The sequence below is a fragment of the Lithobates pipiens genome, unplaced genomic scaffold (assembly GCF_037356315.1).
Source record: "Lithobates pipiens isolate NorthernLeopardFrog02 unplaced genomic scaffold, aLitPip1_a1.2 Scaffold_18, whole genome shotgun sequence".
NCBI classification, from domain to species: domain Eukaryota; kingdom Metazoa; phylum Chordata; class Amphibia; order Anura; family Ranidae; genus Lithobates; species Lithobates pipiens.
In genome coordinates this window covers 248,511,226-248,583,314 of record NW_027507758.1, presented here as the reverse complement: position 1 = coordinate 248,583,314, position 72,089 = coordinate 248,511,226, and the positions used below count along the sequence as shown (strand labels likewise).

The window sequence follows — 72,089 nt, the reverse complement described above, 5'->3', positions numbered from 1 at the left end:
CACACATGTGGTATCCCCGTACTCAGGAGAAGCAGCAGAATTTATTTTGGGGTGTCATTTCACATATGCCCATAGCATGTGTGAGCAATATATCATTTAGTGACAACTTTGTGAAAAAAAAATAAAAAAAAATTAAAGTTTGTAATTTTTCCGCAACTTGTGGCAAAATATAAAATATTCCATGGACTCAACATGCCTCTCAGCAAATAGCTTGGGGTGTCTGCTTTCTAAAATGGGGTCATTTGTGGGGGTTTTGTGCCATCTTGGCATTTTATGGCCTTCAAAACTGTAATAGGTAGTGAGAAGTGAAATCAAAAATTTACGCCCTTAGAAAGCCTGAAGGCGGTTCTTGGGTTTCGGGGCCCCGTACGCGGCTAGGCTCCCAAAAAGTCCCACATATGTGGTATCCCCGTACTCAGGAGAAGCAGCAGAATTTATTTTGGGGTGTCATTTCACATATGCCCATGGCATACGTGAGCAATATATCATTTAGTGACAACTTTGTGTAAAAAAAAAAAATATATATTTTTTTGTCATTATTCAATCGCTTGAGGCAAAAAAATAAAATATTCAATGGGCTCAACATGCCACTTATCAATTTCCTTAGGGGGGTCTACTTTCCAAAATGGGGTCATTTGGGGGGGTTTTGTACTGCCCTGCCATTTTAGCACCTCAAGAAATGAGATAGGCAGTCGTAAACTAAAAGCTGCGTAAATTCCAGAAAACGTACCTTAGTTTGTAGATGTGACAACTTTTGCGCAAACCAATAAATATACAATTATTGACTTTTTTTTTACCAAAGACATGTGGCTGAATACATTTTGGCCTAAATGTATGACTAAAATTGAGTTTATTGGATTTTTCTAATAACAAAAAGTAGAAAATATCATTTTTTTTCAAAATTTGCGGTCTTTTTACGTTTATATCGCAAAAAAAAAAAATCGCAGAGGCAATCAAATACCATCAAAAGAAAGCTCTATTTGTGGGAAGAAAAGGACGCAAATTTTGTTTGGGTACAACATTGCATGACCGCGCAATTACCAGTTAAAGCAGCGCAGTGCCAAATTGTAAAAAGACCTCTGGTCATTTACCAGCAAAATGGTCCGGTCTGAAAGTGGTTAAAGTGGAAGTAAACTCCCCTATCGTTTTCAGCCAAAGGAAGCTGCCATCTTTGCCTCTGTTTAATCTTCAACTGCTATGGTGCTGCACATGTGATTCATTATGACACCAGCAATTGGATGGTTTGATAGTTTGGCTGAGAGCACAGCCAATGTGCAGTTAGCATTCCCGGCATGCCTTTTTTTTTTTTTTAACTGTTTAAATCGATGGGTTTACTTTCACTTTAACACTGTCGTGAGCTAGGCGAGTACGCTTATCGGTCACGATCCCCCCTGCTGCGCTGAACGTCCTTTCGGACAGGACACTGGACGAGGAGCAAGCCAACAGTTTGATTGCAAATTGGGCAAGCTCTGGCCAGAGGTCAAGCCTGCCCACCCAGTAGTCCAGGGGTTCATCACTCCTCAGAGCGTCCACATCGGCCGTTAACCCGATGTAGTCGGACACCTTACGGTCTAGGCGTTCCCTGATGCTGGATTCGGATGACACCTGTCGATGGGTCGGCTGAAAGAATGACCTCATATCCGAAGTCACCAACACATCTTCAAACCGGGCTCTTCTTGCAGGCGCTGTTGGATTGGTACCCGCAACTCCTTCTCTGGGAGTGGGAATTGCTCCTCTGCCAGTGCACGCAAAAGCAGAATGCAGCATTTCTCGAAGCAAGGCCTGGAAGTGCTCCATTCTGACAGCCCTCTGTGGCGGCGGTAACATTTCCACCATTTTGTGTTTGTACCGGGGGTCTAAGTACGTTGCCACCCAGTACTGGTCCTTGACCCTTATGCTTTTTATACGGGGGTCCCTATTAAAACACTGGAGCATGAAGGCCCCCATTTGCACTAAACTGGAAGCGGTGTGGTGGCCTGGCTCCTGCTCATCATTCAGGATAATGTCGTCCTCCTTATTCTCCTCTCCCCATCCACGCAAAACAACAGGGATCCCAGAAAGGTTTTAAGCATGCTCTTCTTGCTCCTCCTCATCCGCCCCGGCACCATCCTCCTCTGACTCCTCTTCAGACTCCTGTTGTTGACTTGTCTCAGATAGAGTAGCCCCCCCTGGGAATTCATCCAGCATTGCGACTTCCTCATCTTCCCGCTCCTGGTCCTCCACAGCTTGATCAATGACACGACGCAATGCACGCTCCATAAAGAAGGCATAAGGTACCATGTCACTGATGGCGCCACGGCTGCGACTGACCAGTTTGGTGATCTCCTCAAATGGCCGCAGAAGTCTGCATGCGTCGCGCATGAGCAGCCACTGGCGCGGTGAAAAAAAACCTGTTCTGCCGCAGAGTTCATACAGGTAGACATTAACTGCACGTTTCTGCTGGAGCAGCCTATCAAGCATATAGAAGGTTGAGTTCCATCGCGTCGGGCAATCGCAAATAAGACATCTGACCGGCAGATTGTGTCGCCGCTGAATGTCAGCAAGGCGAGCCATGGCCGTGTAAGATCTTCTGAAATGGGCCGATATTTTCCTTGCCTGCCGCAAGATGTCCTGGACCCCAGGTTATTTGACAACGAATCGCTGCACGACCAAGTTTAAGAGATGTGCCATGCATGGCACGTGCGTCATTTTGCCCTGTTTCAATGCGCTAAGCAGATTGGCACCGTTGTCACACACCACTTTACCAACTGTCAAATTGAGCGGGGTTAGCCACTGATCTGCCTGTGAACGCAAAGCTGAAAGGAGTGCCGGGCCAATGTGGCTCTTGGCTTCCAGGCACAACAGACGCAGCACGGCATGGCAACATCTCACCTGGCATGTCGAATAGGTTCTGGGAGCTTGGGCGGCGCAGCAGAAGAGACGCTAGCAGTGGAAAAGGAGGAGTCAGCCGAGGAGGAGAGGGAGGAGGATGGAGTAGGAGGAGGAGAAGGAGAAGAAGAGCCAGGCCTGCATGCAATCCGTGGCGGTAAAACCAAATCTACACGGGTGCCACGGCTTACATGCTTGACGGCCGTCAGAAGGTTCACCCAGTGGACAGTAAAAGTGATATACCTTCCCTGCCTGTGTTTGCTAGACCACGTGTCTGTGGTCAGATGTATCTTGGCACCGACACTGTGTGCCAGAGATACATTCACTTGCCGCTGAACATGGCAATATAGCTCTGGGATGCCCTTTTCTGAGAAATACTTCCTTCCTGGGACCTTACATTGTGGTGACAAAACTCTCAGTCCCTATACTGATAAAGGACTGCTGCAGAATAGGGCAGCAGTCAGCAGTAGTGCACCTCAACCCTATATATTGTGGACCTATACCAGTCCTTAAGTATTAGCAGACTGTACCTCACTCAACCCTATGTACTGTAGTACCCTATACCTTACCAGTCCTTATAAGGACCTTTGTGGAACTAGTAGGTTGTGAATGATTAGCAGACTGTACCTCATTCCCTATACTGATAAAGGACTACTGCAGCAGAAGGGCAGCAGTCAGCAGTAGTGCACCTCAACCCTATATATTGTGGACCTATACCAGTCCTTAAGGAATAGCAGACTGTACCTCACTCAACCCTATGTACTGTAGTACCCTATACCTTACCAGTCCTTATAAGGACCTTTGTGGAACTAGTAGGTTGTGAATGATTAGCAGACTGTACCTCAGTCCCTATACTGATAAAGGACTACTGCAGCAGAAGGGCAGTAGTGCACCTCAACCCTATATATTGTGGACCTATACCAGTCCTTAAGGAATAGCAGACTGTACCTCACTCCACCCTATGTACTGTAGTACCCTATACTTTACCAGTCCTTATAAGGACCTTTGTGGAACTAGTAGGTTGTGAATGATTACCTCAGTCCCTATACTCATAAAGGACTACTGCAGCAGAAGGGCAGCAGTCAAGTATAATATTCTTTTTATTACCATACCAGTCCTGAAAAGAACCTTTGTGGACCTAATAGTAACAGCTACTGATTAAACTGACTGTCCCTCACTGCCACACACAGCTTCCTGCCGGTCCCTATTTAAACTGACAAAACACAGGCTGCTGGAACAATAACTTAAATAGCACTCAAAACTATATCCTGTACTACTTTACCATACCAGTCCTGAAAAGGACTTTTGTGGACCTAATAGTAACAGCTAATGATTAAACTGACTGTCCCTGCTGCACACAGCGTCCTGTCCCTTTCTCTACACTGACAAAAGACAGGCTGCTGCAACAATCACTAGCACAGCAGTGCCTCAAACCTATATCCTGAACTACACCTAATACCTATACCATGATACCAGTCCTTAAAAGAACTTTTGTGGACCTAATAGCTAGAGATTTGGATCACTGAAGTCTCTCCCTGCTCCACACAGCAACCTCTCCCTATAGTGACAGTAGAAAGAATGTAAAATGGCCGCCGGATCGGGTCTATTTATAAGTTAGGGGGAATGTCCAAGTGTCCATGTGCTGTAATGTCTCAATTGGCTGTCCTGTACCCCATGATGGATGTGTCATCATAGGTCAAAGTGCTTTTACACAGTAAACACGGAAGTCCGCCCGGCGAACTGCGGCAATAGTCCGCCGATCAGGCGGACGCCTAACAGCCGAAATTTGCCACGAAACTACCGCCGGGCGAACCGTTCGGCCATCCCTAGTGGCAAACAGGAAGGGCCAGCCCAGGCGATCAAACGCCTTTTCCGCATTCCAAACTAAGTATCAGCGCCTGCTTGCCCTCCCTGTTTGCCACCTCAACTAAGTAAATTATCGGAATTTTTTTTTTAACTCACCTCTAAATGCCTGTTACTAGAGGGTCCTTGGTAGTCTGCCTCCTTCAGTGCCTGAGCCCTTCCTGTGCCCTCGGCACAGTCTCCTGGTGGGGACACTGACAGCAATAGCTATGTTTGGACCACAACAACAGCCAATCCCAAGGCTTCTTTGTGTCCACCCCTGGTCATGAACAAGATGGACATTGCTCCTTCTGCATCAAAGACACTTTCTAGTATCGATGGGGGGGTCAAAAAGTCCAAGGCAGCTGACCTGGCCTTGGCTACACATGCGTTTATTGCTGCCAGGGACATTTGCTGTCCGGGGACAGACCACTGAAAATGAGGCCCGTCACCAAGAAATAGGGACTAATGGTAACCTTATTACAAACCGGACAGATTTTACAACCTTCCCTGTAAAAAAAGCTAACATTTTAGGCTAAATTCTCATTTGTTTACCATTACATTTACATATTCCTATATAGAACACTTTCAAATGGACTGCATAATATGAACAGTTTTCAGATCATCTATAAATGTATTTGGATGAAAAGTACCATATGTACTGTATTCACGTTCATTCTAGAAGACAGCATTTATAGCCATACAAAGAAATATGAAAACTGTGAAATATGAGTACACAGAGGACAGTATAAAATGCTGGATTGATGAAAATATTGCAATATGTACAGTTTCTCTAAAGCAGAACTTAATTATTAAACATGTCTGTGGTCTCATATTACACTCTGGCTATGGAATCTGATTTCCACTGAGCTGTGTATACAAAGAATACACTGTGCTGCGGCCTAATACATTGCTGGCAGATTTACAATTTGCCCATCTAAGCACTGGAGCTGGTGAAGCAATGGGCCATAAAGGGAAACCTGAGAAATGTTAGTGAAAGCATAAAGACCTTGCTACAGCTGAGACAGCTCTTGTGTTGTAAGTGCTTCTTGATTATAATCTTGGCAAACAAGGATATTTTTTTAAGTTATATCCTACAGAAAACAATCAAAATGTACCAATGGTCTAATGTCATTTCATGTGATCTCCATATACTGTTTGTGGATGATGCACCCCCATTTGTTGAAGCCTTTGCATTGCTGTTTTCTACTTGTTTGATGGAAATGTTAGGGCCCTTCCACGCCCTTTCCGATCAGGTCAGTTTTCCAGGCAGACCTGATTGGAAGCTTCATGAAGTTCTGTGGACAGGCTGATGTAAAACGTACTTGTGACCATTTACACCCACCTGCCTCGAGCCAATCCAGGTCCAGGTGCTACCTTCTAGAGGTATCATGATATAAATGGACACTGGAGTCCATTTATAACCAGACAACCAAAGAACTAGCACAGGTCCATCAGACACAAGCTGAATGGACATGGATATAAAAAAACTGACATCTCCTCCCATTCATCTCTGATTCAGCAGAATGGAAAAGACCTCGCTCTGTGAGAAAGTGTCCTTATAGACAAGTCATGAGTGAATTACAGTGGCTGTAAACCCTCTCATATACCCATTGAAGTGATTGGCCTCAGATGATACATAGAGATGAAAAAAATCCTCCTACATACAGTGCCTTGCAAAAGTATTCACCCCCCTTTGGCTTTTTACCTATTTTGTTACATTACAGCCTTTAGTTCAATGTTTTTTTTAATATGAATTATATGTTATGGATCAGAACACAATAGTCTAAGTTGGTGAAGTAAAATTAGAAAAATATATACATAAAACTATTTTTCAGAAATAAAAAACGAATAATTGGCATGTGCGTATGTATTCACCCCCTTTGTTATGAAGACCATAAAAAGCTATGGAGCAACCAATTACCTTCAGAAGTCACATAATTAGTGAAATGATGTCCACCTATGTGCAATCTAAGTGTCACATGATCACATGATCTATCATTACATATACACACCTTTTTGAAAGGCCCCAGAGGCTGCAACACCTAAGCAAGAGGCACCACTAACCAAACATTGCCATGAAGACCAAGGAACTCTCCAAACAAATAAGAGACAATGTTGTTGAGAAGTATAAGTCAGGGTTAGGTTATTAAAAAATATTCAAATCTTTGATGATTCCTAGGAGCACCATCAAATCTATAATAATCAAATGGAAAAGGACATGGCACAACAGCAAATCTGCCAAGAGACGTACACCAAAACTCACGGACCTGGCAAGAGAGGCAGCACAGAGACCTAAGGTAACCCTAGAGGAGCTGCAGAGTTCCACAGCAGAGACTGGAGTATCTGTACATAGGACAACAATAAGCCGTACGCTCCATAGAGTTGGGCTTTATGGCAGAGTGGCCAGAAGAAAGCCATTACTTTCAGCAAAAAACAAAATGGCACGTTTGGAGTTTGCAAAAAGGCATGTGGGAGACTCCCAAAATGTATGGAGGAAGGTGCTCTTGTCTGATGAGACTAAAATTAAACTTTTTGGCCATAAAAGAAAACGCTATGTCTAGAGCAAACTCAACACATCACATCACCCAAAGAACACCATCCCCACAATTAAACATGGTGGTGGCAGCGTCATGCTGTAGGGATGTTTTTCAGCAGTCGGGACTGGGAAATCGGTCAGAGTTGAGGGAAAGATGGATGGTGCTAAATACAGGGATATTCTTGAGCAAAACCTGTACCACTGTGTGTGTGATTTGAGGCTAGGATGGAGGTTCACCATCCAGCAGGACAATGACCCCAAACACACTGCTAAAGCAACACTTGAGTGGTTTAAAGGGAAACGTGTAAATGTGTTGAATGGCCTAGTCAAAGCCCAGACCTCAATCCAATATAAAATCTGTGGTCAAACTTAAAGATTGCTGTTCACAAGCACAAACCATCCAAATTGAAGGTGCTGGAGCAGTTTTGCAAGGAGGAATGGCCACAAATCCCAGTGGTAAGATGTGGCAAGCTCATAGAGACTTATCCAAAGCGACTTGGAGCTGTGATAGCCGCAAAAAGTGGCTCTACAAGGTATTGACTTTAGGGGGTGAATAGTTATGCACATTTACTTTTTCTGTTATTTTTTCATATTTGTTGTTTGCTTCACAATAAAAAAAAAATCTTCAAAGTTGTGGGCATGTTCTGTAAATGAAATGATGCAAATCCTCAAACAATCCATGTTAATTCCAGGTTATGAGGCAACAAAACATGAAAAATGCAAAGGGGGGGAATAATTCAGCAAGGCACTGTAAGTTTTACTTGTTTCTCTACAGTCTTCTCTTTTGTATAGCCCTTCAAAAGGGCTGATTTCAGATTTAATCCTTTTGCATTTTTCAGTATCACAGATGAGGGAATGGAGAGCTGCAGTTAGAGACACTGTGTGAGAGCTAATTGGAGGAAAGGAACACACCCCTTCACACAAAACACAAACTGTGTTCTAAATAGACAAGTTCTGTGCTGAGCTCTCCTCCCTGACACAATTTTTACCTCATGAGGAATCTCCATTGCTGACTATTGTATTTAGCAGCCTTGGCACCTGCAACTTTTTGAAAACGGTGCCACTGCCTTACAGTGACTGATAAGATGTTTACACTGTTCGACCAATAATATCATATAAAAAAATGCCTCTTTCTAGGTTTAGATATTGTGGGAGAGGATAAGAACTCCTACTGGGATTTTTCTGCTATACGGGGCTCTGTTAGCCCCTGTACACACGGTCGGAGATTTCGACAACAAAATCCGTCTGATTTTTTCCGTCGGATCTTGTCCGAAACTGTTGCATACACACGGTCGGACTAAGTTGACGAAAAATCAGATCTTTCAGAAAGTGATGACGTAATTTTGTTACGATGGGACTACATTCAGGCTAGTAGCCAATAGCTTTGATGTAGGAATTTGATCTGAGCATGCGTGGCACTTGGTCCGATCAAAATTCACTACACATGATAGGAGTATGTCCGACCGGCCCAGTTGATCGGGAAATATTTCCAACATGTTGGAAAATTGGGTCCGACGGATATTCCGACGGAATCAGTCCGATGCATACCACACACAGTCGGATTATCCAACGACATGGTCCGATAGGACACATTCCGACGGATTCTCCGACCGCGTGTACAAGGGCTTAGAGAGAGTTAATCTCTCACTTCCCGTCCTGCTGACATTTTTGTCAGGTGGGAAGTGAGGAAAGTCTGCAACAGGGACACAGACCAGAGATAAAATATAACAGGGTGTGGGGCCTACTTGTCCTGCACTAACTACTGTAGTGTGGCTGCCCAGATAAACCTCCATAAGGTGAGAGTTCTGGTATTCTCCATGGCTTGCATGTCTTTGAAAGTCCCGGTGCCTTTAGCAGATTGCAAGGCAAAGCCATCTGAGTACCTTCAACAATGAGTGGGAAGAGAACAAACCTAATCACCTACCCAGGGCCCTCCGACCTCAGCCTCCCCTCTTTTTTTATAGCACAGGTGGGCTGGCTAGGACTCAAAAACCAGAGAACTGAGCTTACAACAGTTAACCCTTTCCCCCAGTCTGAGCAAGCTGCTAACTCACTGGAAGCAACATATTTCAACCTGCCTTCAAGGGTTTTCTAGTCTTCCCTTACACTTCTACGGGAAATAATTTTTATTCCTGTCTGTGTTGCTTTTAGAGAGTCATTCTAATTTCCAACAGCAAAGACCAAGGTTCTGACCCTTCACTACTAAATGGTTCCGTTTTTTTTTCATTCAGCCAGCGGGCTAAATTAAAAAACTGAATTCATTCCTCATCCACACATTAGAGGTGGGTGGGGTGTCCTCCCTGCTGTGCTATTGTATTCTGACAGTGAGCATATACTGTAACTTATGTGCTGTGGAACCTTACACACATAAATACAGGTTCCTAATGCCGTGTACACATGAGTGGAATGTCCGACAGAAAAAGTCAGACGGAAGCTTTTCATTGTATATTACGATAATGTGTATGCCTCATCTGACCTTTTTTTTTTTTGAAAATTCTGATGGACCTCGAAATAGAACATGTTCTAAATATTTCCGACTGAACCAATTCCTATCGGGAAAACCGCTCGTCTGTATGCTGTTCCGACGGACCAAAAACGATGCATGCTCTGAAGCAAGTATGAGACGGAGGCTATTGGCTACTTGCTATTGAACTTCCCTTTTCTAGTCCCATTGTATGTGCTGTACGTCACCACATTTTGACGATCGGACTTTGGTGTGATCATGTGTACGCAAGACAATTTCAGTGGAATTCCTTCAGAACTCGGTCGGAAAAACCTTCAGAGTTTATTCCGAAGGGAAAACCAGTCATGTGTACAGGGCATAATAATAGGAACATAAATGCCTTCATATTAAAACAATACCTTCCATACAGGAAATTGCAAGCAGTGCCTTATGTTTTTACAACCTTATCTTTTTTAAATTTTGTTGAAATTTCTCAAAATGACATTCCATTCATTATTATGCACCGCAACCATGTTTTCTTTGTTTCCTTGCAGAAACCTTTGTTTATCAGGATCAGAAAATCACTCTGCCCATAGTGTGAATATGCCCTAAAGTGTTTGGGTGAAATAAAATAAATAATCAGTACATCGCTGCAATACAAACACATTTCTCTAGGTTTTATTCGTTTAAAAATTATGAAAATACAGAAGAATACCTGATTTGCCAGAAAGAGTGCCCCTAACATCCCATTTGGTCTGACAACACCATCCAAATCCCATCCAGTCTCTGAAGTCAAAATCATAATCATTATATTATGATTATATGTCATGGCAAAATTAAAAACAATCCCGTCATTGGCTTTCAACCCTACCTGTTGACCTATAGAACTTCATGAGCCTACATCAATAGAATCTGACCTCCCAGTAGCTTCCCCTGCAAACATTTTATAAACCTGGTGATGACATCACAGGGAGTAATAAAAGCAAGAAAATGAATGATGGGACATAGTTTAGAGGGGAAGAGAAGTTTGGGGATAAATTTGGGTAATTCCTGGACATACATTGTAAGACCATCCATTGGTGAATTGTTAAAGCTGAACTCCAGCTATAAAAACCCACAATTAGTGGCTCTTAGATATCAAAATCATTACATTTATTTTTACATAGAACTTTAGTGCCTAAATCTGTCTTTATATCAGCCTTCTATAATACCCTGTACAACGTCACGCACGCTGAAAACAGCAGTGTTATCCCATCCTTGTACAGTGCTATTTCTCTGAAATTTGAGTTTATGTTTGTGCTTATGTTCATGTGTGTTTTGTGTGTTTGCTTTTTATTTACCAGTTGGAAGTACTGGTATTTCACCAACTCTCACTTTATTTGTATATACAATTTCCTAACCTCTTGCGAACTATGTAACACTTATGTGTGGTAGTAGGGAAGATGGGCCTTAACACCCGGATGGCCCACATATGTTTCCATGGTAGCTCAGGTTTCTGTGCTAAGAGCACACTCAATTGCACACTCTCAACACAGTGATTGAGCTTTCACAGACAGCTCTGTTTAAAGATCGTAAGCTGGTGGTCTCCTGATCATGTGAGCACTTTAACAGTGCCAGCTTCTCTTCCTCTCTCTCCTGCTAGCTATCAATGGCTGCAGGAGGAAAATGGGGGGGGGTCGGTTCTAGTAAATGCTGCCCCCGCCACCCCTCCTGTCCAAGTTCCCCTTCCTGCTGGAGCCCGGCTCCTCCTGTGTGCTCCCCTGGTCCCCCCAGTAGCGCTTCCAGCTTCCCTTCTCTCCTTTCCCACCAGCTGCATGAGGGGATGTTTCAGGATGGAGAGCGGGAAAAGGGACTGGTAAATATGCAATTTCCATTTCAGAACGAACACAGTGGGCGTTCAGTGCTGATCCCTCCCATGTCCATTCATAACTGAAGCATAGTAAACTGTGTTTAATATACTTCAGTTTATGAATGAACAGAAAGCCACTCAGCACGGAGCACTTCCCATTCATTCATTGTCAAATGCAGCTGAGTCTGCAAAGAAAGGGACTGGGTAATCTCTGTCCTCAGCCCCTTTCTCTGTCTCAAAAGTGCGATATCAGGGATCTGTTTAGACCCCTAAAATATATCACTAAATTCCCCCCAACAGGGTTTTTAAAAAAATTATGAAAAATAATAAAACTGTAAAACATAATAAAAAATAAAATACTAAAAAACTAGTGACACTATCCACTGCTCTACTGACTGACACCATTCACTATTCTAATGACCCCAACCTCTGCCCCACTGACACCGTCCACTGCCCTACTAACACCAACCTCTGGCCTACTGACACTATCCACTGCCCTACTGACATTGTCCACACACAGTTCACTGCCCTACTGACACCGCCCACTGTCCCAATGACACCAACCTCTGCCCTACTGACACCATCCATTGCCCTACTGACATTGTCCACATACCATTAACTGCCCTAATGACCTTTCACTGCTCTACTGGCTGACACTGTTAATATTTTGTTTTATTACTCTAAGCATATTTCATGGGTACAAGAATGCCTTTGTTTTATTCAACCATGCCCCTTTAAGCCCCTCCCACTGTTAACGCAATTTGGCCACACCTACCATTCGCCACAACGCACGCCATTACTACTCTCCTTGGGGCAGGTGCCCCGGTCTTTTACAATCCTATAGTATATACTGTACTACTGTACAAAAAATAAATTGCCATACGCGACGTGTTAAGGTTTGGCCTGAAGAAAAGTTGGCAACCCTACCATAGCACAGAGTGTTGCTATTACCAAAGGCATTGTTTTAGTCATGTCTGAAAACTGCAAACTATCCATGGATAGGCACCCATGTGAATGTAACCTTACTCTTTCAGCAAGACAGTCATTCTAAACACAAGGGTAAAATTCCTTTTAAATAGCTCATACACAAATGTAGTCAAATGTTGTCAAAGCCCTCATCCCAGTCCAATAGGAAATATGCAAATTGCAGGGCTTACCACCCAGTGTGTAAAGTTTATAGGCCGACATTACTAAACCCAATACTTTCAGAGTCAATGACCAAAGAGAAATTCTGAATTTGTCCTGAATTCACTAATTCTATGCCTGCTCCTGTGTCCTCAGAAGGTATGGAAGCCAGAGATAACCAGGCAACCAGCATTTATAGTAATGGCAGATTCCGTAAATTCTGTCAGTACAGATTTCCAATATTATTCATGCAAATAAATTTAATTTAAAAAATAACTTTTCATAAGGTAAAATGGTTAATTAATAATGAAAATTCAAAATTGACTTTCAATGTTCAAAAATAACAAATATACAGAGAACCAAATATTAGAGTAGGCTCTTTAGTACAATAGAGCATTGGTTGGTATGACACTACAGTACATTCCTTCAGTGAAGCAGATAGATTATTGTACAAAGAACAAACCAAATTAAGAAATAGCCTCTGTATCTTCCTATACTGACATATGTGCAGTATGCTCAGATCTTTATCTCAGCTACCACTTTTTAATGATTCCTTATTTAAGCAAGAGCAAACTGAACAAATGTTTGTGGAGGAGATGATCCGTCTTAAGGGAGAGATGAATCTGCAGGATAAAGAAGAAAGCGTACAATCCACATCTGCTTTCACTGAGAAGAGCAAAAATAGGCATACACTTTCAAAACCATATTACTGGTTATCGTGTAGTTATGGGTCTGGCAGCTTTGCAAAGGAACAAAACATTTTGAACAAGCATTAAGTAGGGATTGCACAAGCAAAATCTGAAAAAGGCTTTTAATGAACAGCAATACCACACCAAAAGGTAAAAGTTGCAGCCAGTATTGCATTTCAGATATTGCAATGGTTTTTAGTACAGTCTTTCTCAATCAAGGTTTCGTATGACCCTAGGGGCCCTCCAAAGGTTTCTAGGGGTTCTCTGAACTTTGAGCAATTTCTGCCTTACAGATAAGTTCCCACTAACAACAATTTTATCTTCCCGGGGTTTTTCCCAGTGACCATTACACTAATGTAATGTGAGCTGTTCCCTTCTTGGCCTTTTGAAAAAGAAAAAGTTTAGTACTGTATTTGTTTTTATCCAGGGGTCAAGTCCTCGGGTAAAAAGTGTGGGAACTCCCACCCAGAGATGGACTGACAACTCATGGGGCCCCCGGGCTCCTCCGCTAGCAAAAGAGCTAGCAGAAGATAGCGGAGGAGTCCAGCGAGAAGACCCCCGAAGACGGAAGACCCCCGGAGCTGTGCAATAAACTATTTTAACCCTTGTGTGTTGTTTTTTTTTTTTTTTTTTTACAGGTGAATGGGAAGGGGTACATTGTACCCCATACTTATTCACATAGGGTGGGGGGCTAGTATCCGGGAGCCCCCTTATTAAAGGGGGCTCCTGGATTCCGATAAGCCCCCCGCCCGCAGACCCCGACAACCAACGGCCAGGGTTGTCGGGAAGAGGCCCTTGTCCTCATCAACATGGGAACAAGGTGCTTTGGGGTGGTGGGGCCTTCCCTTCCCTAAGGCACCCCCCCATGTTGAGGGCACGCGGCCTGGTACGGCTCAGGAGGGGGGGGGGGGCGCTCGCTCGTCCCCCCTTTCCTGGCCGGACAAGGGTCTGATGTGGACCTGGGGGGGACCCCCACGCCGATTTTTTCGCCATTGGGGTTCCCCTTTAAGTCCATACCAGGTGACGGGGCCAGCGACGCCTCCTTCGCTGGCCCCATCTACCTGGAGACGCGCTCAAAATGAGCGGACTTTCCTCCGCGTGTGTGGGCGAGTCCGTTCATTTCAAAAGTACGGCGGATAGTCCGGCGGACTTAGTATGCCGTATTAGTCCGCTGAAAAAGTGGCGTGTGTGGGCAAGTAGCCCATTCAGAAAGTCCGGCGGACTAAGTCTGCCAGATAGTCGGCTACGTGTGTACGCGGCACAAAAGGATGTCAGTAAGGGATATTTCAGAGACAGACATAAAAAAAACACAGATTCTTACATACTGTCCATGGTTTTACTGAGGCTAGCAACCCTGATGGGGCCCCCTAGTAGCCTGGAGCCCTCGGGCAGTGCCCGTGTGGCCGAATGGTCAGTCTGCCCCTGCTCCCACCCAAGATCCACTCCCCCACCAAAAAAAAATGATACGATCATATGCATATATATTTCACAGAAAATGCAGTGCAATATTTATTGTAAAGTGCCAGTTTACAAAAACTAAATAAGTTAACGTGTCAAACTAATAGAATAATCACCACAAGAACGGAGGGGGACAGCAGAATGGAGGGGGACAGCAGCAGAACGGAGGGGGAGTGGGGGACACAGCAGCAGAACAGAGGGGGAGTGGGGGACACAGCAGCATAACAGATTGGGAGTGGGGGACACAGCAGCAGAACAGATTGGGAGTGGTGGACACAGCAGCAGAACAGAGGGGGAGTGGGGGACACAGCAGCAGAACAGAGGGGGAATTGGGGACACAGCAGCAGAACAGAGGGGGAGTGGGGGACACAGCAGCAGAACAGAGGGGGAGTTGGGGACAGCAGCAGAACGGAGGGGGAGTGGGGGACAGCAGCAGAACAGAGGGGGAGTGGGGGACAGCAGCAGAACGGAGGGGAGTGGGGGACAGCAGAAGAATGGAGGGGGAGTGGGGAACACATCAGCAGAACGGAGGGGGAGTGGTGGACAGCAGCAGAACGGAGAGGGAGTGGGGAACACAGCAGCAGAACGGAGGGGAAGTGGGGGACAGCAGCAGAACGGAGGGGGAGTGGGGGACAGCAGCAGAATGGAGGGGGAGTGGGGGACAGCAGCAGAATGGAGGGGGAGTGGGGGACGCCGTATTAGTCCGCTGAAAAAGTGGCGTGTGTGGGCAAGTAGCCCATTCGGAAAGTCCGGCGGACAGTCCAGCGAGAAGTCCGCCGGACTAAGTCTGCCGGATAGTCGGCTACGTGTGTACGCGGCACAAAAGGATGTCGGTAAGGGATATTTCAGAGACAGACATTAAAAAAAACACAGATTCTTACATACTGTCCATGGTTTTACTGAGGCTAGCAACCCTGATGGGGCCCCCTAGTAGCCTGGAGCCCTCGGGCAGTGCCCGTGTGGCCGAATGGTCAGTCTGCCCCTGCTCCCACCCAAGATCCACTCCCCCACCAAAAAAAAAATGATACGATCATATGCATATATATTTCACAGAAAATGCAGTGCAACATTTATTGTAAAGTGCCATTTTACAAAAACTAAATAAGTTAACGTGTCAAACTAATAGAATAATCACCACAAGAACGGAGGGGGACAGCAGAATGGAGGGGGACAGCAGCAGAACGGAGGGGGAGTGGGGGACACAGCAGCAGAACAGAGGGGGAGTGGGGGACACAGCAGCAGAACAGAGGGAGTGGGGGACACATCAGCAGAACAGAGGGGGAGTGGGGGACACAGCAGCAGAACAGATTGGGAGTGGGGGACACAGCAGCAGAACAGATTGGGAGTGGTGGCCACAGCAGCAGAACAGAGGGTGAGTGGGGGACACAGCAGCAGAACAGAGGGGGAGTGGGGGACACAGCAGCAGAACAGAGAGGGAGTTGGGGACAGCAGCAGCAGAACAGAGGGGGAGTTGGGGACAGCAGCAGAACGGAGGGGGAGTGGGGGACACAGCAGCAGAACAGAGGGGGAGTGGGGGACACAGCAGCAGAACACAGGGGGAGTTGGGGACAGCAGCAGAACGGAGGGGGAGTGGGGGACAGCAGCAGAACGGAGGGGGAGTGGGGGACAGCAGCAGAACGGAGGGGGAGTGGGGGACAGCAGCAGAATGGAGGGGGAGTGGGGGACAGCAGCAGAATGGAGGGGGAGTGGGGAACACAGCAGCAGAACGGAGGGGGAGTGGTGGACAGCAGCAGAACGGAGAGGGAGTGGGGAACACAGCAGCAGAACGGAGGGGAAGTGGGGGACAGCAGCAGAACGGAGGGGGAGTGGGGGTTAGCAGCAGAATGGAGGGGGAGTGGGGGACAGCAGCAGAACGGAGGGGGAGGGGGGGACAGCAGAAGAATGGAGGGGGGGCGGGGGACAGCAGCAGAATGGAGGGGGAGTGGTGGACAGCAGCAGAATGAAGAGGGAGTGGGGGACAGCAGCAGAACGGAGGGGGAGTGGGGAACAGCAGCAGAACGGAGGGGGAGTGGGGGACAACAGCAGAACGGAGGGGGAGTGGGGGACAGCAGCAGAACGGAGGGGGAGTGGGGGACAGCAGCAGAATGGAGGGGGAGTGGAGCACAGCAGCAGAACGGAGGGGGAGTGGGGGACAGCAGCAGAACAGAGGGGGAGTTGGGGACACAGTAGCAGAACAGAGGGGGAGTGGGGGACACAGCAGCAGAACGGAGGGGGGGCATGCTCACTGTAACTAACAAAGTGTGTGCAACACACAAACCTGGAAGTTTGTCAATGACTCTGGCAGGTGGCAAACTCGCGTCGGATCTCGTGTGCGGGAGGACTCGGGGGCTCAGCTCAGGAGAGGAGAAGTTGAACTGGAGAAGTCTGGCAGCTCAGAGTTGGGCTGCACTGCTGGCAATGTGCTACAGCGGCTACGGGAGTAGTCGGTGGCGGCCCCGGGACTGTCTGGCACTGACTGGGAAATGGGCACAGGCTGGATCCTTACCAGTAGTAAGTGTGACTCTGTCTGGTGTGGTGTCTGTGGCTGGCTGCTCTCTCTCGGAGGCGCTGCTCAGCCTAGCAACCAGTTACTCAGGCATATGTAGGACACTGCTGCTAAAGGGAACTGAGTTCCTGTTGTGGAAAAACTACAGGAACTCCGTTCCCATGCATTCCCTCAGAACTTGAGCCCTGGGTAAAAGTACAGAGTTTTGTAAAAACTGGAGCCTGGAGGGCTCTATTGACTAATGTGGTAGCTTCCTGCGTGAAACGGAGCAGAGGGTCCTGAGTTAACTTAGAGTAGGTGTTAGTATCTGATAACAGTCTCAGGCATTCCTTTATGTAATCTGTTATATTTTGAATTACAATGCCCCTTGTCTGCAGCTTTGATGATGATGTCCTTGCTCATGGAGAAACACTGTGATCCATTCCAGCCAGCTGCCTAATCCTTTCCAGCAATCCTGAACATTGGTGGGACCTGCAGAGCCATGTGGAATGTCAGGACTGTACTTTACTTTGACAAGCATGCATCTTCTATCATCTTGTAAGTGTTTTCAATCTTATCCAATTAAAGTCATCATTTTAATACTAGTCAGGTCGGCACCTCCCCCTCCCTGGTTAATTGCCAAAGACTCTTCATTCCACAGTGACTCACCCGGTCTTCATTTCCTGCTCGTCAGCTAGAGCTGCTGCTTATATGTACTCCCTGGATCAGAACGTCTGTGCCTTTGCCTTGGTCAACATATCCGGGCTGCTCTATTTCCTGTGAAAGACATTTTTTTGGCTGGCTTCCCTTCTAGTTCCTGATCCTGTTTGCTGCATCCGACTTCACTGATCTCTGGACTCCTGTTTCTCTGGCTTGCTCTGACTACCTGTCCTGGTTACCAAACTCTGGCTATGTTTTGACTAAGTTTTCTCTGTTTATAGCATTTTACCATTTTATTAAATAGTGTGATTTTTACTGCACTTCTGTCTCAGTCTGATTCGTGGTTCCTGACATGGAGGAAGTTGAGGCGTGTGTAAATAGACTGTACAGAGGAAATTTGTCCCTAAAGAGTTTGCTAAAGTCAAGTGGGCATCTTATAATATCCTTAACCCCATTCAAGTTGAATACCCCTAATTAAACAAAAACATACCATAATAAAAAAAACACCTCTACCCCAAAGAGATACCAGACTAACACATTGGACTGACTGCATATACTCCTATAGCAATAAGGTTGCAATCATGTGGAAGTTGATATATATGAATACATAGATAACTTAATATCATTGAGAATCTGCAGGTGATATGGGTGCAGAGACCAAAAAAAAGAGAGAGAACCTCACCCTTATATACACAGAACAATGCTGTCGGACAGTAGGTTTTTTGACCAGTAAGAAGTAGGGAAGGCAGGCAAGTCAATATACAAGTCCCTGTGAAATGGCAAATGAGTCCTTTGGATCAATGGTGGGACAGTGTCCAGGTCAAAGATGCCAAACTTCACCCCCCGCCCCCTCTCCTGCTTTGTTTTATTATAGGGATGCACCGATACTGTGTATTTCCACTAATACTCATACTCGTGAAAATGCTCCCGATACTGATACTTTGCGGTGTGGTTTGAATCAATAAAGAAAGGAATGGACGCAAATCACACTGTAAGAATTACACGCCATTTGAACACGAATGTGGTGTGATCCCTGTCCAAATCGCATGCAGTTTTCCGCACCACTCCCGTATGAACCCAGGCTTGTCGTAGTGAAGTTCAAACAGGAGTGGTGCAGGAAACCTCCCTGCATGACGGGTTCCATCAGCTCCAGCTCCCATCCAACTGTTGACATCTGCGGCTGTAGCTCCTCCTGCCTCTCCCATGGCTTTGCTCCCTCCAGCCTCCAGTGGTTCAAGCCATCCCCTCACTGAACTCTGCAGAATGTAACTTCAGCTCTCCAAACTCTCAGACCAGCTCATAAATTCTGGACCTTGAACGATTGTAGAGAAGACCTCAGGTAAAAAGGTACAACTTATGTAGGAGGATTTGTTTAATCTCTGTGTATCACCTGAGGATAGTCACTGGGTATATGTGAGGGCTTACAACCACTTAAAGTAAAGAAGGTTTTTTTGTTAAGAACTGGATTCCATGTGAATGTGTGAATATGTGAAGGGAAGTGTATCCACAGTGAAGGCTTGAGAATGTTATCTGTGCAGACCTGGCTGTAGAGTCCTGAAAGCAGATGCTGGACTCACATGTGATTACCCCTGGGAGTGAGGGGGTTAACCACTTCAGCCCCAGAAGGATTTGCCCCTTCATGACCAGGCCATTTTTTGCAATACGGCACTGCATCGATTTAACTGACAATTGCGCGGTCATGCGACGCTGTACCCAAACAAAATTGATGTCCTTTTTTTTCCCACAAATAAAGCTTTCTTTTGGTGGTATTTGATCACCTCTACAGTTTTTATTTTTTGCACTATAAACAAAGAGCGACAATTTTGAATATATGTATACTTTTTGCTATAATACATATACAAAAAAAATATAATAAAAACCGAATGTATTCATCATTTTAGGCCGATATATATTCTTCTACATATTTTTGGTAAAAAAAATTGCAATAGGCAAATATTTCATGGTTTACACAAAAGTTATCGCATCGACAACTATGGGATAGCGACTTTTTTTTTTTAATTGTTTTTACTAGCAATGACAGCGATTTGAGATTTTTAGCGGGACTACGACAATACGGCGGACAAATCTGACCCCAAATTACACTTTTTGGGTCCAGTGACATTATTACATTGATCAGTGCTATAATGTGCACTGATCAATGTAAAAATGACACTGGCAGGGAAGGGGTTAACAATAGAGCGCGATCAAGGGGTTAAGTGTGTTCCCTGGGTATGTTCTAACTGTAGAGGGGATGGGCTTACTGGAACATGAAGAGATCACTGTTCACGATCACTGGGAACAGAAGATCTCTGACATGTCCCCTGTCAGAACGGGGATCCGCCTTGTTTAAATTGGCAGATCCCCGTTCTGCCTCTGTACTAGACAATCAGCGGAAGCGAGAGCACGCTGCCGGCAGCGCACGCCCGTCCGCAACACAAGTACGGTGATTCGCGCTGCAAATCTGCCGCAGTATGCCTGTGAGAGCTGATCGGCAAGTGGTTAAAGGACCCCTGCTAAAAAGTATTATAACCACAGTGTATGCTACATTTTTGTGATCAGCAGTGGTGGCCCATCCATTAGGGGTGCAGGGGCACTGCCCCCCTAATTCAATGCGCCTTGCCCCTAATCTACATGTAATCAGCAGGTGCTGTACATGGTGAACCAAGTTTGTGAAGGAGGAAGGAAGAAGGGGATTCCTTTGTAAATTGGGAGGAAGCCCCCATTCTGTGTTCTGGACAATTTTAAAGTTGGGCATCCCAGAATTCCCTACCCCATCCAAGTTATCATCCCCTAATAAGAACAACAAAAAACAAGCCAGGGACTTATTTTCTGCATTTGAGTGAATGAAGGAAATGCTGTGTGGCTGGCTGTGCAGCAGTGGTGACCCCAGACATCAGCAACTCCTGCGGGGGTAGTGCTACACAAAATATTTATTTGTATTTTTGTACAGAATTGTTTGTATTTTGTTAAAGTAATTATAGAGGCAGCCCCCCCAAACACATACCTGAGCTTAATCTCGATACAGCACTGTGACCAATCTTGATACATCACTGTGCCCATCTGCAGCAGTTCTCCTCCCCTCTCTCTCTCTTCTCACAGCAGAATATTCTTTGAGGAGGGAGTGGGGGGGCTTAGCCATGGCTCAGGATCAATCCCGCTTGAGTGCCCCCATAGCTAGCGACTTGCGATGGGGGCACTTGTAGATGAGGAGGAGCCAAGGTCCCCAGCAGGGGACCACAGAAGAGGAGGTTTGAGGCCACTCTGTGCAAAACCATTACACAGAGCAGGTAAGTATAAAATGTTTATCATATTCAGAAAATAATAAACTTTACAACCACTTTAATGTTTTAAGAATCCTTAGGAGCACGGACAATTTGAATTATAGGTAAATTAACAGCAAAAATACTGCACTTCTATGTAAAGTGCAAACAAATAAGCAGCAACAAAAAATGTGAGAGATATACCATGAACAAATATGAAATACAAAATAAGATGCGCTAAATGAACATAATATAAATGTGAATAAATAATGAAAAACTTGCAGTGGCTAGGTGGCGTCTCCTCGCCCGACCGGTTTCGTCACTAAAGGACTTCTTCCGGGGCATAGAGACTGCTACCTGTCACCGCTATAAGTACAAATGCGCCACCAATCAAGCCTTGCTTTCATCTCTTGTTAATAAAACGTGTCTTGTTGAATACTGTCCCCCATTGGATAGTGTCCGCCCTATACTGCACTTGAGCAGTATGGAGGACAAAGACGATGCCGAAAGTCTCCGAAGGTGAACAGCTGATCATCAGCTCTACACGGCACCTGCGCACTGAGTCCAGGTTCCAACTAGGATGATATTATAATGTATATAGGGAGACATGAACCTGACCTCAGATCACTGAAACATGATGTGAGGATAACAGGTGATGAATTAAGTGCACAATCTGGGAAGCACCACAAGAGGGCAGTGCTATCATAGAGCACAGTGCAGTATATAACTTTCTCCTGCTTTTACTTTCAATTACTTGGTATATTTATTTGCTGTAATAAAATTCAGTGACCAGAATAGCGTTGAGTATCTTAAAGTATAAAAATTGCCTTAAACTTACACAACAGTCATACCTAGAAAAAAATGCACATTTATAATACACAGCAGTGTGCTTTCCAGATGCGCTTAAAGTGGTTGTAAACCCTTACAACCAACTTTCACCTACAGGTAAGCCTAGATTAAGGCTTACCTGTAGGTCCAAGAAATATCTCCTAAACCTACAGGGTTTAGGAGATATTTTCTGAAAGACAGGCATCGCTGCCTATGGAACCGGCCCCCCACCCTATGTGAATGAGTATGGGGTACAATGTACCCCTACCCATTCACCTGTGAAAAAAATGTACAAAAAAACACAACACACAAGGGTTAAAATAGTTTATTGCACAGCTCCGGGGGTCTTCCATCTTTGGGGGTCTTCTCGCCGGACTCCTCCACTATCTTCTGCTAGCTCTTTTGCTAGCGGAGGAGCCCGGCTTTCTTCTTCGTCGCCGCCCTCTTCTTCCGACTTCGGGGTCTTGTCCCCCTCTTCGGTTCTGCTTGGCGGGCCACCGCTTCTTCTTCCAGCTCTTTTACTAGCAATGGCCCGGTCTTCTGTCGCTGCCGCCGCCTTACGTTCTTCTTCTTCTGGAGATGTTGACTCGACGCTCTCTCCGGCCACAATGCCAGAGACGCGGTGCATGGCGACTTATATAGGGACAAGGTGTGGGGTCACCGGTTTATGTCACATGGTGACCCCGCCCCCTTACAATGTCACATCCCCAGCATTTTCCGGGACTGTGACATGTATTGGCGGGAATCCAATTCGGATCCCCACACCAGTGTCAAGCCGGCCAGCGATGCTTGTCGCTTATCGGGAAAGGAAAATAAACATTTTTCCTTTCCCGATGCGAGCCAGCCGGAGCTCGTAGGGTGTCAATCTCGCCGCTAGAAGCGGAGAGATTGACACAATATCGCGGTCACCTACTGTAGAGCACAGGAGGATACATAGTACAATAATGATCATCAGATTGCCAGTGTAACAAACATCGCAGCCAAGGGTAAGGCTTATTGCCGGTTCATGAAGTTTGCGACCCCTGACATCAGACTTAGCTACAATATAATAGAAGGGCCGCAATAGCAAACCTTCTGTACTAGGTCTCTTCAACAAATAGAAATAGGAGCATTAGAGATGGGAAAAGCTAAGTCAAGAAAAGGAAAGAAAGATAAGAAATAAAGTGGTAAAGGGTTAAGACAGCTGCCTGCCCCAGGGGTTCAGTATCATCCCAAGGACAGCCACCTCAGGCAGCATTAGGCTCCGTGAGGAGAGAGTCGCAGATCATAAGGCTGGGGGAGTCTCCAATAGGACCCAAGATTCCCATATTCTATTGTGCTTATCAAGGGTGTCATCCAGGGAGGCTGTCAGGTATTCCATTCTATTAACATCTCTGATCCTGGTGTGCAGTTCGAACAGGGAGGGGGGGGGTCCGTCTGTTTCCACTTTGGGCCACCAGACAGCGTGCTGCAGTTAACACATGCGACAGTAGTTTCTGTGATATTTTAGAGAAAGAGGTGGGTGGTAGGCCTAACAGATACATTTTGGGATCTAAGGGCACCTCAGCGCCGAAGATGGATCGGAGCAAGGATTGCACCATCAGCCAGTATGGGAGAAGTAGGGGGCAAGTCCAATAGATATGGAATAGCGTTCCCCTATCTTTATGGCAACGCCAGCAGCGAGAGTCAGTCAAGGGGTATATGGAGTGGAGCAGGTCCGGGGTCTGATACCAATAGAATAAAATCTTGTATTGGTTCTCCTTGTAGAGCGTGCAGATGGAGCTTCTGGAAGCCTGCGACCAGATACGCTGCCACGTGCTTAAGGGTATAGTTTCACCCAGGGCCTGCTCCCACTTGCCCATATATTCATATCGTGGCCTGTCTGGTGACGTGGACATGATCAGAAGCTGATAGGTGCGTGAGATCATACCCTTCGGGGAAGAGCCCTCCAAACATAATTTTTCGAATTCAGTTAAAGGGGAAAAGCGGAGGTTGGCCACAAAAGATTGCGCATAGTGCCTTAGTTGCAGATAACTAAAGAAGGCCTGTCTGGGTAAATTAAAGGTGTTTTGCAGGTCCTGGAAATATTTTAAAAATCTAGTTCTGGGGTCTATTAGGTGGCCATAGTAGAATAGGTCTTTTTCCATCCAGAAGTGGGACATCTGTGAGGTCAGGCTATCCGGGATATTAGGCGTGAACAGAAATGAGGTCACCGGGGAGGAGGTAGTAGTAAGCGGATACGACAGTTTCGTAACGTCGCCAAAGCGTGCGCAATAACGCCATGGGGCCCAGGAGGTGCGTTCCCCCAGCTGTTATATCGGAGCTCCAAAGCATGGAGTTCGGATGGACGAGGCTAACTACAATTTCTCGATTTGCATCCAGCGATTAAAGGTGTGGAGAGTACACCAGGAGGCCACAGGGTGCAACTGGGCAGCCAAGTAATACTTGGCTAAGTTGGGAAACGCATGGCCGCCCTGGGTGCGTGGGGCGTACAGAACCAATTTGCTGATCCGGTGTCTCTTATAGTTCCAGAAAAAATTTAGAAGATCACCCTGGAGTTTTTTTTAAAATACGAGGTAGGGACAGGGATGGGCAATGTCTCAAAAAGGTACAGAAGTTTGGGTAGAATGGTCATTTTTAGTGTTGCGAGACGACCAAGCAGCGGCAACCTCAGAGATTTCCACTTGGCCAGGGAGGCCTTGATAGATGCATGCAGTTGGGGAAAGTTGGCTGCATAGAGAGAGTCGTAGGAAGGTGGACCCCCAGGTATGTTAGAGAGGACGTCTTCCACGCATAATTAAATGATTGTGATAAGACCGATAAAGTTTGGGGGGGGGGGTATATTAAGGGGGAGGGCTTCCGTTTTAGAGCTTTTGATTTTGTAACCCGAAAGAGCGCTATATCTATCCAGTTCGAGGTGCAGGTTCGAGAGAGAGATATGGGGCTGCGTAAGAGTAAGGAGAACGTCATCAGCGAATAGAGAGATCTTGAAATATCAAATATGGACCGGAATCCCATAAATGTTCGGGTTTTGTCTTATATGGGCCGCTAGGGGTTCGACACACAGGGCATAGAGGATATATGGTTATTTTAAGTGGGAGTCATACATGAGGGGGGATGTAAACCTTTTATAATAAAATAGTAGTACTAAAGGCTGAGACTTTTCCCATGGATTTAATCATTTTAAATATAATGCACAATACTGGTAAACGTTTACTTTAAATATAATTGTAATGCCTCATATTAGCTCCAGTCTATCAGCCTCCAACTTCTCTGGGTTCAGATGCTGATCTTCCCTGCACAGAGCCCTTAAAGTGATTGTAAACATAGATTTATTTTCAAACAAAAAACGTATTTAGATCATCCTCTTCTGGGGTCCCCCACTGAGGCTTCTGGCTCCTCCTGCCCTTAGAGCGCCGCTATAGCAAGCCACAACGTATAGAATAGAGTGCCCCTATAGCAAGGTAAAAAAAATGTTGTCTTTAGAATCACTCACTTCCGTCTCCTTCCCAAGACTACATGTCCCATGAGGCATTGCTCCTCGCACATTCACATTTACAAGCTCTCAGGCACTTACTGGCATAAATGGATGGTGTACTGAGCTGTATGTGTGCTGCACTGTATTTTCTGATACGTAAACTAGCAACCAACTAATCAGCTGACCAACTAATCGATTATGGAAATAGTTAACTATTTTCATAATCGATTATAATCGATTATGTCGATTAGTTGTTTCAGCCCTACTGCCGAATGCAACATGAAGTATAATTTTTGTTGTGGCATGTGTACAATCTCGTTCGGTCGATATTTTCATTTAAGGGGGAGAGAAAATCGCAGTTCAACCACTTGTTTTCACTATCATCCCGGGGCCGCAAGTGTAACCTAAGCTTAAAGAGGAAGTAAACCCATCAGGGTTTACTTCCTCTTTGATTCCCTGCAAAGGTAAAGCATAATGGACTACTATGCATCGCATAGTAGCCCATTATGTGTCACTTACCTGACACAGGAGCAAGCGAAGTCACCGCTGTCCGGAGCCTCCATCTTCTTGGTGGGTCTCGCTGCTCCGGCGCTGTCATTCGTCGGCGCCGTGATGGCGTCACTACCGCACATGCGCACGGGAGCCGCCACTTGCGGCATATCGCCGTTAACTACGGCGCGCTCAGTGCGCCTGCACGCCGCTGTCTACGGCGCATGCGCATGCACCATAGGCAGCGATGCCTGTCTTTCGGAAAATATCTCCTAAACCCTGTAGGTTTAGGAGATATTTCTTGGACCTACAGGTAAGCCTTAATCTAGGCTTACCTGTAGGTGAAAGTTGGTTGTAAGGGTTTACAACCACTTTAAGCACATCTGGAAAGCACACTGCTGTGTATTATAAATGTGCATTTTTTGCTAGGTATTGTGTAAGTTTAAGGCAATTTTTATACTTTAAGATACTCAACGCTATTCTGGTCACTGAATTTTATTACAGCAAATAAATATACCAAGTAATTGAATGTAAAAGCAGGAGAAAGTTAGATACTGCACTGTGCTCTGTGATAGCACTGCCCTCTTGTGGTGCTTCCCAGATTGTGCACTTAATTCATCACCTGTTATCCTCACATCATGTTTCAGTGATGCGAGGTCAGGTTCATGTCTCTCTATATACATTATAAAATCATCCTAGTTGGACAGTTTAACTGTCTACATAGAAATGTCCCTTAACAAATTTTCAAAATGAAGCAAAAGATTTATATAAGCGACTTGTGGTGAAGGGTTATGACCTGTGGTCTCTGCACAGATCTAATATAATTTTTAATAGACAGACTTCATCTTTTTTATTTTATTTTTATTTTATTTTTTTATGTAGCGACCTCCCGGACCTCTAGGGGCCTGATGGTGACTTCAAGAGTTAGGGAGAGCTGACATGCTTCCTTGTAGAGTGGGTTAACAGGCATTGCTGGGTGTAATATAAAACAAGATAGAATTAGGGGTCAGTGGTGCTACTTATAATGTGAGCATATAGGTTGGTTATCAGCCCACATACCATATAAGTATGCCCAGGAGTCTGAATGTAAGAGACACCTAGATGCTTGGGGAAAAACCTCTCTCAATTGGGAGTGGCAAAAGTGTAAAGTGATCCCACTAAACAACCCAGTGCCACCCAACTGCATCGTATTAGATATGTGAAAGTAACAATAATAATAAATACATATCATATGATATAAATCAACCTTCGTAATAATGGAACCCAAAGGTCTGTGTGAACCTTTAAGACGGGGATATGCAATTAGCCGACCTCCAGCTGTTGCAGAACTACAAGTCCCATGAGGCATAGCAAGACTCTGACAGCCACAAGCATGACATCCAGAGACAGAGGCATGATGGGACTTGTAGTTTTCAACAGCTGGATGTCCGCTAATTGCATATCCCTGCTTTAAGAGATTCCTATCAACACAGAAATACAGGTAACCAGTGTCCAGTGTCCATAAAGTCTCCCAGACCAAAAAAACAAGAGAATAATATAATGTTGTATGTGTCAATTCAAAAAAGTGAAAAACCAAAAATTAAAAAAACAAAAACACCCAAAAAGCAGGACCAGTAAAAGGACTAGCCAGTAAAAGAGTCAGCAGCACCTGATGGGTGTTACTTCCTCTTTCATTCCCTGCAAAGGTAAAGCATAATGGACTACTATGCATCGCATAGTAGCCCATTATGTGTCACTTACCTGACACAGGAGCCAGCGAAGTCACCGTTGTCCCCTGTAGTCCGAAGCCTCCATCTTCTCAGTGGGTCTTGCTGCTCCGCCGCTGTCATTCGGCATGCGCACGGGAGCTGCCACGCGCGGCATATTCGCCGTTGACGGTGCCGCGCTCAGTGGGCCTGCGTGCCACTGTCTACGGGGCATGCACCGTAGACAGCGGTGCCTGTCTTTCGGCAAATATCTCCTACACCGTGTAGGTTTAGGAGATATTTCTTGGACCTACATACAGGTAAGCCTTAATCTAGGCTTACCTGTAGGTCAAAGTGTGTTGTAAGGGTTTACAACCACTTTAATATTAATATTATTAATATTAACCACTTCAATACAGGGCACTTATACACCTTCCTGCCCAGACCAATTTTGAGCTTTCAGCGCTGTCGCACTTTGAATGACAATTGCGCAGTCATGCTACATTGTACCCTAACTAAAATGTTATCATTTTGTTCCCACAAATAGAGCTTTCTTTTGGTGGTATTTGATCGTCTCTGGGATTTTTATTTTCTGCTAAACAAATAAAAAAAAGACCGAAAATCTTGAAAAAAAAACATGTTTTTTTTGTTTCAGTTACAAAACTTTGTAAATAAGTACGTTTTCTCCTTCACTGATGGGCACTGATGGGGCTGCAGTGACGGTCACTGATAAGGCGGCTCTGATGGGCACCGATGAGGTGGCACCAATGAAGTGGCACTGATAGGTGGCACAAATAGGCACTGATAGGTGGCACGGATTGTCATGGATAGGTGGCACGGATTGTTATGGATGGGCGGCATTGGATAGGTGGCACAAATGGGCATTGATAGGCGGCACGGATGGGCATGGATAGGCGGCACGGATGGGCATGGATAGGCGGCACGGATGGGCACGGATGGGCATGGATAGGCGGCACGGATGGGCGGCACGGATGTGCATGGATAGGCGGCACAGATGGGCATGGATGGGCACTGATAGGCGGCTAGGATGGGCACTGATAGGCAGCATGGATGGGCACTGATAGGCAGCATTGTAATTTAAAGTATTGTAGGGATGGATGCCAATCAGTGCCAAACAATAATGCATGCCAATCAGTGATGCCCATTGTGGGCACTGATTGGCATCCATTATGGGCACTGATTGGCATTTATTATGGGCACTGGCTGGCATCCCTGGTGGTGTAGGGGGGCATACCTGGTGCTGGGTATCCCCTGGTGGTCTGGTGGCGTCCTTGGTGGTCCAGTGTGGGCATCCTTGGGGGGGGGCTGTGCTGATAATCGATCAGCACAGACCCCCCCTGTCAGAGGAGCAGCCGATCGGCTCTCCTCTACTCGCGTCTGACAGACGCGAGTGAGGAAAAGCCAATCACCGGCTCTTCCTATTTACACTGTGATCAGCCGTGATTGGACACAGCTGATCACGTGGTAAAGAGTCTCAGTCAGAGACTCTTTACCGAGATCGTAGTTGCAGGGTGTCAGAATGACACCCCGCAACAACGATCACTGCGATGCGTGCCCCCGGGGGCGTGCAGTGGCTTAATATCCTGATCACGTCATATGACGTCCGGTCATGATATTAAAACCACTTTGCCACCGTCATTTGGCTATATGGCGGATGGCAAGTGGTTAAGAGAACCCGAGCTGTGAACGAGCGGCATGTGTTCCAGCTGCGTTCCACTTACTCGAGTTCCCGGAAGTGACATAGTGTGCGTGGCTCCTTTCCTTTGAACATTATTTTAAATTCTTGTTAAGTGCCTTGCATATGTGTACCTTATGCAGGTCATTGTTCATTACTTGATATACCACATATAGCTTTATGCCACATACATGTGGCATAAACATGGGTGTTTTTGTTTTTTGAATTTTTGGTTTTTCACTTTTTTGGATTGACACATACACCATTATATTATTCTCTTGGTTTTTTGGTCTGGGAGACTTTATGGACACTGGACACTGGTTACCTGTATTTCTGTGTTGATAGAAATTTCTTAAATGTTCACACAGACCTTTGGGTTCCATTATTATTACGAAGGTTGATTTATATTATATAAAATCATATGATATATATTTATTATTATTGTTACTTTCACATATCTAATACGAGGTAGTTGGGTGGCACTGGGTAGTTTAGTGGGATCACTTTACACTTTTGACACTCCCAATTGAGAGAGGTTTTTCCCCAAGCATCTAAGTGTCTTACATTCAGACTCCTGGGCATACTTATATGGTTTGTGGGCTGATAACCAACCTATATGCTCACATTATAGGTAGCGCCACTGACCCCTAATTCTATCTTGTTTTATTTTACACCTGGAGCTCCTCTAGGTGAGCTTCATTTGGGGAGGCAGCCACCGATACCACCAACCTAAGTGCTGCTTTGTGTATTGGTATTTTTATGGTGGGTGTAATGCAAGATGAAATGATGGGTGGCAGTCACTTTTTCAATGGGAACAAGAGATTTATTGTCTCTTAACAAGAACTGTGGAAGAGCGGGTTAGGGCCAGGACACTCTTAGCCCCTGTACACATGGTCGGAGATTTCCACAACCAAATCCGTCGGATTTTGTCCGTCAGATTTAGTCTGACGGATTGTGTCCGAAACTGTTGCATACACACGGTCGGACTAAGTTGTCGAAAAATCCGATCTTTCAGAACGTGATGACGTAATTTAGTTACGATGGGACTAGATTCAGGCTAGTAGCCAATAGCTTTGATGTAGGAATTTGATCTGAGCATGCGTGGCACTTGGTCCGATCAAAATTCTCTACACATGATCGGATTACGTCCGACCGGCCCAGTTGGTCGGGAAATATTTCCAACATGTTGGAAAATTGGGTCCGACGGAGATTCGGACAGAATCAGTCCGATGCATACCACACACAGTCGGATTATCTGATGACACGGTCCGATAAGACGCATTCCGACTGATTCTCCGACCGCGTGTACGCGGCATTAGGTAGATGCAATAGTAATTGGCAGACTCCGAGACACTATAGGTAGACAGGGAAAGGCCTCCAGCCAGATGTCAAATCTGTATAAGTAGGACTGCTATCTCCTATGGCAACTGAACTTGTAACAGTCACTATAGGTAGTGGTACATACAGTAACTCTTGGTAACACTGAATAGTTCTTCTCTTATCTCACAGTATCTCACTGTAGATCTTCACTCACTGAGCTCCCAGTCTCTCACCAGACTTCCAGATCCCAGTCATCACTGGATCTCCTGAGCCCTTCCACAGCTATCCCACTGTATACTCCTCAGGCGTCAACCCTGCTAACCTGCTGGGTCCCTGGCTTGGCACTCGCTGAAGCTTCTTCACTGTCCCCGGCTGGTGAGAAGACTGCTCTGGTGTTTGCTCAAGCTTATTTACAGTGGTCTCCAGTAATAAGTCGGATGGTCCCTTAGTGGCTACTGCTTCCCCTTTACCTCTGACCACAACTGGTTCCTCATCCGGCTGAACCTTTGCAACTTGGTTGGACTCCAATCCTGTAGTCCCAACCCTACACTGCTTCTCTTGATCCTGGATAGGCCTCAGCCCGGGGCGACATAACACACCTCCACCTAGACAGCCGTCCAGGTGGCACAGAACGCCGATCATCTGACTCCACCCAAATAAATAGGCTCTGCCAGGAGGCCAAGGGACTACAGATGTGGACTGATTTTATTAACAAAGCATTGTCAATGTATAAACTCACATATATATTGCCTGGGGCTGCCCAAAAAATTTGCAAAAATTATGGACAGGATGGCTGAACACAATGTCAGGTGATATTGAAGTATAACTGTACTGGTTTATTCGGGAATGCTGATTGTATTTATGGCTCCTTATATGGTTTCATATTCCAGTGGGCTTGATTTATTTTCTATGTGGATAAATTACTGATCTACCAATGGAAAAAAAAAAAGCTGCTAACACAACAATAAGGCCTCATACACACAGATGTTTTAAAAAAGATGCTGTAAAGCTAGTACCATAGTCTGGAAAAAAACAGCATTAAAAACACGATTTTTATCCACATTTTGCATTGGGCATCAATGCACGTTTAGCTGCTCTAGCTTTCAGCCGCATTTCTCTGCCTCTATTCAAAATCAGTGGTTTCCTATGGGAGCCCATTGATTTGAATAGAAATCACGCCAGAAATCCGATCAAGATGATCCGACTTGCAGGGTGATTTGTGTGCTGAGAATCTTGAAGGGGAACCCCGCCAAAATGTAAAAAAAAAATAGTGTGAGGTTCCTCCCAAGACGATACCAGACCCTTCGGTCTGGTATGGATCTTAAGGGGAAACCCTACGCCCAAAAGTCAGCGTGGGGGTTACCCCAAGATCCATACCAGACCCTTACCGGAGCATACAGCCCATCATAACGGGAAAGGGGAGGACAAACGTGCATCCCCCCCCTCCTGGACCATACCGGGCCACATGTCCTCAACATGGGGGGGTGTGGTTTGGGGAAGGGGGGCTCACGTCACCAATTCACGTGGCAAACATCGTTGTCATCGACAGGTGACCAGGCCTCAATATGGTTGCGGTCACATGATCTGTGGCAGGCTTGGCCGGATGTAGTATGAGAAAGCTCATCTCTACGTGATGACTCAATCAACAAAGCTACGCCCATCCACGTCCGGATCACCAGACTAGACGGTGTAAGGGGAGGCTAATGTTGATATGTAATCACCATGTTTTATATGATCATTATTTTATTGTACGCATCTGAAACGGTGGTTGTACTTTTTTACATTAAATCCCTACGTTTTTGATCTATGCTATGTGTCTTCTTTCTTTTTCCTTTTTATGATTACTATTTCCATTATTGATGGGTGAGAGATTTGTGGATATTGCACATTAGGAAATCTCGGTTGAGTTCCTGTTTCCTGCACCTCTTGCCTGCTGCATAGTTGCAGTTGTGTGTCTCCATCTTGTCTACTCCAGGAGATCGTAACCTGCAATCCAAGTTTCCATCCATGCCTGTATGACTCACCACCAATGGCGTGTGGGTCCACAACTCATGGTAAGTGTACCTACCCCTCCCCTGGGTGGCGGAAGCACAGCCTTCTTGATTTATTTTATGACTGTAACAATGAGTTATAAAAACTCTCATCTTGTCTTTTATTCCCTTTGGCCTGTAAACTTTATACAGTATCTTCTTTAGTACATTTCACCAGCAGGTTGTTGTTGACCTTACTTTTTGTTTTGTTCCCTACCACACATACATGTAGGTTCCTATGTAATTCTGCGTTTGTTTCTGAACTCCATTGTATTGCGTAACTGAAACGTTTCTGTTTTTTTAGCTACATCTGTGTGGTACATTGTACCTTTTCTCTGTAAACATTAAAAAGATTACCTTAAAAAAGGTATATTTTTTTAGTTTTTTGGCATATTCATCACAATATATATGTATTCTTTAAATATAAATTATTTTTTGGCCATTCTTTGAGTCAATTGTTCACAGAATTTATCCGACACTGAAGGACTTATATACGTCACAGGATTTCTTGTTTTTGGGTCTTATCATTAAATTTTTCTTATTTCATTCATTTATATTTGCTTGTTATAATTTTGGATTAACACGTCATTTGAGAGCGCAGCTCCTTTTTCTGTTTATCTTTACTTGTGTATATTTCACTTTGAGTTGCAGCTAGGGTTATTGGGTTTGTACACAGCGCAGTTTTCTTTTTATATTTAATTCTAAAATATCCCTCAGATGAGACAGTTGTGATCATTACTGAACTGATGTGGAATTCACACTCTATATGCCCTGTGTACTGTTATCACCGAGAGTGAAAGAAAATCCCAAATTTCAGGTGGTCACAGCACAAGAATAGAAGGAAAATCTTCCAAAGTGGACCCTAATTCTGGTGACCAGGCATTTTAGAGGGATTTTTTCTTCTGGCTATGGGACAGGAAGTGAAGAGAAATGCTACCAAGAGGACACAGATGGCAAAAAGTGACAGGGGTTATATCCTTCCTTACTCCATACCAAATGGAAAAAAAGTGTGTGTTACCCCAACATTTCATATTCCTGATATGTACCTGCTGTACCATGTACTTGTATGGAAAAAGTATCATGTTCTTTTTTTTATTGCTTCCTTTGTGTGTAATTTCTGGTGTTTCTGCCAGTCCCTCTGCCTTCCCAATAAAAACTGACCACACTAAACATGAGAGCACAGCGTAGTCAGTCTCTAGCTATGCTGGAAAATCAGCCTACTCTCCTTCAATGATCAGTCTCGTCCTGACAGTCCCCCCTGCACAAGCTCAGTGTATTGCTGTTTCTCCTCTCCTACCCGTTATGCTGCTGAGAACAGAGGGAACAGAAGGAATGTGGTCACCTAAAGAAAAAGGGAAAAAAAGGTTATATATATATATATATATATATATATATATATATATATATATATATATATTATGTATCTATAAACGTATGTTTTGGCTTTCATTTCAATTTAAACGGGATGGGTGGTTTTACAGGGTGATTGTTTACAATCACTTTATTTCTATTTTAATTCCTGTTTGGGTAACAGGTATCATACTGAAAAGGAAAATCTCCTCTACAGGAACGCATATATCTTACAGTAAATTCTCAATTAACCTCTGAGATCCAGACAGCATTTTCAACACCAAAACAAATGTTTGGCTGCACTTGGACTGTAAGACCAATTTATACCTATTCATTCCAGCATGGAATAGTGGCAACACACTATGGGGGTTATTTACTAAAGGAAAATCCACTTTGCACTACAAGTGCACTTGAAAGTGTACTAAAAGTGCAACTGGAAGTGCAGTTGCTGTAGATCTGAGGGGGACATGCAAGGAAACTAAAAAACAGCATTTTAGCTTGCACATGATTGGATGATAAAATCAGCAGAGCTTCCACTCATTTCAGATCTACCCCTTAGATTTAGAGCGACTGCACTTCCAAGTGCACTTTCAGTGCAAAGTGGATTTGCCTTTCGTAAATAACCCCCTATGCACCTGTTAGGAAATGAGCCTCCAAAACGTACATGCAGTGCACCACAACACATGATAAGGCACTACCACATATTGTGGTGTGCTGCAGTGGACAAAATTCTGCATGTTCTTTATAATAGAGTGCTTTAATGTAACACACCTTTATGCGGGACATAGTGGTTGATTTACTAAAAATGAAGAGTGCATAATCTGGTGCAGCTCTGCATAGAAACCAGTAAGCTTCCAGGATTTTTTTTGTCAAAACTTAATTAAACTAGCTAAATTTAGAAGCTGATTGGCTACCATGCAGAGCTGCACCAGATTTTGCACTCTCCAGTTTTAGTAAATCAACCCCATAGTGTACAGTAACACAACGCATTAGAATGGCAAAGTATGAATAGGCCCTTAATATTTGTAGGGAGCATATTGCAATAGTTTTTTTATCTTTTGCTGTATTTCTGAAGAGTTTGATTTTGCCACAGTCAGCTTTGAACAGTTTATTAACACAGTGGACTAGTTTGATCTGTGTCTTTTTTCAACCTAGCTATGAAACAATGAAAAGCAGCAGCCGCAAGCTATTGGAAGAAAGTCAAAAAGTGGTGGAATGAAACACAGTGAAAAATATTACAACTCAGGCCACATTTTCTACGTGAGACAGAGGTGAATACGCCAATAATCATCTAAAAGGTTTGAGATGGAGTACTAGGCCTCGTTCACACGTGGTGTAGCAATGCATACGCTATGTGAAGACCATGTTTTACCTGCATGGGGGATGTACAGGTGTTTTATGCATCCCCACGCTGGCAGTCCTATTGATGTCTATTGGGACGCAGCAGCTGCACAGACACAGTCGCTGCTCCCAGTTTACCATCTGAGCACATGCCCTGGCCTGGATGCAGACAATGTATGAATTCAGGGACATGCACACACGCACAGATTTCAGATTGGTTGCATTGGCTGTGTCCATGGCAGCTGCTGCATCCCAACAGGCATCAGCGGAGTTCCACCCATTTGAAAGTCAGCAGCTACAAAAAGTGTAGCTGCTGACTTTTTTAGAACAATATAGTTTATTGAACAATTGACAGCTTGATACATTGCAGGAAAAGAACAAGTATATCCATCAACATTCAGCCCACATGGCATTGAAAAAAGAAAAAACATGTTGTTCTATTACATAAGTTCGCTATAGAGCACCGCACAATCCAGTGTTATAAGTTGGTACATAAGAAAAACAAACCATAGGAAGGTCTCCATAGAAACGTGAATCTTAACATAAAACATCAGTGTCAAAGTCAAAAACCCCCTGAAACTCGTGCAGAATAATATTTTCATTTGTGGGGGTAGGAATTTTTGAAGTGTCTGAAAAAGGGTTAGAAGAGGGAAGTAAAGGATCAAGACAGGAGGATAGGTGATAGAGGGGAGGGGGGGTAGTTTGAGGGGTACCAATTCCATTGGCCCCGAACCCGAGGTGTGGACAGAGATACCATTTTGCATATTCGAACATCATAATAACCAGCTTCGGTAAAATCACATTTACAATTAGTCAGAGAGATAGTTAGACGAGCTGATTGTCACAAATCAACCAGTACAGAGTTTTGCATAACCATCTGTAAGTTTAAAAATAAACCAGGGTCTCCATAGTGTGTGAAATTTATCGGTTTTTTCCGAGGCCATCGCCACGGTTTCTTCTAGCTTATATAGGAAGTCTACTTCTAAGAGCCATTCCCGCAGTGAAGGGGGGTGAGGCGATTTCCAGTGCCGAGGAATGATTGTCTTAGCCGCATTCAGCATATGGCGTACCACTGATCTTTTGTACCTGCCCAAAGAGTAGTTGGAGATGTGGAGCAAGCAGCACTCAGGTGTGAGAGTAATTTTGGTTTCGGTGATGGCCCTGATCTGTGCACAGATCTCAATCCAGAAATTCCGCAACTGTGGACAATCCCACCAAATATGTATCATATCACCCCCTGCCCCTCCACATCTCCAGCAGAGTTCTGACGTGCCTGGATACCATTTGCTAAGTCTGACTGGTGTAAAATACCAGTTTGACAAGACCTTGTATGCTGTTTCTTGGGAACTAGTGCTTATGGAGCACTTATGCGCCAATATGCAGGCATGTTTCCACTGCTCATCAGTAAAGGTTGTGGAGAGGAACCTCTCCCAGTCTCGTTTATGTTTGGTCGAGTGGTCTGTCCTGGTCGCCTGTAACCAACTGTAAATCAGAGAGGTCGCCTTCCGAACCGGTTCTCCCGTGATGCACAGCTGCTCAAACCATGTCTGTTCCCTCAAAACATGCGGTCTGTTAGTCGGGCAGTGTACAAAGTCGTGCAGTTGTCGGTATTGCCAGTGTGTAAAATGTTTTGCTCTTAAGTCTCTAGAGAGGTCCTGAAAAGACTTAAGCTTGCCTGCCTCTACGCAGTGTGCTATTGTCACAGGCGTCCCATCATTTCTGTGCGGGAACGAAACTGTAGTGTGTCCTGATGCAAAGCTAGGGTTGTGGGCTAAGGGTGTCAAAGGGCCCGGATCGGAGGCCAGTCCACATTGGCGTGAAGCCTCTCCAAAGACCTCCAGGGTGGGCCCTATCAGGGGGTGTGAGGACAGTGAGGCCGAACGGGCCTCCCTGGTGACCCAAGGCAGAAACCGCAAGGGAGTCTCTGTCAGTCGTCCCTCCAGTCCCACCCAGTCTTTGGATGCTGCATGGCAATTCCAGTCTAGAATACGAACCAGGTGTGCCGCATAGTAGTAATATTTGAAGTTCGGTAGATTAATCCCCCCCTTAACTTTTGGCAAAGTCAAGGTCGATAAGCTAATTCGGGGTTTCTTCCCGGCCCAAATGAAGTCCCTTATTAACGCTGTCAGATGTGCGAAAAACCGCCTAGGTAGTTTGATGGGCAGAGTGTGGAAAAGGTACAGTACCCGTGGCAAAACCGTCATCTTGACCGCCGCCGCCCTTCCGAACCATGACAGTGGGTGACGGTGCCAGTCCTGAAGATCTGTGCGGAGTTCATTTAGGAGGGGTTGGAAATTTTGTACATAAAGGTTGTCCAGGTCGGGTGTTAGCCAGATCCCCAGGTATTTAAGTCTGTGGTCCACCCACTTGAAGGGGCAGTTAGATTTGGCAGACAGCAGGCGGGTAGGGTTAAGGGAGATATTCAGAGCCTCAGATTTTTCGTAATTAATTTTAAAGTTGGAGATGTATCCAAATAGCTCAAATTCCTTCAAGAGGTTAGGGATTGAAGTGTGGGGTTGGGTTATGACAAATAGGAGATCATCCGCGTAAGCGGCTATTTTAAATTGCGTTTGTCCCAACGTAAGGCCCTTGATCGACAGATTGGCATTGATTGTGCGGATGTAGGGTTCCAATGCTAGGATAAATAATATAGGGGATAGAGGGCACCCTTGACGCGTGCCGTTTCGTATAAGTACTGGTTCCGAAAGGGTTCCATTGATTTTGAGCCGGGCCATCGGGCTTCGATAGAGTGCGGAGATCCAGGCCATCAATTTTGGTTGGAAACCCACCCACCTGCATACTGCAAACATGAAGTCCCATGCCACTCTGTCGAAGGCCTTCTCCGCGTCCGTAGACAGGAGAAGGCCCTCGACAGCATCCCCCTTCATACAATGGAGAAGGTTTATCGCCTTAACCACATTATCCCGCGCCTCCCTTCCTGGCATAAAACCCGCCTGTGTCGGCCCGATTAGATCGGGTAGCAGAGTGTTCAACCTGGTAGCAATAATTTTCGATAAGAGCTTTATGTCTAAATTGAGCAACGAAATCGGTCGGTAACTGGAGCAGGAGTTGGGGTCTTTCCCAGGTTTAGGGAGCACTGTGATGTGCGCTAAATTAAAGGAAGGTGAGGGTTCCTGGTGTGCTGAGAGGGAATTTAAAGCGCGGAGCAATGGTTTCGTCAATAAGGGTATAAAGGTCTTATAGTAAATAGCGGAAAAGCCATCTGGGCCCGGACTCTTGCCCGTTTTCAAAGATTTAATAGCCCGGATTAGTTCCGATTCCTCAATGGGTTTATCTAGTTCTGTAGCGTCGTCCACTGATAGGCCTGGCATGCCGCTGTTACGTAGATATTGGTCTATGATCGCACATCTCGGCCCATCCACCGTCGCCGGTTTGTGTGAGGGTGGAATGTTGTAAAGCTTAGAGTAAAACCTATGGAATTCCGCCGCAATGCCTTCCGTATCGTGTATTAGCCTGTTTTCCTTGTTTCTAATCTGGATAATGGTGTTAGAAGACCGTACGCCCCTCAAAGCTCGTGCCAAAAACTTGCCATTTTTGTTCCCGTGTTCATAAAAGAATCCTCGCCGAAAAAATAATATCCGTTTAGCCTGTAAGTCCAGTTTATCCTGGAGCGCCTTGCGCGCAAGAAGCAGGTCATCAGCCCGAGCAACCGCCATCGATCGTTTGTGTTGAGCTTCTAAATCCCTCACTTTTATAAAAGCCTCTTTCAAGTCCTGTTCCGTCGCTCTTTTCTTTTGTGCCGCCAAGCCTATCAGCCTGCCCCTGAGCACGCACTTGTGTGCCTCCCATATAGTTAAATGGGAAACATCCTCGGTGGTGTTCTCACTAAAGTAGTGTTGTATAGTTTCTCTAATCTGGTCTAGGATTGTAGGATCCGTCAGTAATGTTGGGTTAAGTCTCCAGCCGCTGGACTGTGGGCGTGAAGGTTGTAATGCGAGGTTCAAAGATATCGGTGCGTGATCCGAGATCGATCTCGTCCCGATATGCGCCTCTTTAAGGTTGTTCAAGTCCCTTTGTGTCACAAATAGAAAGTCGATACGGGTATACTTGTCGTGTACAGTGGAAAAGTAGGTGTAATCTCTGTCCAGTGGGTGCAAAACTCGCCATGAGTCCGCCAATGTTAGAGAGTTCAAGATAGTTCTAATCTTTTTGAGCTTACGATAAGTGATAGCGGACTTGCCGTCCGAGGTATCCTGGAGGGGATCCAACGGAACATTGAAATCCCCACCCAGGATTATGCACCCGGCGGCAAACCCAGCAAGTTCATCAATCATGGTTTGGCAAAAACTCACATGTGCTGTATTTGGAAAATAAACGCATGCTAACGTAACAGGGAGCTTCCCGACTGTGCCCTTGAGGAATAGGTACCGTCCCCCCGGATCCGCCAGCTGCTGTGTGAGCTCGAATCCAGAGTCTCTCCCTAACAATATCGAGACCCCTTTAGTCTTCGAGTCAGGGTTGTAGCTGCTGACTTTTAATAATCAGACACTCACGTGTCCAACAATGTCCATGAAGCCCTGCTCCTCACCCCCTCCACTTCACCCCCCTCCTCTCTGCGGCGCCGACATTCTAACTGTGATACTTCATATTCCAATCGCACACATTCCTGGATGGTGTGCTGGCAAATAGCTTCACACTACCATTCTAACTGTGGGTGCCCGGCTGTGGCTTCACAGGCGCACACTGTGCATGTGTGAGCTGTGCTGTGCGATGTGAATGGTTGGGAAATCTTCTGGGACCTGTGACATGTCCCAGAAGATTGCAGGGAGGTGAAATTTCTTCCGGCACCGCGGAGCCTAGGGAGGAAGTGGGAGCTGAGTGCCCATAAAAACTGGGTATCTGCTCCCCCCTCCCCCCCAAAAAAATGACATGCCAAATGTGGCATGTCAGGGGGAGTCACCATCACTTAAAGAGGAAGTTCAATTTTTGGGTGGAACGCCACTTAAATCTCTTCCTGACTGTGTAACACATATAAGCAGCAGCAGGAAATGTTGGCTTTAATGCCCATCTGCCACACACATGCGTACATGGTGGTCTGAGGTTGTGTGCTGAGAGCACGCTCCAAGCACACTGGCTGAGCCCAACTGCAGCGGTTGCATGATCAGGAATCTATTTCACCTTCCAAAATCAAAGCCCACTTAAAGGGCTTTACCTTCATTATTTGTTTATTCATATGATTATTAGCATTGTATACTAGTTATGTTTGTATTCTTCAAAATAGTAAAGTCTAGAGTGGCCAATCAGGTTTTCTGTTTTTCCTGGGAAAAAGAAACAAAAGATCTGGTTGGTCTGATCCTCTAGGTTTTCCCCCTTTTTTTTAATTAATAAGCCCCTATGAGATTATGGTTGTAAACTAGTAAATAGAATGCAGTTTACAGTGTGAATCTATAAACACAACAAAGGACAGGTATAGCAATGCTGTCTACACACATACACTTAAAGACTTTTCAGAACAGCAATATATACTAAAAAAGACCACTTTAGTAATTTCTGCTATTGCTTTTTATTAGAATGAAGAGTTACAATTGTTGAGGCATATTGGAGGAAACTCTGAATTACCTTATTAAAAATAAAATAAATATGTAACCTAGTAGCAATTTCAGTAACAGTGTTATATAGTTCATTAGAAACATTACAGGATAAATACAAAATTGTAAACATTTTATCAAAATAAAAATGTAACAAAATATTTAGCTACATAAAAGCTCTGACCGCAGAGAACAGGTTAAAGTAGTAGGAAATATTGCAGCAAATTCTTAAGGCTTCACTCCACTTGTGCGACTTGTCGTGTTATTTGGACATCAAAGTTGCATGACAAGTCGCAGCCCATTCTTTTCAATGACACTCGTTCAAAATGGGTGCAACTTAAAGTCCCAGTGACTTTGAAAAGGTGCCTGCACTACTTTGATGCAACTTTTGATGTGAATGATCCAGAGAGTGTAAGGCCCCTTTCACACTGGTGCGCTTTGCAGGCGCTACAGCGCTAAAAATAGTGCCCGCAAAGCGCCCTGAAACAGCCGCTGCTGTCTCCCCTGTGTGAAAGCACTCACACTGGAGTGGTGCGCTTGCAGGACGGTCAAAAAAGTCCTGCAAGCTACATCTTTTGGAGCGCTGTAGAAGCGGTGTATTTACCGCTCCTAAAGTGCCCCTTCCCATAGAAAACAATAGGGCAGCGCTGCAAACCCGCCTGCAAAGCGCCACAGCAGAGGCGCTTTGCAGGTGGTTGTAACCCTTTTTCGGCCGCTAGCGGGGGTTAAAACTGCCCCGCTAGCAGCTGAATAGCACCGCTAAAAAAATGACGGTAAAAAGTAAAAAAATTAAAATTACAGCCAGCGCCCGCAACACCCCAATTTGAAAGTAGCCTAACAGATCAAAGTCACACTCAAAGTCCCATAAAAGTCGCACTTGGAAATTATGCAATTTGGAGTTGCGCTAGGTTGAATGGTGCCTAAATGTTGTGGCTCCATTCATTATCTTTTTTAGTCTTTTTTTCCCCTTTATTTTCATATTTTCTCCTGGTGACCCAGTGAGTAACACACTGAGGGTGTCTCCACTCTGGATAGAGGGGGAATGGAGACACCCTTGGACAGCAGCATTGTTACTCTGGGGAGAGGCCAACTGTTAGACGCACTAGCTGATTTCGATGGACTTGATTAATAAATTAAAGTAAAAAAAACAGCTAATACTTTTTAAGCAGTTACAGCTACAGTGTTCTTCCTTTTGGGATAAAGGTTTTATATAAATTAATATAAGCTGATCATTGTAACTACGTCAGTGTTAAAAGATCTCAAAACTCTAATGCCGCGTACACACGATCGGAAAAAGCTCTGATGGTTTTCCCGACGGAATTCTGACGGGATTTCGCTCAAGTTGTCTTGCCTACACACGGTCGCACCAAATTCTGACTGTCAAGAATGCGGTGACGTACAACACGTATGACGGGACTAGAAAAAAGAAGGTTAATAACTAGTAACCAATAGCTTCCATCTCATAGTTGAATCTGAGCATGCGCAAGTTTTTGCGCGTCAAAATTGCATACACACGATCGGAATTTCCGATAGAAAGTTTTTCCGTCGGAAAAATTGGGAACGTGCTCTCAAATTTTTGCTGGTGGGAATACGGCCAGCTAAATTCCGCATACATACGGTCGCATTTTCCGATGAAAATCTCTCATCGGTCCTTTTGCCGGCTGAAATTACGATTGTGTGTGTGCGGCATAACTGTTACTTTTTCAGGGCAGCCTGTTTTGTTAACGGACATTGTAAAATAACAGACTTACTAGTCAGATCATCAGGTAAAAATATATGGAAAAAGCCCAAAAAAAGAAAATGAATGCAGCCACTACGAACTGGTAATCTGTAACGTAATACAATCTTGTTTTTTGCTTCACTACTTTAACTTCAATGAGGTCTTCTACAGACAGACTTACAAACATTGCAGTATCATTCATTTATTAGGACCTTGTAATGTTAAGGTTACAAATGGCGAAAGATTGGTCCCCATTATTTTTTTCCACCCATGTTGCTATTAAGAAGAGTCCTCTTAGCCTCCTGTTTTAGTGATAACTAGGCATTTTCTGTTTCTTTCCTCCATAATGCATTCTCTACATACTGCTTTTGGGACTAACACAGCTAAATTTACTGCAGAGACAGAGAAATTTGCATTATTTCAAGTACTGAATATCAAGGGGAAACATTTCCAGGCACAATTCTTTAGAACTTAAGAATGTTTCTGGAAATCCTGGACGGGTAGCAACAATGGGTAATATTGTATGCACGGTGTGGTTAAATAAGGCATAGGTAATTAACTTTATTTAAAGTACATTTTACTATAAGGGAGTAAAGTGATCATCTATGGCAGAAATAAGGCACCTGGTAGATTGGTATACTTCTTGTACATGCTTCCAATTTGCTCTCGATCCATCCAGCATCTATGCAACCCCCATTCTACACTGAATGCGCCCACAATGTGTAACAATATCCCTTTTCAGCTCCAACGAGAGCATTCTCCTTTAGCAGGAACTGCAGAGGATTTATGCAAATGCACGGCTCGTATACTCTAACCAGAAAACTGAAAACAATGTTGGCAGCTCGTGATTGAGCTCAGAGTCACTTGGTTTCTTGCCATACAGTGCTGCAAACCCTCATGGTTCATATTCATTGCATAACAACCTCTCCTGTCACCTACTAAATGATATACTCAACAACAAAGCTAAACGCCATGAGGTGTATTTATCAAAAATTTGCAGAGGTATTCATCCTGTGAAACTGTATGTACATACTTTCTGTGTGAATAGGGGAAAATTCAAACAAGCTATTTTCTCTCCAGGTTGAAAGTTAGTCTTTCATAAAAACAAAACAAAAAAAGTTGGCCATAAAAATACCACATTATGGCCACTAGATGAAGCTGACAATTGCAGAAAATGTGTATTTATTTCCTATAAGCGCAAACTTCATCTGCTGGCCTTAACCTTCAGTCCTCGACACTGCGTCGCTTTAACTGACAATTGCGCGGTCATGCGACGTTACACCCAAACAAAATTGACTTCCTTTTTTCCCACAAATAGAGCTTTCTTTGGTGGTATTTGATCACCTCTGCGGTTTTTATTTTTTGCGCTATAAACAAAAAAAAGCGACAATTTTGAAAAAAAATCATTATTTTTTTACTTTTTACTATAATAAATATCCCCTAAAAATATATATAAAAAACTATTTTTTTTCCTCAGTTTAGGCCAATATGTAGACAAAGAGAAAGGAAAGTGGTCAGCGGGACTTTAAATGAGGTGTTGTTCCAATATGCCAATATGTATTCTTCTACAGGCATACCCCACTTTTAAGTACACAATGGGGTTTATTTACTAAAGCTGGAAAGGGCAAAAGCATAGAATCCAATGAGCTTCTAACCTCGGCTTGTTCAATTAAGCTTTGGTAATAAAACCTGGAAGCTCATTGGTTTCTATGCAGAAGTGAGCCTAATTTGGCACTTTCCAGCTTTAGTAAATAAATCCCATTGTGTACATAAAAGTGGGGTATGCCTGTACATATTTTTGGTAAAAAAAAAAAATCGCAATAAGCGTATATCGTTTGGTTTGCGCAAAAGTTATAGCGTCTACAAAACAGGGGATATTTTTATGGCATTTTTATTATTAATTTTTTTTTTACTAGTAATGGCGATTTTTATTGGAACTGCGACATAATAGTGGACACATTGGACAATTTTTGGGACCATTGGCATTTATACAGCTATCAGTGCTATAAAAATGCATTGATTACTGTAAAAATGTCACTGGCAGGCAAGGGGTTAACACTAGGGGCGATCAAGGGGTTAATTGTGTTCCCTATGTGTGTGTTCTAACTGAAGGGGGGAGTGGACTATGTAGGGGAGATGTCAGATCGCCGTTCATTCTCTGTATGAACAGACGATCTGTCTCTTCTCCCTTAAGAGAACCGAGATATCTCTGTTTACACACACAGATAGCAGTTCTTGGTGTGCCCTGAGAGATTGCGGGAGCCCGACAGTGAACGCGACTGCCTGACACTCGCACTGGCTCCATGGGCGAGTGCCCCTAGTGGCCAAAAAAGGAAGTGACGTAACATGACGACGATTTGTGCACTAAAGCCATGTTGCCACAGTAAGACTGCGGTGGCTAGTTGGCAAGCGGTTAATGCTGTATGTTTGTTCCTGCTTCACCTGGAAAGAAAATAGCACAATAACATTTACATTTGTCCTGATTCACACAGAATGGATGTACATGCACTTTCACATCACGTATAGCTATTTCTTTATATTTATATCCCAAAATGTTATAATCAGAGGCAACCAATGAGAGTTCAATTTACTGAAGCATGACCAGTATAAAAGGTATTCTTACCGGTACACTGTTTTATTAAACAACCTAATAATGATTTATTTGAGCAGTTTAGACTTGCAGTAAAGAGACTAAGGCCTGATTCACATCTATGCAGGTTGCAGATTGCATATTCAAGGTGCATTTTGCATTTTTTAAATACAAGTTTTTGATCCATTGAAGTCTATGGAACCAAAAACCATAAAAAAAAAAAAAAAGTCCCTGGCCCTTTCCATAAAATGAACAGAGGTGAAGGTGACCCATAGGAAACCATGTTAAATGGACTGTAGTGTGTTTCTGCAAAACTGAAAACGCACGAAAAAATGCATAGGTGTGAACCAGGCCTGAAGGAGGTAGGTGGTGCATAGTAACATAAAGGGGATTCTTTCTGGCTCTGAGGTCAAGTCACAAATTTCTGTTAACGGCATTCAAGATTCAAGGCACCTTACAAAAAAAAAAAAAAACACTGTATGGTATCAACACAGCAAAGTGTACAAAACCCTTATAGTAAAAAAGTAAGAAAGGCAAGTAAGAAAAATGACTAAAACTAAAGAACCTGTACTGAGACAAAAACAGGGTTCGACATTGTTGGCCTACTTCTAAGTTAGTCGCCTAGCCATTGCTGACTTTTCTGAGTAGTACATGCAGGCAGATATAGGCTGGATTTACACCTAGGCAGTTTTAGTGCTTTTTGCATTTTGCAGATTTTCACTACAGTCCATTTAACATGGTTTCCTATGGAACACGTTCTGTAGAGCAAATCTGCAAAATGCAAAAAGCACTAAAAATGCATAGGTGTGAATCCAGCCTAAAAAGATGGAGTAAAACCAGCGCTCTTTATCTGCAAATTTAATTCAGGTCAGTGTGAGAAAATATTGAAGCCTTTGGATCAGCATGACCACCAGGAAATGAGCATGTTCAGGAGGTCAGCAATAGCAGCCCTGTCTTCTCTCTGTACAGGCTTTGGGAAATTTAATATGATGCCGGTACAATTTGAATACATGCCCTGGAAAATTGATATTTCATGCTTTTTTCAGACCAGTCTATGGGATCACTTCAGATGTATATTATTAATGTATGGAGATCTTTTGTATAGGCTTTTACTGTTTTGCCAGCAACCAAATCTCATTGTGTCTATTTAACAGTTTAAATGGGCTGTCATAGCCAGCAGTGTAGTAGACATTCTCGTCAAAAGCTTTTCCATCCCGTTTCAAGCATTCGGAGAGCTGTAGGATCTGCTCCTGGTTTTTTGCTGCATTAGTGAACCCTCCAAAGGACCTTTAAAGAAATATAGTGATGGGTTAATATCATTTGCTTTAAACATCCAACTATCCCACTCTTTATAAATCACTCCCAAGGCTGAAAGGCAAACTACAATAGTTTAGGCTCTTTTTTTTCCAAGTGATGTGTCATCTCAGTCTCTTTACATACAGTATAAGACTGCAGTCCACAAACATTCACTATCAAATTTAACTGAACTTGAGCAGTTGGGCAAATATCGCAAAGTCTAGATGTGCAAAGTAGAGACATATCCCAACAGACTAAAGGCTGTAATTGAAGCCAAAGTTAGTTTCAAGAAAATACTCACATAATGGGGGTAATCCTTTTTCCAACTCAGTAATTCTGTTTTTGAATTTTTTATTAATTTTTTCTGACATGTTGGTGTTATATCTTTCACTTGGATGTTAGAAGTTGGCACTAATAAATACATGTGGATTTAACAAAAAATGTGTGTCTTAATTTCAGGCTGCAAAGCCACAAAATGTGATTATTTTAAAAGGTGGTGATTCTTTTCTATACCCACTGTGTGTGTGTGCGCGCGCGCGTGTGTATATATATTATATATATATATATATATATATATATATATATATATATATATATATATATATATATATTTATATTAGTTGTCTAGCTTTTGATGAGAAAGCAGGGTACATTTTATACAGGCATACCCCACTTTTAAAGTGGGAGTCCGCCGGGAGTTCCGCCGTTTTTGGTTTTTTTTAAGCCAGCAGCTACAAATACTGCAGCTGCTGACTTTTAAAATAAGGACACTTACCCGCCCAGCGCGCCCGCGATGTCGGCACCTGAAGCCGATCTCTCGATCGTCTCTCGGGTGCTGCCGCCGCCATCTTGGGTATGGGAATCAGGAAGTGGAGCCTTTCGGCTTCATTTGGGTTCCCTACTGCGCATTTGCGCGAGTCGCGCTGCGCAATAAGGATGGCCCCGCTGTCTCTGGGATCCGTGTGTTTCCCTGTAGGCAGCGGGGGACTTTCCGCAGATAGCTATGCCGGAAGTGGGTGCAGATACCTGTACTGTACAGGTTCCTGCACCCCCTCCCCCCTGAAAGGTGCCAATTGTGGTGTCGGAGGGGGGGGAGGATTCCAATGAGCAGAAGGTCCACTTTAGGGTGGACCTCCGCTTTAAGTACACAATGGGGTTTATTTACTAAAGCTGGAGAGTGCAAAATCAGGCTCACTTCTGCATAGAAACCAATGAGCTTCCAGGTTTTATTATCAAAGCTAAACTGAAAAATCTGGGGTTAGAAGCTCATTGGTTTCTATGTAGAAGTGAGCCTGATTTTGCACTTTCCAGCTTTAGTAAATAAACCCCATTGTGTTCTTACAAGTAGGGTATGCCTGTATAGCTGCCATAACCCCAGTATCCTCTTCTTTAGTGGGCGGTCCTCCTTCAGATAAAAGTTGCCTCTGCGGCGGATTTTCTACGAGATCACTTTTATCGGGGTCGGGAATGGGGCCCCCACCCACCGCGCTCCGGTGGTCACCGCCGCTTATCGGAGCCACCGGTAGTAGCAGAGGCAATCGCGTTCTCTCCTCTGTTTGGATGGCTGCCGAGTGAGGGGAAGATGACCCTATGGGCGTCCGCACCAGGGGGCAAGGGGGGTCAAGTGCCCCCCCTGGAATCCCCAAGGTGAGTCCGCCGGTGGCTGCATCCTCCGCTCTCTCCTCTGGATCACAGAGCGGGCTGCCTGTGTGTTCGGCGGCCGCTCTGTAACATGGCCCCGCCCACCCCCCCAGACCTGCTTGTGTGATAGTAGAGAGAATCAACATTCCGCCTATCACACGAGCCAGTCTGGGGGGGTGGGGCCATGTTACAGAGCGACCGCCGCCGTACACAGCCAGCCAGCACTTTTATCCATAGGAGGAGATGCTGCAGGTACAGCCCGCCCTGTGTGCCACAGTGCCTGGATAGGAGGATGGGGGGGGCTGCAGGGGGTCTCTTATCCAACTTATTTTACTGTCCCCAGTTCACCTTGTGCTCCCTGCCCCCCCCCCAGTGCTCTCCCCCACCACACTCTCCTGCCCCCCCAGTGCTCTCCTCCACCACACTCTCCTGCCCCCCCCCCCCAGTGCTCTCCTCCACCACACTCTCCTGCCCCCCCCCAGTGCTCTCCTCCACCACACTCTCCTGCCCCCCCCCCCCGTGCTCTCCTCCACCACCACACTCTCCTGCCCCCCCGTGCTCTCCTCCACCACCACACTCTCCTGCCCCCCCCCCGTACTCTCCTCCACCACACTCTCCTGCCCCACCCCCAGTGCTCTCCTCCACCACACTCTCCTGCCCCCCCCAGTGCTCTCCTCCACCACTCTCCTGCCCCCCCCAGTGCTCTCCTCCACCACCACACTCTCCTGCCCCCCCCCCAGTGCTCTCCTCCACCACCACACTCTCCTGTCTCTCCCCAGTGCTCCCCTCCACCACCGCACTCTCCTGCCCCCCCCCAGTGCTCTTCTCCACCACCACACTCTCCTGCCCCCCCCCAGTGCTTTTCTCCACCACCACACTCTCCTGCCCCCCCCCCCAGTGCTCTCCTCCACCACACTCTCCTGCCCCCCCGTGCTCTCCTCCACCACCACAATCTCCTGCCCCCCCAGTGCTCTCTTCCACCACCACACTCTCCTGCCCCCCCCCGTGCTCTCCTCCACCGCCACACTCTCCTGCCCCTCCCCAGTGCTCTCCTCCACCACCACACTCTCCTGCCTCCCCCCAGTGCTCTCCTCCACCACCACACTCTCCTGCCCCCCCCCAGTGCTCTCCTCCACCACCACAATCTCCTGCCTCCCCCCCAGTGCTCTCCTCCACCACCACACTCTCCTGCCCCTCCCCCCAGTGCTCTCCTCCACCACTGCACTCTCCTGCCCCCCAGTGCTCTCCTCCACCACCACACTCTCCTGCCCCCCCAGTGCTCTCCTCCACCACCACACTCTCCTGCACCCCCCCCCCCAGTGCTCTCCTCCACCACCACACTCTCCTGCCCCCCCCAGTTCTCTCCTCCCCTGTTCTTGCTGCCCCCCCCCGCTCTCCCCCTCCTTCTCTAGCCACCATCCCAGTGCTCCCCACTCCCCCCGTTAATCCCCCAGTGCCCCCCACAGTGCTCTCCCCCTTGTCCCCCCCCCCCAGTACTCTCCTCCACCACACTCTCCTGCCCCCCCCCCCCACAGTTTTCTCCTCCCCTGTTCTTGCTGCCCCCCCTGCTCTCCAGCTCTCCCCATTCTTCTCTAGCCACCATCCCAGTGCTCCCCCCCCTGTCCCCCCCCCCCAGTGCTCTCCCCCCTGTTCCCCCCAGTGCTCTCCACTCCGCCCAGTGCTCCCCCTGTTCCCCCCCACAGTGCTCTCCACTCCCCCCAGTCCTCTCCCCTCCGTGCTCTCCCACTGTTCTCCTCCCCAGTGCTCTCCCCCTGTTCTTTCCCCCACAGTGCTCTCCACTCGCTCCAGTGCTCTCCCCCCTGTTCTCCCCCCCACTGCTCTCCCCCAGTGCTCTTCCCCCCCCCAGTGCTCTTCCCCCCCCAGTGCTCTCCTCCCCCCCAGTGCTCTCCTCTCCCCCCCAGTGCTCTCCCCCTGTTCTTTCCCCCTCAGTGCTCTCCGCCCAGTGCTCTCCACTCCCCCCAGTGATCTCCCCCCTGTTCTTTCTCTCCCCCAGTGCTCTTCAGCTCTCCCCACACTCTCCAGCCCCCACCCCAGTGCTCTCCAGCCCCCTATTCTCCCCACCCCTGTTCTTTCTGCCACCCTGGTGTTCTCCAGCCCCCGCAGTGCTCTCTACCCTCCGTGCTCTCCACCCCTGTTCTTTTTGGCTCCCCCCAGCACTCTCCACTCCCCACCCCTGTACTCTCCACTCCCCCTGCATTTTGCCCCCACCCATGTGCTCTCCAACCCTACCAGTGCTCTCCACCCCCCATAGTGCTCTCCAGTCCCCCGTGCTTTCCACCCCTGTTCTTTCTTGCCCCCACTGGTGCTCTCAAGCTCCCCCCCATTGCTCTCCACTCCCCCCTGCTCTTTGTACCCCCCCAGTACTCTCCAGCCCCCGTGCTCTCCACCCCTGTTTTTATCCCCCCCCCCCAGTGCTCTTTACCACCCCACACTCTTAGCCCCCCCAGTGCTCTCAGCCTACCGTGCTCTCTACCCCGTTCTTATTGCCCCCCCCCAGTGCTCTCAAGTTCCCCCCCAGCACTCTCTGCTCCCCACCCCTGTGATCTCCACTCCCCCTCGCTCTTTGCCCCCACCCATGTGTTCTCCAACCCCGCCAGTACTCTTTGCTCCCCCTTCTCTCCAACTCCCACCCAGTGCTCTCCACTTCCCCAGGACCAGAGGACAGGCTGACTGGGGCTGGAAAATGAGGACAGCTGAAGGTCCAGGTGGCCAGGGACCACTCCATCTCACAGCAGACAGATCCTCTGGAAGGAGCACAGTCCCCATCCAAAACGAGAACAGACCCTGCCTGCTGCTGGCCATCATGGATATCCTGCTGGCATGCAAGGTACCGTACCAAGCATCAACAACACACCTTCCGGCAGACAGGGACTGCAGACTGGGACATGGGGCACAGGAGGGGCTGCAATGATGGACACAGTTAGGCTGCATTCACGGCACAGTAAAGCTGCATGTGATGGACACAGTGAGGCTGCATTTGATGGATACAGTGAGGCTGCATTTGATGGACACAGTGAGGCTGCATTTGATGGACAAAGTGAGGCTGCATTAGTGGGCACAGTGAGGCTACATTAGTGGGCACAGTGAGGCTGCATTGGTGGGCACAGTGAGGCTGCATTTGATGGGCACTGGTGAGGCTGCATTGAGCTCTTGCATCAAGTTTGCAGACTCTGACCATCTCCTGTAGCATGTCTGCAGTCTCTGAGGGAGTCTGGAGAGGAGTCAAGAGTGGGAGCACCGCCAGGATGGGGGTCATGGGAGAAGTTAGACTTGTGTGGACAGGAGACTATAGGATAAAACCAGAGCCACCAAGCTGGAGCCGACTGACTGAGCCCTGCACAGTGCACCTGAGAGGATGTCAGTGAAAGCACCGCCAGGCCAGTCGGGGGGGGGGGGGGTCACTGATGTAAGGGGGGAGTGAATACGATAATGTAAGGGGCACTGATATAAAGGATTTCCTCCTTATATTAGTAACCCACCCCCCTTACCTTTGAGTATTCTTTCTGTAGAAGGTGCCCCCCCCCCACGTTCTGAGTTCCTGGGGTCCCCCTTGATGATTGATCACTTACCACTATTAAGTGGTAAAATGTATGGTTTTCCCTTTCATGAACAAGAAAATAATGACGTTATGCTGTTGGGCTGGTATAATAATGCTGTGGGGCTGGTATGAAATTTTTTCCAGGGCTGGTTTTTGAAAGCATGGGCGTCCGCAAGGTTACTCAGGTGACTGCGTACCATGCCCATATAGCCTAGAGAATGTACATCTTTTTACATTGCAATACATCTGTTGTTGCCATATTTTTATCTTTATGAAAACAGCCTATACAGTGACAGTATGAGATCAAAATATGGCCACAACAGATGTATTGCAATGTAAAAAGATGTACATTCTCTAGGCTATATGGGCATGGAACACAGCCACCAGAGTAACTTCCAATACAAAGTGAAGATGAATTATCTGTTATATAACACATATGTATTACCAGTGGAAAGATTTTCATGAGATTGTCGAAAAGGGGCGGAGCATGAGTGGCCTTAAAATGATGCCCCCCCCTTGGAAAAAGTTCTGCGGACGCCCATGGATGACCCCCACTCGGATCCATAGCATTGACTGGCGGAAGCAACGTCAAACGTTACTTCCACCCAATGCTCTTAAAAGGAGAATCTTTTCTTTTTCAAATTACATATTGTTTTACATTTTTTTAAATTATTGCATTTTAGTCTAAATATGAGATCTGAGGTCATGCTTTTTTTCTATTACAAGGGATGTTTACATTCCTTGTAATAGGAATAAAAAATGACCCAATTTTTTTTTTAAAGGATAGGGTCAAAATAAAAAATAAAAAGTAAAATAAATAATAATAAAAAAATGAAAGTGCCCCGTTCCAGCAAACGCATATGTGAACGGTGTTCAAACCACACATGTGATGTATCACCATGATCGTCAGATGAAGAGCAATACTTTTAGCATTAGATACCCTCTGTAACTCAAAACTGGTAACCTGTAGAAATTTTTAAATGTCGCCTATGGAGATTTTTAAGGGTAAAAGTTTGTTGCCATTCCCACGAGCGGGCCCAATTTTGATGCGTGACATGTTGGGTATCAATTTACTCTGTGTAATATTATCTTTCACAATAAAAAAGAAAATTGGACTAACTTTACTGTTTTCTTACTTTTTTATTCAAAAAAGTGTACTTTTTCAAAAAAAAGTGCCTATGTAAGACCGTTGCACAAATACAACGTGAGACAGAAAGTATTGCAATGACCGTCATTTTGTTCTCTAGAGAACTAATATAAGGCCCTTGCTTTTGGGGGAGTCACTACAGATCTGTTCAAAGGAGGTGGGTGGGGCGGATGGGGTAAGACTAAAGTGAGAGATGTAAAAGTGTCTTATTTGTATAAAGTGATAGTGTTCTCTAAGTGGGATTTTTTAAATAACAAACTTATCATACTTGTCTCCGCTGTACAGCTCGTTTTGCACAGAGTGGCCCTGAACCTCGTCTTCTGGGGTCCCCCAGCGGCTCTTGCGGCTCCTCCCCACATCAGATAACCCCCTAGGAGAACCGTTCTTACGAGTCCAGGGGTTATCTTGAGTGCATGCTCCCGAATCCAGCATTCGGCGTCACCCACATCATTGTATGAGCATAATTGACAACAGCGGGAGCCAATGGGCTGCGCTGCTATCAATCTATCCAATCAAGAGCTGAGAACCCCGGGTAGCGAAACAGCAGGTCCCAGCCGGGTCAAGTTCCAGGGCTCAGGTAAGTAAAATGGGGGGGGGGGTGGGTTCTGGGGGGGCGGTCACTGCCAGATGTGTTTTCACCTCATGCATTAGGTTCACAACCCCTTTAAGTGGTTAAAGCAACACAGTGCTGTTTCGCAAAAAATGGCCTGGTCAGGAAGGGGGTAAAACTTTCTGGAGCTTAAGTGGTTAATCAGTGTCTTACATCTACTACTGCTATTATATAAATGATGTACTTCTCTAGATTGTTTACATAAATAAAGTTATAAAAATAGAAACAAGTAAGTTTACCTGACATAGACGGTAAGCTCTGGCCTTTCTGTAATAAATACATTACTTTCAGAAGGTTTGGGTGGATCAGTCTGTTGCTCGGATGGTATATAAAATGAAACGGTAATTGTGGATTCACATGCTGGCCCTTCTCCTGGCTGTACATATGTGGTCACAGGGGCAGTCATGGCAACACTCATTTCTGCATAAAATAAACAGCTGTAAGTTTTATAGTTCTTCATAAAATATAACTTAAAATCTTTCAAGTGATCAAAACACTTCAAATATTTCCAATGTTAAAGCAGAATTCCACCCATAATTTAAACTCAGCATCAGGCTGCATTCACACCTGAGCATAGCGTTTTCAAGCAGAAAATTGTGCGAATTTACCGCGACTTTGCAGCATTTTTTAACGCGATTTGCCGCGATTTTGTGCAGGGCAAAAGGTCACCAATGTTAAAAGAAGAAAAACGCCCAAATTTGCTCAATTCAAGCGACAAAAAAGGGTCCGGAACTTGTTTGAGCTTCAGGCGTTCGGCTTCAGGCGATATGGAGTGGAGATGTGAACCATCTCCATTGAGAATAATAGATTTTTTCCCCTCTAGCGTTTTGTAGCTTCAGGCTTCAAGCTACAAAATGCACAGGTGTGAATGGGGTCTCAATGTCTACAGTCCCGCAAGTTGCACAGCATTTGGGAATTTTTTTTATTGCTAGGGTGTATGGTGTTTTCTTCCTCCTTCGGGGCCGCGGCGATGTACCTCATTTCCTGTAGCGCCTCTGCTCCTGGGAGATGTGCGTCATCATTCCCAGGAGTCAGTGGGCATCGCCGCATGATTACATCGTGTTATTTCCAAATAAGAAATTACACGATGCAAAGCGGATCCAAGCGCCACTTCCTCCGACAACGCCCCTTGTGATGGCAACCAGATACAATCCCTGGACTACGCCCTTTGTGTAATGCACATGATCAGGAGGTGCATGCTGGATTGCCAGCAGCACCTTATCACGGAACACAGTCCTAGTGGGCTTCACATGCCCACAATCAAGATGGAAGCGCTCAGCAGGGAGAAAACAAAAGTTAGTAAAAAAAAAAAAAAGACATGTAATAGAACATGTTTTAGAGAATCAAATTCATACCAGCAGAGTGGGTGCCTTAAAAAAAAAAAAAAAAATGTGGTTGGAACTCTGCTTGCTAGGTAGCGTGAGACACAAATTGTAGAAATCCTGCACAGCAGATCATCAATGATAGAACTGGAGAGCACAATGCTGCCATCTAGTGCTGCTACTGAATACTGCTGCTCATAATCTTAATAGAAGCAGCCACAAGCAGCTATGGCTAGCTCCACTAAGAAAAAGTCAACTTCATAATTTTTCTTATCTTTCTCGATAAATACATTGTCAGGCAAATGTGATTGAGGTCTACTATCTGAAACACCACAACTGCAGACAACACAGGACAGATGGTGCTAGATAGTGTGCAATATATAGTGTCGCACACTATCTAGCATATATCTCATATATCTCATATATCTCATATATATATATATATATATATATATATATATATATATATATATATATATATATATATATATATATATATATATATATATATATATATATAAACAATTCAGAAAGAAATGCAGTCTTCTTTTTTTGCAATGAATTAACTAATTCTACTCCATTAATTATTTATTTTCCGTAAATATATAGACACAGAATCTAGATGTGTATACACATTTGTTTACCAAACACATTACTTATGTTACCGTATAGCAATACTTTTTTTTTTTTTTTTTTTTTTACAAAAAAATACTTTTAGGTAGTATTTTCTCAGATTATTTAATTTTAAATTAATTTAAAGCCCCAAAAAAAAAAAAATTCTCTGGAAACTGGTAGCTTTAAAATGATATTCCTGCAGCTACAAGATTGAAATTTTATACACTGACCTGTCTTGTAGCACTTAAATTATGTAATGGGTACATATCTCTTTACAGAATAAATAATAGAAATGCTTTGAAATATTAAAAAGAAGAAAAAGAAAAAAAAAAGAATAGCAGAGAGGAAGAAAGGAAGATTGGATTTTGAGTTACTTATCAAACAAAAAAAAAAAAGGAGTAAAAACACAAAAAAAAGGTTTTTTTTCCACTTAACATTTTTTTTGCCACAGTATCAGTTCACAGAACACTTAATCTGCTTTCGTTTACAGACCAGAACTGGAACTGTCAAGCTGACAATGTAGATATGGTTGGGGCGGGGTGTTGGATTGCACTCAGCAAGGGGGATCAATGAACTCATAAGCATCCAGGACACATGTATACTGTGGAACGTCCCTTAGTAATTAACTCAGCATATTCAATCAGCAATTTTGCTCTTCCTAATTAGTGCATTAATAATATATGGATTAGAAGGTAGTTACTTTTTTCATTGCTCCCCTGAATATAGCCGAAGAGACGCATGAAGCCTGTACTAACAGCGCTGTCCCATTCTTTCACCGATGACACCTCGGTGCTCACCCACTTTGCAGGTTCATATTGTCGCAATTCATAATCTGAAGACTGCAAGAAAAAAAAAAAAGATTGACTTAGCACAGTTTGTCAAAAAATGTCTAATAAAACAACTTAAAAAAAAAGCAGATTTCAAAGAAAACCATCGAGGAACAACCATTGTAGGAATCCGAACATCAACACTTTATATTAGGACTTATTTACACAGGTGGATCACTTTTCAAAGGACATTTGACAGGCAGTGAGGAGGTGTTTTGCTGCCTTTGCAACACCTGTTTTAACCCCTAAAAATATGTGCCACAACCACGTGCATTACAAGCCATGCCTTGTGTACACCCCAGTCTGCTGCCTTAGCAGCTTAAAGGGGAGCCATTGGGGGTGGTATACAAGGCCTTATAGTGCCGTTTTATCACAGAGATGTGTGCTGCAAAAACAAAGTCTCCTGTCAGGGTATAAGGCACCTACAGAGGCCAACCTGATAACTGACATGCTTTTCAGTGCTACTGGAGGATAGTAAAACTGACAAATAACGAGGCCCTGTTTACCCATTTACACAAGCTCAACACAGCCCAAGCCTTGTGTTTCTAACGTGCTCATTTACATTTTCAACTCAGTTTATGTGCGATCGAAAATATTGAATTTAAAAGCGGTTGTATACCTTCTTTTTTATTATTAAAATAAAAAAGAAGTTTTACTTACCTCCTCTGTGCAATGGTGTTGCACAGAGCAGCCCTGAACCGCCTATTCTGGTCTCCTTCTCTGGCGCTGTCCATTCCTCCTTCCCAGAGTGTGCCCCTATAGCAAGCTGTGTACTATGGTGGCACACACGAAGCACGGCTCAGCCACGCCCCCTACTCCCTCCTCCCATGATTTGATTGACAGCAGAAGGAGCCACTGGCCTTCCAATTTCAAGTATAGAAAGATCTATATATATGCCTCATAGGTAAGGCTGTACTATTGTAATAATTTAGAAGCGGAGGAGAAATACTGGAGAAATAAAAGCAATGCCTTCCCAAGCACCCTTCCTTGCCTGTGATTCCAAACATTGGTTAGTAAATGTACTGTCATTTATCGAAAAGCATCACTTGCAGAGCAAGCTGTTGAACTAGCAATTTCCAATTCCAAGAAGCAAAGCCTGGTGAATCAGAAGTGTTACCACTGTCTGCATTGCTGGCGTTCTATCACTTAGGCCCCTTTCACACTGAGGAGCTTTTCAGGAGCTTTAGGCCCCTTTCACACCGGGGCAGGGGAGGTGGCTTTACAGCCGTTTTAGCAGGGCAGTTTTAACTCCCGCTAGCGGCCGAGAAAGGGTTAAAAACCACCACATAGTGCTGCTACAGCAGCGCTATGCCGGCGGTATTGCCACGCTGCCCCATTGATTTCAATGGGCAGGAGCGGCTCCATCACCGCTCCAAAGGTGCTGCTAGCAGGACTTTTTTCGAGCATCCTGCCAGCGCCCCGCTCCAGTGTGAAAGGGTTGCAGACGCTATTTTAAGCGCTGGAGCGCCTGCAAAGTGCCCCAGTGTGAAAGGGGTCTTCACCCTAAAAAAAAGCTCCTGAAAAGCTCATGAAAACCTATTTCCATTAAAATCAATGAATGCTTTCACACTGGGGCAGTGGGCTGGCAGGGTGGTGAAATAACACACCTCTCCATTGAAATTAATGGAAAGCTCTTCAAAAGTGCCTGAAAAGCTCTTGAAAAGCACTCAAATGTTTTATTGGCAGTTTGTTTACAAGTGCCTTAGGCCCTTCACACTGTGGCTCTTGTAAACTGCCAGTAAAACACAGAGCTTTTCAGACGCTTTTGAAGAGCTTTTCATTCATTTCAATGGAGAGGGGTGTTTTTTCACCGCCCTGCCAGCGCACTGGCCCAGTGTGGAAAGCATTCATTGATTTCAATGAAAATAGGTTTTCGCAAGCTTTTCAAGTGCTTTTACGCTAAAAAAAGTGCCTGAAAAGCAGCTCAATGTGAAAGGGGTCTAAGATTTGGCCACTTCACTAAAGAGTTGTGAGTGTTGCTGTGAGATACTTTACAATCTACCGATCTGCTGCCTATATATAGTATATACGAAGCATAACCTTCGTATCACCATTTTCATATGACATTTTTCATATTTGCTGTAAGGCCCCTTTCACATTGAGGTGCTTCGCAGGCGCTATAGTGCTAAAAATAGTGCCTGCAAAGCGCCCTGAAAGAGCCGCTCAATTCACTCCAATGTGAAAGCTTCGAGGGCTTTCACACTGGAGCGGTGCACTTGACGGACGGTCAAAAAAGTCCTGCAAGCCGCATCTTTGCAGCGCTATAGGAGCAGTGTATGCACCGCTCTTAAAGCGCCCCTTCCCATTGAAAACAGTGGGGCAGCACCTCAAACCCACAAGCGGCGCTTTGCGGGCAGATTTAACCCTTTTTCGGCTGCTAGCGAGGGTTAAAACCACCCGCTAGCGGCTGAATAACGCCACTAAAACTACGGTAAAGCGATGCTAAAAATAGCGCCACTTTACCGCTGGCACCCGCCCGCCAGAGTGTGAAAGAAGCCTTAAGGTTTTATTTATTATATACACTAGTTTTCTATTATTTTGAGAAATTTGCATATTTTGCAAATCATAAGAATAAGTCATAGTAATCATAGCCTATGGCTCAAATTACATAGTTACATAGTCTGGTTGAAAAAAAAAACACCATCTAGTTTAACCAATAAAAATTTATTGAGTTTTTGCCATGGCCGCTGCCCTAGGTTTCTCATTTCAGGGTGGCTCCTTTCTCTTGCAGCATCTTATGGAGTCATCCTTGCATGCAAGAGTCATGTCTCCCTACACTGTGTGCATCAATAGAAACACACATAAACTAGGATGGCAAAGCACACCCTGCTCCTCCCCCTCTCCCCTCCATTCCCCAAACTAACATATTGGCTGCAGACTGTACTGTCCACCTGTTGAAGTAGAACTATAGGCACAATTTTTGTTGCATGTTGGATAAAGTAAGGGAGGGTTACAACCCCTGTAAGGTTTATTTTTGCCATCTTTGTACCATTGAGGAGAATTACCTTAAAGCGGAGGTCCACCCTAAAGTGGACCTTCCGCTCATTGGAATCCTCCCCCCCTCCGGCGCCACAATTGGCACCTTTCAGGGGGGAGGGGGGTGCAGGTACCTGTACAGTACAGGTATCTGCACCCACTTCCAGGATAGCTCTCTGCGAAAAGGGGTGTAGATCTACGCCCCTTTCCGAAAGTCCCCCGCTGCCTGCTGGGAAACACACAGATCCCAGAGGCAGCGGGTCCATCCTTATTGCGCAGTGCGACTCGCGCATGCGCAGCAGGGAACCGGGAAATGAAGCCGAAAGGCTCCACTTCCTGATTCCCATACCCAAGATGGCGGCGGCAGCACCCGAGAGACGATCGAGAGATCGGCTTCAGGTGCCGACATTGCGGGCGCGCTGGGCGGGTAAGTGTCCTTATTTTAAAAGTCAGCAGCTGCTGTATTTGTAGCTGCTGGCTTTAAAAAAAAAAAAAAATAGCGGAACTCCCGGCGGACTCCCGCTTTAACTTCCTGCCTTATAGCCATAAACAGGAAGTGAGAGAAAATCCCAGCAAATTAAGGGAACCGATTGGTTGTTGGAAAAGGAGAAATATATTATTAGTACATTATTATGTGTTGGTGGATAGGTACCATGAAATAATGTAAAAGTGAGCAACTGTTGTATTTTACAAACATACATTTGACTTTACCTTACTCTCCAAAGCTTTCCACTTCGGGTTCTCAATTCCAGAGGAAAATAAAACTTGCTTCACCGTCTTAAACATTTTTGGCTGAAAGAAAAAAATGATATATGATGATATATAAAATAAAATATTTATATAGTCAAACACATGTTACATTATTATGTAACCTAGATAATGGAAATAAAAGTTATATTACAACGGGAGCCTTTATATGTAGTTGTATCATTTGGTATGAGTACATGGGTAATCTGACTTGGAATATGCTTTGTTTTAGGTGGAGTTCATTAGCCTTATGCCGCGTACACACGAGCGGACTGTATGGCGTACTTAGTCCATCATACAATCCGACGGACAGTCTGTCAAACTTTCGACTGAACGGACTTGACCACACACGGATGCACAAACAGTCCGTCGAAAGCTTGCGCGATGACGTGTACAGCACGTACGACGGGACTAGAAATAGGAAGTCCAATACACAGCAAAGCACCTTTCCGCCGTGTAAATCCTTTTTGGGCATGCGCCATTCTTAGTCCGTCGAACTAGCATACTGACGAGCGGATTGTCCGCTGAAACCAAAGTATGACGGACAGAATTTCGAAAAATCCGAAATACTTAGTACGCCAGACTGCACGCTGAAAAAGTCCGCTGAAGCCCACACACGAGCGGACTGTCCGCTGAAATGTGTTTCGACGGACTAAGTAGGCCATACAGTCCGCCCGTGTGTACGCGGCATTAGGATGAAGAATTTCAGCCAGTATAGAGGGTAGATAAGAACATTTGTCGCTGTTACTCCATGGATCCATAACCAATAATCCAAACATTTATTAAAGTTGTTGTAAACTTCAATCTTTGACTTGTACCTACAGGTAAGCCTATAATAAGGCTTACCTATAGGTACTGTAAATATCTCCTATATGTGCACCGTTTAGGTCTAGGAGATATTTACTATACATCACTGTGCATGTGCTCTGAAGGAATGGCCACCCAGACCGTTCCTTCAGAATCCTGTGCCATAAACAGCAGTTCCCCCATGCATGCACTGGAGTGACATCATCATGGCTTCGGCCACTCACATAGCCGGAGTCCACGGACTCAGAAGGAAGACGGGTGAAGATGGAAACGGCCTCCAGAGATGACATTGTATCACTGGAAGGCTTCGTTTTCAGGTACGTTCCAAATCATGTGCTAGTATGCGATGCTAGCACATTATGGCTTACCTTGCAGGTCAGAGGAAAAAAAAAAGCACACAGCGGTTTACTACCACTATAGAGGGTAGATAAGAACATTTGTCGCTGGCACTCCATGGATCTATAACCAATAATTCAAACATTTATTAAAGTCACCACAACACAAGTACAGGTGCAGAGTTTTGAGGCTATGCAGGACTTCTTCATCAATACCTATATCTATAGATATATCTACAGTATATATCTAGATATATATCTCTATATTTATCTCTCTCTCTCTATATTTTATATATATATATATATGTCTATCTTCTATCTATATCTATAGATAGATAGATACACACAGTATATGCACTCCCCGGCTACTTTATTAGCTACACCTGTTCAATTGCTTGGTAAGGTAACACAAATTGCTAAGCAGCCAATCACATGGCAGCAACTCAATGCATCTAGACATGGTAAGGCCGACTTGCTGAAGTACAAACTGAGCATCAGAATGGGGAAGAAAGGGAATTTAGGTGACTTTGAACATGGCATGGTTGTTGGTGCCAGACGGGCTGGTCTGAGTATTTCAAAAACTACTGGGATTTTCACACACAACCATCTCTAGGGTTTACAGAAAATTGTCTGAAAAGGAGAAAATATCCAGTGAGTCACGCTTGTGTGAACAAAAATGCCTTGTTGATGTCAGAGGTTAGAGGAGAATGGGCAGACTGGTTTGAGATGATAGAAAGGCAATAGTAACTCAAATAACCACTTGTTACAACCAAGGTATGCAGTATATTATTATTATTATTATTCAGGATTTATATAGTGCCAACAGTTTGCGCAGCGCTTTACAATATGAGGGCAGACAGTACACTTACAATACAAATCAATACAGGAGGGATCAGAGGGCCCTGCTCGTTAGAGCTTACAATCTAGAAGAGAGGGTCAAGTTGAAACAAAAGGTTTTACCTGTGGGGGGATGAGCTGATGGAGAAAATGAAAACCATCTCTGAACACACAACACACCAAACCTTGAAGCAGATGGGCTACAGCAGCAGAAGACCACACCAGGGGCCATTCCTGTCAGCTAAGGACAGGAAACTGAGGCAAAAATTCACACAGACTCACCAAAATTGGACAACAGAAGATTGGAAAAACATTGCCTGGTCTGATGAGTCTCGATTTGAGCTGTGACATTCAGATGGCAGGGTCAGAATTTGGGGTGAACAACATGAAAGCATGGATCCATCCTGCCTTGTATCAATGGTTCAGGCTGGTGGTGGTGGTGTAATGGTGCGGGGGATATTTTCTTGGCACACTTTGGGCCCCTTAGTACCAATTCAGCATTGTTTAAATGTCATGGCCTACCTGAGTATTGTTGCTGACCATGTCCAACCCTTTATGATTTCTGTACACTGCCCTACATACTACTGACCCCTGTATACTGCCCTACATGTTACTGACCCCTATACACTGTCCTAAATACTACTGACCCCTATACACTGCCCTAAATACTACTGGCCCCTGTACACTGCCCTATGTAATACTGACCCTTGTACATTGCCCTAAATACTACTGACCCCTGTATACTGCCATACATACTACTGATTTCTGTAAACTGCCCTGCATACCACTGACCACTGTACACTGCCCTACATATTACTGACCCCTGTACACTGCTCTACATACCACTGATCTCTATACACTGCCCTATGTAATACTGACCCCTGTACACTGCCCTATGTAATACTGACCCCTGTACACTGCCCTACATAGTACTGACCCCTGTACCCTGCCCTGCATACTACTGACCCCTGTACACTACCCTGCATACTACTGACCCCTGTACACTACCCTGCATACTACTGACCCCTGTACACTGCCCTGCATACTACTGACCCCTGTACACTGCCCTGCATACTACTGACCCCTGTACACTGCCCTGCATACTACTGACCCCTGTACACTGCCATGCATACTACTGACCTCCTGTACACAGCCCTATATACTAATAACCCCTGTACACTGCCCTACATACTACTGACCTCAGTACTAAGCAGAATGATCAGTGTCAAATTATGTTTCCAGAGTATGTTATGCAAAATGTGTTTGCAGTGTAATTGGGGTGTTTATCCCTGTATTTTACTAATGAACAATACTTTCTTGGCTGTGCTTTCTGTTCTTATGAAAAGTAATCCTGTATATACAGTATTTAAACAAATCATAGGCCCTATATACCTGTAACAAATAAATTATTAATTAGGATAATCATATGCTTCTTGTAGAATCACACCCATTTTAAATGAATGCGGGGAATACGCATCCAATTTGCAATAGTGTGAACCCAGCCTCAATCTGATGCAATTCATATGCACTCCCCTGTTCCTGGAAGCATCTGTTCATTATTATCTGCCACCATCACATGTACATGGATTGCATTTCAAATCCTTTAGAATTCCAGGAGCAAAAACACAAAAGTCTGCGCATTAACCCTTATACATCATCCAATTAGAAGAGCCGTGGTACATTTAATTCAACGCTGGTGTTAAAGGGACCCTGTCACCCCTTGGACATGCATACTCAATTAACACCTTGTAAAGGATCAGGCTTGTTATATACAGTATCTCACAAAAGTGAGTGCACCCCTCACATTTTTGTAAATATTTTATTATATCTTTTCATGTGACAACACTGAATAAATGTCACTTTGCTACAATGAAAAGTAGTGAGTGTACATCTTGTATAACAGTGTCAATTTGCTGTCCCCTCAAAATAACTCAACACACAGCCATATCTAAACTCTATCTAAATCTCCTGGCAACAAAAGTGAGTACACCCCTAAGTGAAAATGTACAAATTGGGCCCAAAGTATCAATATTTTGTGTGGCCACCATTATTTTCCAGCACTGCTTTAAACCTCTTGGGCATGGAGTTCACCAGAGCTTCACAGGTTGCCACTGGAGTCCTCTTCCCCTCCTCCATGACGATATCACGGAGCTGGTGGATGTTCGAGACCTTGCGCTCCTCCACCTTCTGTTTGAGGGTGCCCCACAGATGCTCAATAGGGTTTAGATCTGTAGACATGCTTGACCATTCCATCACCTTTACCCTCAGCTTCTTTAGCAAGGCAGTGGTCGTCTTGGAGGTGTGTTTGGAGTCGTTATCATTTTGGAAAACTGCCCCGCTGCCCAATCTCTGAAGGGAGGGGATCATGCTCTGCTTCAGTATCTCACAGTACATGTTGACAGTCATGGTTCCTTCAATGAACTGTAGCTTCCCAGCGCCGGCAGCACTCATGCAGCCCCAGACCATGACACTCCCACCGGCATGCTTGACTGTAGGCAAGACACACTTGTCTTTGTACTCCTCACCTGGTTGCCGCCATAAACGCTTGACACCATCTGAACCAAATAAGTTTATCTTGGTCTCCTCAGACCACAGGACAAGCTTCTAGTAATTCATGTCCTTAGTCTTCTTGTCTTCAGCAAACTGTTTGCATACTTTCTTGTGTATCATCTTTAGAAGAGGCTTCCTTCTAGGACGACAGCCATGCAGACCAATCTGATGCAGTGTATGGTCTGAGCACTGACAGGCTGACCTCCCCACCCCTTCAACCTCTGTAGCAGAGCTGGCAGCACTCATACGTCTATTTCCCAAAGACAACCTCTGGATATGATGCAGAACACTTACACTCAACTTCTTTGGTCGACCATGGCGAAGCCTGTTCTGAGTGGAACCTGTCCTGTTAAACCGCTGTATGGTCTTGGCCACCGTGCTGCAGCTCAGTTTCAGGGTCTTGCCAATCTTCTTATAGCCTAGGCCAGGGGTGCCCAACGGGTGCTCTGATGTGGCCCACCATGTCTTGCTCTGAGATGGCGGGTCGGCAAACCCAGATCACGGGTTCCCGACCCGCCATCTCTGAGTATTAGTGCGAAGAACGGAGCCGCCGCTAGATGAAGCAGAGCCTGTGCTTCCTGTATAATATATATATATTATATATATATATATATATATATATATATATATATATATATATATATATATATATATATATATATATATATATATATATATATATATATATATATATATATATATATATATATATATAAAACCAAAATGTATATATATACCAAATGTACTCCGCCTGTGACAGGAAGTATCGGCTCTGCTCTCTACTGCAGCTGCATCCTTCTGTCACACTTATGCTCGAGGGTGGTGGGTCAGGACACAGGAACCCGCGATATGGGACAGCAGCCACCAGTATCAGTACCAGCCAGCAGTGCCAACCAACAGTACCAGTGCAAACCAGCAGTACCAACCAACTGTACCAGTACTAACCAGCACTACCAGTACTAGCCAGCTGTACCAGTACCAACAAGCAGTACCAGTCAGTAGTACCAGTCCCTGCCAGAAGTACCCGCTAGCAGTACCAGTACCTACCATCCCTACCAGTCATCAGTACCGGCCAGCAGTATAAACCAGCAGTACCAGTACCAGCCAGAGTACCCGCCAACAGTACCACTACCCACCATCTGTACCAGTCATCAGTATAAACCAGCAGTACCAGTACCAGCCAGCAGTATCAGTACCCACCAGCAGTACCAGTCAACAGTACTAGTACCAACCAACAGTACCAGTACCCACCAGCAGTACTAGCCAGCAGTACCCATCAGCAGTACCAGTACCAGCCAACAGTACCAGTACCTGCCAGCAGCACTAGCCAGCAGTACCCACCGGCAGTACCAGCCAGCAGTAGGAAATCTGAGAAAGAAGTGAAAATTGAAGTCAGTTGAGGAGCAGGTAAACCGCTGTGCATCAGTGTGAAAGCAGCCTTAGGCCCCTTTCACATGATTGGTCAGATTGGGTCCACCTGTCTGTTTTTCAGGTGGACTCAAACGGACTCTCCATTCACCTCTATAGAGCGGAAGATGTAAACAGACTCATGTCCATTTGCACCCGTCTATCTGCAATCCGATCTCCTTAAAAAAACAAAAAAAAAACAGAAGGGGATCTGTCCCCTTCTGTCTGGGAGAATCGGAGGGCCCTTAGGGTAGAGCGGGTTGCATCCGTGTCAGCTCTACATATGCAGAGTGGACACAGACCTGCCATCCCCTCTTTACGCTCATTGTGGCCCGCGACTGCTTACCAAGTCGCTCCTCAAAAGGTTGGGCACCCCTGACCTAGGCCATCTTTATGTAGAGCAACAATTCTTTTTTTTAGATCCTCAGAGAGTTCTTTGCCATGAAGTGCCATGTTGAACTTACAGTGATCAGTAAGAGAGTGAGAGCGATAACACCAAATTGTAACGCACCTGCTCCCCATTCACAACTGAGACCTTGTAACACTAACGAGTCACACGACACCGTGGAGGGAAAATGGCTAATCGGGCCCAATTTGGACATTTTCACTTAGGGGTGTACTCACTTTTGTTGACAGCGGTTTAGACATTAATGGCTGTGTGTTGAGTTATTTTGAGGGGACAGCAAATTGACACTGTTATACAAGCTGTACACTCACTACTTTACATTGTAGCAAAGTGTCATTTCTTAAAGAGGAAGTAAACCCTGATGGGTTTACTTCCTCTTTTTTTCCCTGCAAAGGTAAAGCATAATGGACTACTATGCATCGCATAGTAGCTCATTATGTGTCACTTACCTGACACAGGAGCCAGCGAAGTCGCCGCTGATCCCTGTAGTCCACCGCGTCCATCTTGCTGGTGGCGTCTCGCAGCTCCGACCAATGACAGCGGCGCAACCGCGATGACGTCACTCCCGCGCATGCGCACGGGAGTCGCGCCTCGCAGCTCCGTTGCTGTCATACGGCGAAGCCGCGATGACGTCACTCCCGCGCATGCGCACGGGAGTCGACAAATTTGGCAAATCCATTCTTGGATTTGCCGCATTTAGTGCGCCTGCGCGCCGCTGTCTACGGCGCATGCGCCGTAGACAGCGGTGCCCATTTTCGGGCAAATATCTCCTAAACCATATAGGTTTAGGAGATATTGCTTGGACCTACAGGTAAGCCTTAATCTAGGCTTACCTATAGGTCCAAGTTGTTTGGAAGGGTTTACTTCCTCTTTAAGTGTTGTCACATGAAAAGAGATAATAAAATTGTTACAAAAATGTGAGGGGTGTACTCACTTTTGTGAGATACTATATGTTTCCAGCAGCCTGTGTATTGAAATGCTGCCACTTTGCCTCTACCCAAGAGAGGGCAGCATTTTACTACAGAGGCTGGCACATATGCAGACTGATTTTACAAGTTGATCTTTCAGGCAAGTGACCTGGGGTCACTTGGGGACAGGGTCACTTTATATGCAATGCAATGTTCAATCAGATACTGTACAGACAGTTCTTAGCCCTTGTACACACGGTAGGAAATTCCGACGGAAAACGTCCGATCGGACCGTGTTGTCGGATAATCCGACTGTGTGTGGGCTCCATCTGACTTTTTTCGTCAGAATGTCCAACCAACAAAGTATGAGAGCCGGATCTAAAATTTTCCGACAACGCAATCCGATCGGACCTTGCCTGATCGTTAGAGAATTCCAATTGGACAAAGTGCCACACATGATCAGATCAAATTATGAGACCAAAGCTATTGGCTACTAGCCACAAAGTAGTCCCGTCGTAACGAACGAACATCATCACGTTCTGAACGATCGGATTTTCCAACAACTTTGTCTACCGTGTGTATGCAACACCAGTTTCGGACAAAATCTGGCCGAAAAAATCCGACGGATTTTGTTGTCGGAATGTCCAACCGTGTGTACAAGGGCTTAGAGTGTATCTAAACTGAAGAACAAAAATGTAATATATTGCAGCTTATCCTAAGATGTGATGGCTGCTTAGTTTTATTTTTTCTTCCTTTATTTTCACCTGTTGATCCTGCCAGTAACACATTTCCTGTCTTAGAGTGACAATACTCACTTCCCCTTCTGTATCTATGGAGGAGCAGCATTGTCACCGTAGGCTGCTCTCCTGACCTGGACTACAAACACCTCCCTCTCTCCTCATCTCATTTTGGAGGAGGTGCTCTGTAGTTCACAAAATATAGCCAGGAAGGCTAGTTACATTGGCCGAGATTTCAGTTCATCTCACAGGAAGTTACAAGGAAACAGTATTTCGGGTAGGATCAACAGGCTATTTTTCTGTACTTGCAGAAAACATACACAGACCAAAAAATGAAAACTAATGCAGACACCACATCTGAAGCCTGCGTTATTTTACAATTTTCTTATTGAAGTTAGATATCGTTTAATACAGTAAAAGCAGTAAAGGCTCATACACACTGCGGCTCAAAAAAAAGCTGCTTTTACACGCATTTGAGCTTTTATTTCTGCTCAAAGTTTGTGCTTTTTTGGGCTCTTTTGCATGTTTTTATTGAGCTTCTTTAAGCTCCTTTGAGCTTTTTTGAGCATAAGCATTTTTTCTTCACCAACCCTCTTCTCAGCTAATTTTTCCTATTTTTTTGTGCGTTTTCGAGCTTCTTTGAGCTTTTTCATGCTCTTCCGTTCTTTTTCACATGTTTTTGGCACTTGGGCATCTTTTCTGCTAGAAAAGCTCCTCTCAAAAACATGAGTTTGGTGGGGAGGCTTTTTCTGCCTGCTGAAGCATATGCCTGTAAACTCCTGAAAAAGTCATAAGGGGTTATTTACGAAAGACAAATCCACTTTGCACTGCAAGTGCACTTTCAAGTGCAGTCACTGTAAATGTAAGGGGTAGATCTGAAATGAGGGGAAGCTCTGCTGATTTTATCATCCAATCATGTGCAAGCTAAAATGCTGTTTTTTTTATTTTCCTTGCATGCCCCCCTCGGATCTACAGCGACTTTACTTCCAAGTGCACTTTGAGTGCAAAATTGATTTTCCTTTAGTAAATAACCCCCATAGTGTTCATGGACACATTGGCTAACATAGAAGGGAGTTTCCAGGCAGAAAACATGAGCTCCAAAAAAAAAAAAAAAACTCAAAAGCCTGTAGGAGCCGTTTGTTTGAGCTTCTTTGAGCTGCAGCGTGCATGAGCCCTAAATAGTTAATGTGTCTGTAAACTCTAACAATGAATTCCTCATATTTGCCCCCTTTTGGTCTGTTGAATATACAGTTTTATAATCTTTAAAGAGTTTTATTATTTCTGTTCGATAAGTGAAAAAAAAAATCTGTTCATCCAGCCAATAATCAGATAACTTCCCGTCCTCTCTGCCGATTTTTCGTATAGTGTATGGGCCAGCATCAGGTTGCATTGTGTAAACCAACAGATGTCGCCTAACCTGCACAATTATTGTCCCTCTTGCACCGCTTTTCCTGAATAATTTGATTTGTACACTGGGGGGGGGGGGGGGGGGGGGGGTTATTTACTAAAGGAAAATCCACTTTGCACTACAAGTGCACTTGGAAGTAAAGTCGCTGTAGATCCGAGGGGGGCATGCAAGGAAAATAAAAAAAAACGACATTTTAGCTTGCACATGATTGGATGATAAAATCAGCAGAGCTTCCCCTCATTTCAGATCTACCCCTTAGACTGAGAGCAACCTCAGTTCCAAGTGCACTTGCAGTGCAAAGTGGATTTGCCTTTTATAAATAACCCACACTGTTTTGCAATAACATGTATGATAATAAGACTAAAGGGAAAAAAGAAAACAAATGCAGCAATCACATCTAAGGACCAGCATTCTGCAATACTATCAGTTTTTGTCCTTAGGTTTAGATAGGCTGTAATTTTGTGCCAATATGGCAAATAACAACAATATAAAAAGAGGATCCTAATTCTAAATGCTCCAGGCTCAAATGCTGTCATCATACACATAAACAAGCCCCCCCCTGACACGTATAGGCGAGTGTAATGTATAAGCTCTGACCTGCACAGATGACACTCGATGGGATCCTTCTTGTTAGTGACTCGGTGTTGTGGGCGGGGCAGCTGTCACTGCTGCCTTATACATTGGGCTGAGGGGGCGGGGCCTGTGTGGTTAGATAAGCTCTGCTTTTGTAACCGAAATCGTTACACCGCCTGGCATTCTGCTCCTTACATAAAGACAGGCGGGGCCGTCCCCCACTCCTCTGTGTCACTGATATAGGACATTGTGAGCAGAGAGAATTCTATGCAGGACAAGGCTTATGCACTCTTGTGTTGTGGGATCCTTATGGCCCCTACACAAGATCAGAAAATCATACAAAAAAAATCTCCCTTTAATCGTGATCGTACGATAATCTGATCGTTAGTACACAGCTTTTGGAACACACATGAAAACTTTTGTCATACGATACCAGATCGTACGATTTTTGTTTAATCGGTACAGTTTTCGTCTGAAAATACAATACAAATACATGACATCACTTCCGAATTTTTATTCTGTCATACAATAATTTTTGTACTTAAAGTGGAGGGCCACTCTTAACAAAAAAAAAGAATAAAAATGTTCCTAAAAAATTGGAGGGAATTTTTTTTTTTAACTTACTAGAGATGCCTGTTGGTAGGCAGATCGTCCTAATCTGCCTCTTCCTATTCCGCAGTGATCTTCAATCTTCTCCTCTTCACGTCATCTTCTAGTGAATGGGCAGTGTGTTCTGGGAACTGTGTGTGTCCCAGAACACAGCGCGCCCCATTCACAAAGAGCTGCGCAACTCACGCATGCATAGTAGGAAATGGGCAGTGAAATCGCAAAGGCTCCACTGCCTGTTTCCCTTAGTTGGAATGGCAGCACCGGGACCCGAGAGCCAAGAGATGGTCGGCGTCGGGTGGCCGACATCGCAGCCACCCAGGACAGGTAAGTGTGCTTATTAAAAGTCAGCAGCTACAGTGTTTGTAGCTGCTGACTTTTTAAAAAAAAATTCCCTCCCCTTTAAAGCCCCAAACACACTATTAGATTTTCTGCAGATTTTTGTCTTCAGATTTCCCAAAACCGTATAGTGCAAGGGCCTGCCTGATTGCATACAAATTGAAACTCTTATGCCGCGTACACACGATCGGAATTTTGGTCGGAAAAAGCTCTGAGGCCGCGTACACACGCGGGGACTGTTCGCCCAACTTTGTTCGTCAAACAGTTTGAGCGGACAGTCCGCTCAAAATTAGCATGGACGGACTTGGCCACACACGACGAACGAACAGTCCGCTGAAACTTGCGCGATGACGTGAACGGCACGTACGACGGGACTAGAAATACGACGTCCTATACACTGCAATGCAACCTTCGCCGTGTAAATCCTTTCTGAGCATGCGCGGAACTTAGTTTGACGAACAAGCCTACACACGGGCGGACTGTCCGCTCAAACCAAGTTTCAGCGGACAGTTTTACGGAATTTCCGAAAAACTTTGTTCGTCAGACTGTCCGCTGAAGCCCACACACGAGCGGACTGTCCGCCGAAACACTGTTCAGTGGACAAAGTTGGGCGAACAGTCCCCGCGTGTGTACGCGGCCTGATGGTTTTCTTTACGCAATTCCGACTGGATTTCACTCAAGCTGTCTTGCATACACACGGTCACACCAAATTCCGACCGTCAAGAATGCGGTGACATACATAGAACTTTTTTCCGTCTGATAAATTGAGAACCTGCTCTCAATCTTTTGCTGGCAGAAATTCGGCCAGCAAAATTCAGATGGAGCATACACCTGGTCGCATTTTCCGATGAAAAGCTCTCATCATGGGTCTTTTGCTGAAATTCCAACCGTGTGTATGTGGAATTAAGGTTTGACTTCAGATTATATGGTTTTGGTAAATCTGAAGACAAAAATCTGCAGAAAATCTAATAGTGTGTATGAGGCTTTAGTAACCTCTTCATTTTCGATTTGGAGACTAGCATGCAAAAAGAAAAAAAGAAAAAAAGAAAACAGGCGATCATTTGTCTGATAATCTCATCATGTGTACTAGGCTTAAACCCTGGTTCACACTGACTACGGGAATGAAATCGTGCAAGTTCAGCTAAATTCACACAATCTCATTC

General features: G+C 45.1%; 1 protein-coding gene across 2 annotated transcripts; it reads right to left on the bottom strand.

Moving 5' to 3' along the window:
• Positions 1-40,914: 40,914 nt before the first annotated feature.
• HEBP2 (heme binding protein 2) lies at positions 40,915-70,139 on the bottom strand. Of its 2 annotated transcripts, none has more exons than XM_077486768.1 (5): positions 70,006-70,139; positions 59,966-60,058; positions 56,164-56,302; positions 53,766-53,946; positions 40,915-46,560 (listed from the first exon to the last, which is right to left on the bottom strand). In XM_077486768.1, the coding sequence occupies exons 2-5, from the start codon at positions 60,050-60,052 to the stop codon at positions 46,383-46,385; spliced, it is 585 nt and encodes a 194-aa protein (XP_077342894.1). In that variant the 5' UTR covers positions 60,053-60,058; positions 70,006-70,139; the 3' UTR covers positions 40,915-46,382. The 2 variants fall into 2 exon arrangements, with proteins under 2 accessions (XP_077342894.1, XP_077342895.1); XM_077486769.1 differs by having other exon boundaries at positions 59,978-60,058.
• Between the last annotated feature and the right edge of the window lie 1,950 nt (positions 70,140-72,089).

Excerpts from the sequence above, each read along its gene's own strand:
- HEBP2 (XM_077486768.1), bottom strand. The coding sequence starts at position 60,052 with ATGTTTAAGACGGTGAAGCAAGTTTTATTTTCCTCTGGAATTGAGAAC. Across the intron at positions 56,303-59,965 it reads AGAGTAAGGTAAAGTCAAAT|TCTTCAGATTATGAATTGCG; the intron begins GTATGTTTGTAA and ends TTTTTCTTGCAG. Across the intron at positions 46,561-53,765 it reads GAGCTTACCGTCTATGTCAG|GTCCTTTGGAGGGTTCACTA; the intron begins GTAAACTTACTT and ends ATTTCTTTAAAG.